Genomic DNA, 72,089 nt, shown 5'->3' on the forward strand with positions numbered 1-72,089 from the left:
CTTCAGTGTTTGGTAGAATTCAATTCAGTGGAGCTCAGACCCTCATGTGTAGTGATTTTGTATTTGATTATCTTTAAGACCCTTTAGCTGAGTTGCACAGCCATTGGCTAGATTATTCCAACAGCCATATCTTTGTTTGTCAGCCATTCGAGAAAGCATGTGATGCTTGTATTCATACTCTTTCACAATGTGTTATGTGACTGTGAAATTTACAACTCCTAATCTCTTGCATTGTCTTCTATAGTATGTCTGTTTTTGGTGTTCTTTCTCTCTCAAAGATCAAAGAATGAAGGTACATATGTTCTTTCTGCCTTTTATAATACAGATATTTCACCTGTCCCTGTCATTGAGAATGCTGTGTATATTATACCATCCTGGTCTCCACTTAAGTTATTCTCATTTGCTTTTTTATATTTCATGTGCAGGGTGGCACAATGGTGCAGTGGTAGCACTGCTGCCTTGCAGTTAGGAGACTAGGGGTCACATCCTGGATCTTCCCAATGTGCAGTTTACGTGTTATCCCGCATCAGCGTGGGCTTGTTTCAGGAGCTCCGGTTGTCTCCCACTGTCCAAAGACATGCAGGTTAGGTGGATTGGTGACACTAAATTGGCCCTGGTGGGTATGTGCTATGAAAGTGTGTTCCCCTGTGATGGACTGCCACCCTCTCCAGGGAATTGTGCCTGCCTTGTACCCTGTGCTTGCTGAGGATTAAGCAGGCTTGGGAAACATTATTGTATGGTATCCTGTGTTTAATCTGAAACTTACTTTTGGTACCTGCTAATACAGGTCAAGTATATATTTGCAAAGCATTGCTGGTACAGGCTGGATCATGTTTTTTAAGTTTATTAATACCCATGGTTTTAATTTTATTGAACTGATCTGTGTTTATACTTAGAACTATAGCAAAGAGCCTTGAGATGTTGCAAGCTGTTAATGACGCTCATAAGCATTGATTATAAAATCTATATAATGTAAATGCACACTATTGGGTGGAATTCTGTATATGTCACATACTAAAATTACCATTTAACTGCTATAGAGTGCTTTTCTATGGAAGCTCAATGCTGTCACTCCATTACTGCTTTATGTTGCAGTTTTCTTTCGTATTTTGTAAGTATGTCAAATGTCTATTATCTACTGAATTTGTAACAGATAACTTGGCAGTTAGAAAGCAACTCAATATTAAAAAGCATCTCTTGCTGTATTAAAAAAATTAAAAGAGACACATATATAATGTAAAATTTGCCACTGCAGGGTTTTGTCTTTAGATTAGTATTTACAGTGGTCATTATAATAGCAGATATTTTTAGAGAAATACAATGTGTAATGTTGATGAAAACAATTCACATCATTAAGATTCTTAGAAAGAGACTTATTGGAAAACAAATTAATCCAAGTTTTTGCAAGCTCTATACTCTCTGCCCCATCTAAGTGCATTTTGTGTGTATACTGTATACTGTAGCTAAATTGGTCCAGCATGTAAATATGATTTGTTGGTGGCTACTTTATGTATAAGCACTGACCCTCTACTACTCTATATTGGAGTATGCAGATTCAGATAATGGACACAGTTCAACAACAAGCTAACGCATGTTTGCTGAATGAGTCACAGTAATTTATGTTAAAAGAATTATTTTGTACCACTGACTAATCTGTTTGTAGTATTGCTAATGTTGCCTTATGTGATGGGCAATAAAGTTAATCCAGAAAAACCGAGTAACTGGTTAAGTTGCAACCCTGAACTAAGGCACACCATACTGTGGAAACTGGCTTGTCTGAAGAATGAAATGACATTGTGGACACTAGGGGTCACTGTTGTCCCTTTAAACCCAGACAGGACACCAGTTAAAAGCACCAAGAAGTATTTTCATTCTTTTTCTTCTTGTATAGTGCCCCTAAGCACCACAGCCACCAATAAACAATCAAGTAGCACAATAATAGTAAACACAATTCTCCTTCTCTATCTCCTGCACACATCCCAGCAAGCTTCGTCCGCCTCCACCCGACTCTGGCTCCCCCTCTTGGTTTTCAGAAATCCCTTATATATTATCCGACCTGGAAGTGCTTCTCCTCTTCTGTCCATGTGACTTGCTAGCACTCCTGGGTCAAAAGAATTTTCCATCAGCCTGGAAGTACTTCTGGATTTCCCTCCCCATGACTCGATACTACTTCTGGGCTATGTAGAAAGTAGAAGTCCCCAGGTCCTCCTGCAACATCTCCTGGCAGCACCCACGGCACCCAGCAGGGCTATGAAGCCTAACTCCAGATCCCATGGTGCCCTGCAGGGAAATCACCATCTAGCGTCTTGGGGGAGGCTGTGTCCCAAAGTAGCTGCCTTCCCCTATCCTTCCACTCTTTAGGCGTCCAGGCTGGGTTGAGCTGCCGGCCGTCCATCACAACATGACGATAGCAAGAGTATTTGGGGGTAAACTAGATGGGTGGGTTGTTAAACTGAGCAAAAGGTCTAAACTAGGGCAAAATCAAAAATGTCTAACCAAAACAAAACTTCAAAGTAAAAAAGCAAGAGCAAAAAAAACGTAATGTAATTGTTATGTTTCAGCTTGTTTGTTGTCTTGGCTTAAATTTATTGTTTATTTCCTTAATTAAGGAACATTTTTTGCTCTCCTTTGAGACCAGTGGTTTCATGATTTACCCACTGCCTTTTGATAATTAGAAGCTTTAACCCCATTTTTGGGATTGTGCAGGCAGGAAGCTTGCCATTTAAGTTAGAGCTATGCTGCCTCAATTCTGTAGGCAAAGACCTGTAAACAGGGCAGAACTGGCTCCTATGTGTGGCTTTTATGTGTGCCTGTTTGAGGTCTCCTTTTCTGTTTTGAAAAATGCAATGTGTATGACATCATGTGTCACATTTATGGATTGTTACATGAGTGGACATTTGCATGGTAACCACAAACAAGATGTCTGCAGCCATCAAGGAACTACACAAAATGGAGGCACCTGTAAAAATAAGAGAAAATGGCATTGTGATAATATGAACAGAACATCAAAACATAATACATATTTTTAAGCTTCCGTAATTAGTAAACCAAAGTTATGCCCCAAAAGTGTTCATGAAAATCAGTCAAAGTGTTACACAATTTAAAATACCACATTTCTCACCCCTTCATCCAATTTTCACTAGTATAATTCACATTGGGGGAACTGAATTGCCGTAGAAGGGCTTTTCTTCCTTTTGGAATGTAATAATTAGAGATCATATGTAGACATTTGTGTGCATGTCATACACATAATAAGCATTGAAAAAAGTACCTACAAAATAATTAATAAATCCATGTGGCCTTATAAATAGTTGATGGTTGTAGTGTGTTATAAAATAATGATGTATTTTTCATTCCTTATGAGGTTTGTCAATTGAATTATTAAATGACTTCTGTCTGTTTTATGTAGAAAACAGCGATAACTCAAGTGGAAAGAAAGTGATCAGTGCTGTGGAGAAAAATGAATTCAGCCTTCATGAATTTGTCTTTGGACGTTGCATTCAGCATAGAGCAAAAATCAGCCTTGCAAGCATCAATGGTGATTTTGCAGAAGGAATACAAATTTAATCAAGTTTTATTCTGGGGAAAAATATTGGGCATCAAAGCTGATTATTTTATATTAAAGGGGCTTGGAACAAATGAGTTGAACGACAAGGCATTTCTTTACAGGTACATCAGTGTGACAACAATGTCTTATTAATTGGAGGTATAAGCATGGAACAATTTATAGGGAGGAATATAAGGAAAAAACATAATAAACTGTCAAAAATAACCAACTTCCAACTTTATTAAAATAATACAGCTTCATTGGTACAAAGTGTGTGTTTTACAGTCATCTCCTTGAACACTACAGTACATTGTTACCTAAAATTCATTATTTACTTGCCATGCTGGTGTGGTTTTCCTGCTGGAGAACATTAGAAAAGTTTTGATGAGAACAAGTCATTCCTGCAAACGTAGTGCAGCCCTGTGGTTCTCAAAGTTCATTCCTCAGGAGCTCTTATGGCTGCAGGGTTTTGCAGGTTATAGCAAAACCAGTTTGAAATTTCTGAATGGTTGTAAAAAAACAGAATCTGGGAAATAATAAGGACAGAACTCCAATAAAGAGTAGAAATGGATTGGGACAAAAATCTGCAACCACAGGGGTCCCCCAGGATTGCACCTGAGAACCAATGCTGTACATCTTTAATAACCGTTCAGTCAAGGTGTTAAAAATGTAAAGTCAGCATTTTAGTGGCACCAGGGTGCTATTTGCTATGACATTTGCTGATCAATTTGTCCAATATATTTATAACTCTATGTGAAAAAAATTTTCAGACATTTGTGGAACTTCACTCGTAATTAGCTTTCATTTACAGGCTTCGTGCTCTTGTGAAAAAATGTATCTTAGTGAAAACAGTCTAAGAATATTTTTTTTGACTTGTATTGCATAATGTGAGTCATCTCTTCCATTTTTTTCTCCAGTTATACTTTGCATTATTATTTCCCCTACATTCACTAGTTTACAATTCTACAGAATGAATGAGTCCCTGTGATGGAGTGGTGCCCTGTCTAGGTGTTGTTCGTGTCTTTTGCTATATTATTATTAGTAGTAGTATTATTAGTATTAGTATTATTGATTACTTTTACATAGCACTTTTCTTTTCACTACTCAAAGTGCTTCACATAGACAGAGGGGAACAACTTCAACCGCCTCAAAAGGGTAGAACCCACCTGGATGATACGATGGCACTAATCACTGCATCAGTATGCTCAATACACATTTCCTATTAGGTGGTGAATGGCTGAGAGAGAAAGCCAGAGATTGGATGATTAGGGGACAAGCAGCCTTGAATAAGCAGATTCAGAAAAAGGAAGGAAGGATGGATGATTTAAGTCCTACCAAACATGAAAGAAAAAGAATTGTAAAAGAAAGTCACGGTAACCAGACACCACACCAAAAAGAAGTTTAAAATACAACCATACACACAAGTGTTTATTATTTAGATTTTTCTCAGTAACTGAATTAATGAAATAATGCATTGTGCTGGTAAGCAGTTTTTCTAACAGTAATAGCAGTGAATCTAACAGTAAGTAACACAGTGAATAGGTAAGTGATATGTGCAAGTCACTTAGTATGTAAATACATTCAGTAATATTATTTCTGAAAACTAATGTTTGTGCTTATAAAAGTTTCCCAAAAACTACCAATTATACACAACATAAAATATGCTACACTTCACAAGAAGTGTGTGTTCTTGTTATAAAACCATAAACCATTGTTGGAAAAAAATATGAAGGTACTTTAATGTCTATTTACATTGTCATTTTCATGATATATTTGTGTGATATAAATGTTTAGGCTAGTTACAATGTATTTTACAATTAATTTTTCGCCAGTTGCGGTACTTAAATTGAGATTGTATTTATAGGGCTGTATTTTGTAACAGGTTTAGCCCTGATCTACTCAAATGCCTGTTATGAGCAGATGTACTCAGTGTGAAAATGGGCCAGCAGAAGACCTGCAATGTTACAGTATATTCCAACAACACTGTCTCATCACACATTTTTAAACATGTTGCGTATCCCTTACGGGATCCTTGGATTAAGCAATATTCATACTTGGCAAGCATTTGTGTGTAGAGATGGTCAATAATTTCCGGGCCAAGGAAAAATGAACATTGGCAGTATGTCATTACCCAGTGTCACCTCCTTCTGCAGCTTCCCCTGGTGGCTTCTGTGTACCCCAGCAGGGCTGCTCACCAGGACTACAGCTCCCATGTTACCTTGCGGGTGTACCAATGGGAGCTCCACCACTGGAATGCTGCCAATCAGTGTGTTGTTGAGCTATCTGTCTGTGGGGCAGAGTCTACGCCCTGTCATACCACTAACCTACCTGGGCATTCCGTCCATTTTTGATCTTCCATTATTAAGGTGTCCTGGTAAGGTAAGGAGCTATCCATTTCGTATGCTATGACACAGTTAATACTCCATATGATGTGACTGAAAATACACCTATTAAGAGAACTAGATGTTTTTCAGAAAAACACTAAGATGGGTGAGTTAAGCAACATTGACCATGGCTTGATTGTTGATGCCAGATGTGGGATTTTCAAATACTATAGTCGCTAGGCTTTACAGAGAACAGTGCCACACCATACCGTTGTACTACTGTCAACTGCGAACATAAAGTGGATCCATCTTGCCGTGTGGTAGTATAATTGTGCGGAGAAAATTTTCTTGCCACACATTACGTTTCTATATACAAGTTCATGCCATTTGAATGCCAAGTCAACCATAAGTTATTGGTTTTTCCTTGACCATGTGCACCAGAAACCACATTATCATCCCAAAACCTAGAACATGGCATTTAGTTAAATCACTCGGTTTGTGCAGTCTCAAATCTCAATCTGAGAAATGTAACATTAAGGAGTTAGCATGAACTTAAATTCCTAAGAAATACTTTGAGCACCTGGTTGAATTCATTTCTCGAAATCTACCCTGGTGGTGGAAACAAAATGGAGTCCTATGTCATACTAATCGGGTATACTTAATGATGTGGCCACTGTGTGAATATTTAAATAGAAATTGTATAATGTGTTCATTTTTGAGAGTTCGGAAAACTGGCATAAAAAAAAAAGCTAAAAACAACATAACTGAATAGCTTTTTATTATACATTTGTTATATTTTTTTCACAGTTTAAACTGTATGGAATGGTTCCTGCTTCCTCCAGTTTCAGAAGACTTTGTACAAAATGTTACTTCCATTAAAGGACCGTTTGTTGGAGATCTCTCCTTTGAGTATGAATATACAGATGCTAGCTTGGCAGATGAAGAACACACCAAGCCAGAAGATGTTACAGTGAGTAGATGTAAATAATAATTCCTGCAATTTATCCAATAAACCTCAAAGATTTGCAAACTACCATTAAAATCATTTTGTGAGGATCACTATGATCATTCCCACCACTTTCACAGAGTGAAAAACAGATTTTTGAGGAATGATTTGTATACCCAAGGGTCTACTTGCTGTCTTAGGAGAAGGACAGTGAAAGTGTGCTCCTCTTGTCTCATGTTCTCACTAAAACATTGACAATATAAAAATGCCTGAGGCTCACTGTCATTCTCTGGAATTAAAATTATTATTATTTTTTTTATCTGAGGCGTGTGATTAACTGTTTTGTGTTTGTCGATTATGTTACTTACTAGCAGAATACCCGCGCTTTGAAGTAGTGTGTTAAAGAAGTTATGAAAAAGAAAAGGAAACATTTTAAAAATAACGTAAGATGATTGTTAATGTAATTGTTTTGTCATTGATATGAGTGTTTCTGGCATGTATATATATATATATATATATATATGTATATATATATATATATATATATATATATATACATATATATACACACATAAAATATATATACATACATATACATATATATACACATATATACACACACACATATATACATATATACACATATACATATCTACATATATACTGTATATACACATATATATACAAATCTACATATATATATCTACATATATATATTAGGGGTGGGACTCGATTAAAAAAATTAATCCAATTAATTAGGGGCTGTGTAATAATTAATCTTTATTAATCGTATGTAATCGCACACGTAAATTTGCCCCAAATCGCAAATGTTTTTTTAATTTAAAAGGGTTTTAGTGGGCTTACAGAATCAAATAATAGACATGGACATGAATACTGTAAACTCAAGCTCTTTTAATTTCTGAAAAAAAAATGCTTTTAAACTGCATTTGAATTCAAAACAGAAACAAAAATATCATCCCTGGTTAAAATTGGGCAGACTTAAAAATAAAGTGGTAGTTTAAGTACTTTAAGTAAATTTTCAGAATGGTATTGTCTTTAAATAATAATAACCAAAATTTCAACATAAAGTGCAGTTTTTCTTCTTAAAAAAATAAGTCAGAAACATAAAAGGTAATTTGACCAACTTAATCTTTAAACTCTGAGTAACCTTAGCCAAAATTATTTTGTACATTAGGCTAAAACAGTGTGATCATTTAGCATTTTGTAATTAGATGTAATTAGAATTACTAATGGTCACGGAAGTCCAATGATCCCCAGTAAGAGCCACAAAGTCCGCTTTCTGTAATGCATCTAATTTTGCTTGCTTTTCAGTGTGCACAAAACCATGCTTTTATCAAGGCTTCGCTCGGGTAGTCTTTTGAAATGAAATTTTCCTCCAAAAAGTCGTAGGAACGCGCTTTATTCCGACTCTAACATTTTTGTAGCTGTGATGTGTGCATCAGTGTAATCGACGTACCAGGAATTGACAAAAGTTCCCCTTTGCTTGGAATTGAAAGTGTGATTAAATGCGTTATTTTTTGTTATGGAGTACATGCATCGAAGCTTCTCAGCTGTGCTTGTGCTAAGAAAAGGAAACATTTTAAAAATAACGTAACATGATTCTGTGTTAACCGCATATTTTTTCATATGTCCCAAACCAAGGAGATGCGAGGGTAAAATGAATCGGGAAGCACGCGTACATACTCAGTGCATGCCCTCTTGGAAATCGAACCTCGGATGTCGGCGCTAGAGGCGAAGCCTCTACAATTGCCACGGCGTGTGGCTTGTCTATTTGAGAGTATGTACAGTAGATCGGGGTATATATATATATTCGCAGCGGAGAAGTAGTGTGTTAAAGAAGTTATGAAAAAGAAAAGGGAACATTTTAAAAATAACGTAACATGATTGTCAATATACAGTAATTGTTTTGTGAGTGTTATTGAGTGTTGCTGTCATCAAGGATTTGATTATCATTATTTCTTTCAATCAGGGTCGTATTTGTACGATATGTTGTGTTCAAGTTACATTCCGTGTTTGTCAATCGTTGTAAAGATAAGAGGTTTCATTCATCGATTCGTTTCTTACTGCATCAATAAACAGCTCGTCTTCCTCTTTATCTGAGACGTGACACACTGCATGCACGGTTTTTTTTTTTACACTGTCTTCCTTTAGCGGGACATTGACTTTTTCCACCGTGTGCTTTGTTTCTGCAGTAGCTGCACTTATGAATATGCTTGTATGTATCAGATGCTTCATATTTTTTTGCTGCCTTCTCAATTGTGTAATTCGGTTTTTGTTCAGCACTCTTTGGAACTGTTGCTTTTTGTCTGTGCACTGCGTCAGTTCACGTGAGCCGCTTGGTGTTCTTGCATCGAAGGTTCCCAGCTGTGCTGGTGCCATCTGGTGTGATGTCCACGGCTGTATGTAATGTTAGCTAAGACCCGGCACTTAAAAGTTTCTCTCGCAGTTTCGCTGAGTTTGTGCCAAACACCACCCTGACCATCTCATCTTCCTCTGAATAAGCACAGTCCTTCACCTGTGAATATTTAGCGGCAGTGTTTCTATTGGATTGCCGCTGACAGATGGCCTTATATGGGCAGGCACTAAATTACAAACGCCAGCGGCAGCCTGTCTTATGAACTTAATTTAAACTTTAGGTTTACACCGTGCTTTGTTTCCGAAGTATCAGCACTCATGAATATGGTTGTATATGTCACTCGATCGCTTCTTATTGTTTCGCTGCCTTCTCAATTATATAATGCATGTTTTCTTCAGCGCTTTTTGAGCTCTTCCTGGTTTTCTACGTACTGCGTTGATAGTCAGTTTATGTGATTACGTGGGAGGCGTGATGATGTCACACGAAACTCCGCCCCCCCACGGCCATCCAGCTCAACTCCATTACAGTATATGGAGAAAAATAGCTTCCAGTTATGACCATTACGCGTAGAATTTTGAAATGAAACCTGCCCAACTTTTGTAAGTAAGCTGTAAGGAATGAGCCTGCCAAATTTCAGCCTACTACCTACACGGGAAGTTGGAGAATTCAGTGACGTTGGAAAGTTCAATATGGCGGCTGACAGTGGCGTAATACCACCGAAATAAGTACAGTACGTACATTGGTTTCGGTTAGCGCAGGGAAGCCGCCTACCAAATTTCGTGAAAATGGGGCCATGAATAAGAAAGTTCAACATGGCGGACGTTGTTGACCGTTATGACCATTACGCGTAGAATTTTGAAATGAAACCTGCTTAACTTTTGTAAGTAAGCTGTAAGGAATGAGCCTGCCAAATTTCATCCTTCTACCTACACGGGAAGCTGGAGAATTAGTGACGTTGGAAAGTTCAATATGGCGGCTGACAGTGGCGTAATACCATCGAAATAAGTACAGTACGTACATTGGTTTCGTTTAGCGCAGGGAAGCCGCCTACCAAATTTCGTGAAGATGGGGCCATGAATAAGAAAGTACAACATGGCAAACGTTGTTGACCGTTATGACCATTACGCGTAAAATTTTGAAATGAAACCTGCTTAACGTTTGTAAGTAAGCTGTAAGGAATGAGCCAGCCAAATTTCAGCCTTCTACCTACACGGGAAGTTGGAGAATTAGTGACGTTGGAAAGTTCAATATGGCGGCCCACTGTGGCATCACACCACCGAAATAAGTATGTACATCGATTTTGGCTAGCGCAGGGAGGCCATCTACCAAATTTCATGAAGATGGGGTCAGCCTTCTACCTACACAGGAAGTTGGAAAATTAGTGACGTTGGAAAGTTCAATATGGCGGCCGACAGTGCCGTCATACCATCGAAACAAGTACGTACATCGGTTTCGGTTAGCGCAGGGAAGCTGCCTACCAAATTTCATGAAGATGGGGCCATAAATAAGAAAGTTCAACATAGCGGACGTTGTCGACCGTTATCGACCGTTATGACAGTTACGTGTAGAATTTCGAAATGAAACCTGCTTAACTTTTGTAAGTAAGCTGTAAGTAATAAGCCTGCCAAATTTCAGCCTTCTACCTACACGGGAAGTTGGAGAATTAGTGATGAGTGAGTGAGTGAGTGAGTGAGTCAGTCAGTCAGTCAGTCAGTCAGTCAGTGAGAGCTTTGCCTTTTATTAGTATAGATAATTGGAGAGTCACCAAAGCCATTCTGATAAAAAAAAGGTAACGGCATAATGTGGATATGTTCGGAAACTATGAATAGTATTGTAGCGGTCAGAAGCCGCTAAGATTCACACCGTCGTGAGTGACGGTGATTTATTTATTTTAATCGAGGATTACCAGGGACAACCCCAGCCTTGGCACGACACACACACACTACAGAGACAACAAAGAAAACACGCTGGGAACTTAAACGATAAAAAAAGTATAATGAAATTAAATTAACTAATTGAAACAACAATACCACCCCTGATCCCTTCGGCGATAATACATTTAACAAATAAACACGACAAACACGCAGTAAAGTCCATGTATAAAATAATCAGCGGTGAAGTTATGTCCAGTGATTTGAATAAAGCGAGGGAAATGGAAAAACACAGTCCTACCAGTAGTTGCTGAAGTAGGTTGACAGATGAATGGTTCAGGAGCGCTCCTTCTTCCGTGAAAGCCAATGAATCCAGACAACGTCCTCAGTAACAGTAAACAGGTAGACAAATGATTCCAGACCCCAACAACAATACAATCCAGGACACAAAGATGTATAGCAGAAAAACGGCAGGCAGTTCAACTGATATTACAAACACCAAACAAACAAGAACAAACTTTTTTTCGACTCTTCAACCCCTGCCCTCCTTTTAAACCCCTCTGGCCACCTTTGACCCCAACAGCCCCTGCAAGGACTGCTGGGAGATGCAGTTCTAACTAATGGTAGCACTGCTACAGTATAAAGGTTATTTCAGATTGCCTAATGACATAGTAAATTTGACTTATTTTCATCTTATTCTGAATTTTGTACAATTTGCATTCATTCACATTCTGATTCATCTGACAGAAGGGACTGAAGAAAAATCTTTACCTTTGCATTTCCTAATTTCTTATTTGTAATGTCCAAAAATACATTAAATATATACAACTGGGTTACAGGGATGGTAAGAGGGCCCCTATTGCTTGTTTAATGGGGTGGCTTGCCTTTTTTTACACATGTACATTCTTACTTTCTCATTTCTCTTGGGTTACATTGAGCTCCTTTCTCCTTCCATTGAACTTTAGTCTCTGCCTCTCACACAGTAAGTCATATTGGTGAGCGTCATTTTAAACCTCCCTTCATGTTCATTTCCAAACAAGCAATCAGTCAATAAAGCGATATTACTTTATACTATAAAACCATTTAATTCATGCAAGCATGCAACATCAAAAACTGCTTTGCAGAGAAAATAAAAAGTAAAAAAAGAATCTGTAAATGACAGACACATAAGATTAGGAGACACATAAGATACCAAATACTGTAGAGGCAAAGTGATTAATTAAAAATACAGAAGTCTTAGTTCAGTAAAAAACAATTGAGAATCAGCACATACCACAATAACAGGCATAATGAATGATTAATTCATTAATTATGAATAAAAAAGACTATGGAGTTAGGTGAATGTAAATGTCAAATATTGATGGAGTAACCCAAACTGATATCAGTACAGAATTTTAAGTGGGAAGGAGACAAAAACATGGTGACTGATAGGTTTCTTATAAGTTTACCCAAGGTATTACCCAAGGTATGACAGGCATGATTTTATTGACAGCTTTGTAGGTTAGTAAGAAAATGTTATAGAGATGACTCTGTTTCAGAAAGGCTAAATGAACTGGCCATGTGTGAGAGGTAATTTGAGCTAATTTTCTACCTCAGTTCCTGTTGACCAATCAGGTAGCAATTTTGTTTATGCTTTTATAAGCATGGATGAGAAATGTCTATGAACACACAAGAAGGAGGACAAATTGATTGACAAGTTTAGACAAATTGATCTTCCAAGAAATACCATGATCAGTTCTTCAAACAGAAAATGATGCACATTGTCCAGCAACTATAATTCCTGGTAACATTCCATGTTTGTATTTATAACAGATCAGCATAAGTAATGTAATGTATTAGTCACAAGATATACAATAGGCTAATCAAGAGAATACTGGTAGCAAACTTAGCCACATTTAACCTACTGTGAAAACAGATAAAGTAAAATATTATTTTACTCTTCACAGTGTCAATTTGTGAGGGAACTGAGTCTTATCCGTCAGTCTCACGTGAGATTGTTCAAAAGGCTTCCACCCTTTTGTGAGCCAATAGAGTTGCATAGTATATATGTAGTACAAATGATCATTAAATGTGAGAGTTCACTTGGACTTTCAATGCCATAACACTGGAGAATATCGCAGAGTGTATTCCTGTCCTTCCTCGACCACCAATTATTGGTTGCATATAAGGCAAATTGGAGTGTTTGTCAGAGTTATTGAGGACAGTCTGGTGCCACTCAGATTCACACCGTCAAAGGGAGAGTGATTTGTTTTATTGGTGGGGATCCCAAGACTGCACCCAGCCTTTTCCCGACCCACACCACTCACACACAGAAACAGGAATTAACAGCAAATCAAATAAATAACTATGTGTTATATTGAATGAAACAAAAACACAAACACCAAATAAACAGCTAACCCTCCCTTTTTCCTATGACAATATTAAATACTAACACAACAATAAACATCTATCAATAAACACTAATGACTCAGTCCATAAACAGCCTAAATGTAACAGTATTGGATGAAGTGGAATGGAGGAAAAAATGACGATCCAGGGAACAGCCTTCTGTAAGTAATGTATTAAACAGTCCTACCAGTAGTCCTGATGCAGTGAGGGGTGAAGAGATCTGGGGAATGTTCCTTCCGATGAAGTACGATGACCAAACCAAACATTATGAGACAGTCTATACATCCTTACAGTTTCAAGATCCAGGATAAAAACGACATTCCACAGGTGTTATTGCAGATGAGAGAAATGCGTGGACACAAACACAAACAACTCCTTTGCTGCTTAGCTGGATCAATTTTATAGTTTCTGCCGGCCATTCTTGTCCCCAGTAACCCCTGCACCTGTTGCTGACGTCCAATCAGGGCAATGCCCTCAGGGCAGCTGGAAAATGGAGTCCATTAAGTTTCATTCTGTTGGATTTTGTCCTCTCTCCATCTAAAAATGCCCAGTTAGGGTTCCTGCAATACCTCGAGATTTCACAATAAATCCTAATTTTCAGGTATACAGTGATTCCCCCACCTACTGCGTGAGTTACGTTTCAGACCCATCAGCGATAAGTGAAAATCTGTGATATAGAAAGACCATATAGATGAACATTTATTTATAGTTTAAGCCTTAAAATACCCCTCCCACATGCTTTAAACACATGTAAACTTGTAATGGCGAGTGACGTCCACGTAACAGTTTTCTTCCCAAAGCATATCCAGGAGTTTTACCTTCTCCTGAATGGTCAAGGTCTTCTTCTGTTGCTTAGGCTCACTGCTACCAGAAGGCTTAGAAGATTCAGGATGCTTGGGAGCCATTGTAGGGCTTTAAACAAAACGGAAAGTTTCATTAACTTTCATTAACTGTCTTCATGGACCTGGCTTTGTGCACTGGAGCACAGTCTTGCTAGAAGAAAAAAGACCTTCCCCAAACAGTTGCCACAAAGTGGAATGTGCACAATTGCCTAAAATGTCTTTGTATGTTGTATCCTTCACTGCAACCAGTAGTCCAAGCCCTGGAAAATAACCCCAGATCATTATTCCTTCTCCACCAAACGTTACAGTAGGCACTATGTAGTCCAGTCCAATGGTCTCCTGGCATTCGTCAACCCCAGGTTTGTCAATCAGACACTAGGGCGTGCACATAGTCATCTTAGGCTTATGTGCAGTTGTTCAACCATAGAAACCCATTTCATGAAGCTCCTGGGCAGTTTGGAACTATGTTTTGATTGATGAATGGAGGATGTTTATGGGCTATACACTTTAGCACTTCATGGGCCCACATTGTGAGTTTGTATGTTCTACCAATAATGGCACTTACAGCTCACCGTGGAGATCTAGCAGAGCAGAAATTCCATTTAGTAAATTGTGGCAAAGGTGGCATCCTGTGACAGTGGCATGTCACTGAGCTCTTTAGTATGACCCATTCTACTGCCAATATTTGTCACTGGAAATTACAAGGCTAAATATTCAATTTTATTCACCTGTTAACAGTGGGTTTGGCTGTGTAAAACCCTGTGTAGTGGGAATTGGCACCATGCTACACTTTATGCTCTTGTAGTTTGTGTACTGAGCGTATCAATGATGAGAACAGCAAGACACAGATACAAAATTACAAAAGAGAAGAAAAGAAAACATTCTTTATTCACAAATGCTGTAAACCAAAAGTGGTGAAAAAACAAAAATCTAAATCAAAATGATGTGGTGTCATTAAATAAAAATCCAGTTTTAATGACACTCACACACACAGCAAAAATGATAAAAATCAACAAAAAGCAAATATTTACAAAAATACCACCTTTCATAAAAGGAAAAGAAAAAGAAAAACAATTTTAATTTTGTATTCAAAAATAAAAAATATATTTTCTTCCTCCTTCCAACAAGCAATAATCAAGGAGAAAGAAAAACTATATACAAATACAGATGTCTTTCCTTATCTGTTGAACGTTCAGGAAAAAGAATTCAGAAACTATTTGCATAAAAGAAGGAAAAAAAAACACTGTTAAAGTCCCCCTTTCAGTATACTTGGGCTTTAACTCTCTCTCTCTCCATTCTCCATGGAGATAGACAGACACTAACCCAGTCAAAAGACGAGCTCTAGTGTCCATTCTTCTGTTTTATAGGCCAAAGGGGATTATGGTGCCCAATCCCTGCCAACACATTCTCGATCCCCATCAGGGAGCATGTAGCGATGTTACTCCCGCTGTGCTGCCCCCTCCTCCAGGAACTCTCCTGTTTATCAAGGCAATTGCCGGCGCACGCTCTGATAGGAACTGCCTCTCTCTTTCACTCTCGCATTTCCATTGCACATTCTCTGGTAAGCACTGCTAGCTTTTATTTGAAATGTTTGCCCGAGACTTTGTTAAAATTGTACATACAGCTTCTTTTTAACTAGGCAATACACGCTCGCATTGCCTGCTTTCCCTTATCCAGCAACTGCAGAGGACGACAGGTGGCAGACCGTGCCTGATCAGATGCCATCTGATTCCTGCAACGCTACATACATCAGGTATTCATGCCATGGGCTCACAAGACCCAAACCGCTGAGAAGCTGGGTCTCCAACATAGATATGGCACACCACCCTTTCCCTCAAGGTATGTGTGACCATTGTCTCAATAACTATTCTAATAAAAACATGGATAAGGCTATATAAATAGCTATAGTGCTCTAGTGTGGAAAGTAACTTTTACTTTCAGTTTGCGCTTCACCACAGTCTGAAACACCCAAACTCAATAATTAGGAGGGGCATCCATACACTATATAGAGGAATTCCTCCATTGTTTTATGAGTCTTCTCCTCAGCTTTCTCCCAAAGCGCCATGCCTGGCACACCCTCCATGGGAGGTGACTAGGGTGGTGATTCTTCATCTAGTGGATCACTGATTTTACTCTGAAGTCCTTCAATATTGACAAGGTCCTCACTCTATCATGAAGAGTGAGCTTGGCAACTAAGAAAGCAGCTTGTGCTCACAATGTCATTCTTTCAGCTATCATCCAGCACGTCTATGGACCAGACTCTTAACTTCACTACCATGCTCTAGTGTATCTGTAAAGCTACTACCGATGTACTGATTTGTTGCTGTGTCTGTAAAGTCACCTCTACCATCACTTGAGCCTGAGAGGTAGCTGATCATATTTATGTGCAAGGATAAAAACACTCTTTTCTTGAGATTTAGAGGTGTTTATTTTCATCCCAACCACATCATACTTGGCTGTGGCCTACACTGGAGATCACAATCTGAGTAGACAAGAAAATCTTTAAACAGCTGAGGTGCAAATATTAGGCTACCGGACTGTATTCTCTCCAAAACCTGGCTGTATTTTGTGTTCTTTCTATGAAAACCATGAACAGGAAAGAAGACAAGATGCACCATTCGCAGAGTCAGTTACCCACATTGAACAAACTTCACCTAACACCAAGCATGCAAATGTAACTCTTAACTCCAGAAACACAGGGATGGCATGAGATACAGCAACAGTCTCAGAACCTCATTCAGCACCTTCCAAGTCTGTAAAGCACATGTGGACAAGACCCCCCAAGCATCTGTGTAAGACACAAAAGTTGGTTGTCTGTTCTATGGCCAGGACAGAATCCACATTTCTCCTCCTAGAGTTTCAGCTATTGGAGAAAATCTCTGTTCCAGTACCCCAGTATAGGTTTTCATAGGGAATTCACACTTACTGTATGTCACTCTTTGAAAACATTGGGGCCACTACCTCATTGTGCATAGTCCTGTTGTACTGACCCCACCTGCCATGCATCATTGAACAGGTATGTTAACCAAAACACTCTCCTCAGTCTCTAGTACGGTGAGCATTCCTATTGTTGAATCATACATCCTTCTTAAATACATATTTATAAAATTTTAAATTCATTTTTTTATATTAATATGAAGTCTTTTGAACAGAAACTGGCCATCTGAAAGCAAACCCATCATTTTCAAATTATTTAATAAATTGTCCAATTCATATTCATGGTGAGCTGCAACCAAATATAAAGTCATGGCAGCAACACAGCTACTAGATTCATCAAAAAAAGTGCATGGTGACAAATGCATGTAGGAAAAATGCTCGCAGCTAATGGCTGCTCTTTCCATTTCAGACCGTCACTGTGGCAACAAGTGCCCAAATGATGGTGATGAAAAGGTTATATATATATAAAATCTTAAGCCTAAAAGTGCAACGGTTTTGTGTAATGATTTTATGTCACGATTTTTTGTCACACTTTAAATCAGGATTATTTTAAAACCTACATATATATATATATATATACAGTATATATATATATATATATATATATATATATATATATATATATATATATATATATATATATATATATATATAAAGTGCTCAGCATAAACGAGTACACCCCCTTTAAAAAGTACGAATTTAATCAGTAGTTCAATGAACAAAAGAACAATTTCCAAAATTTTCACAAGGCTGAGTTTTATTGAACACTTGTTTAACTCCATAACATGAAATTAAGGTAAATAATATAACTTAGATCACAAAATCTTCAGTTTTACTCAAATTGGTTGAAGCAAAAATGAATACACCCCGCAACAAAAACTACTACATCTAGTATTTTGTATGACCACCGTGATTTTTAAGTCTTCTAGGCATGGAATGAACAAGTTGGCGACATATTGCAACATCTATCTTTTTCCATTCTTCAAGAATAACCTCTTTTAGAGCCTGGATGCTGGATGGAGAATGATGCTCAACTTGTCGCTTCAGAATTCCCCACAGGTGTTCAATTGAGTTCAGTTCAGGAGACATACTTGGCCATTCAATCACCTTCACCTTGTTCTTCTTCAGAAATGCAACAGTAGCTTTTGATGTGTGTTTTAGATCATTGTCTTGTTGGAAAAGTGCATGACGACCAAGTGCACGGAGTGATGGCAGCATCTTCTCCTTCAGTATAGAGCAGTACATTGTTGAGTTCATGATACCATCAATGAAATGCAGCTCCCCAACACCAGCAGCACTCATGCAGCCCCACATAAGGACACTGCCACCACCATGTTTCACTGTAGGCACCATGCATTTTTCTTTGAAATCCTCACCTTTACGACGCCATACAGTTTTGAAACTATTAGTTCCAAAAACAGTGATTTGTCTCATCACTCCAGAGTATAGAGTCCCCGTAGTCTTCATCTTTTTCAGCATGGGCCCTAGCAAATTCTAGGCGTGCTTTTTTGTGCATGGGCTTTAGGAGAGGCTTCCTTCGTGGACGATACCCATGCATGCCATTTCTCTGCAGTGTGCGTCGTATGGTGTCACGGGAAACAGTCACTCCAGTTTGGCTTTCTACTGCTTTAGCTAACTGCAGTGAACTTGCATGGCGATTTTCTTCAACCCTCCTCATCAGAAGACGCTCCTGTCGAGATGTTAACTTCTGTGGATGGCCTGGACGTCTCTGTAAGATGGTTGCATTTCCATCTTTCTTAAATCTTTGGATCACTTTTGCTACAGTATCTTGACTGATATGTAAAGCTTTGCTGATCTTCTTGTAGCCCTCACCTTTTTTGTGTAAAGTAATGATTTCCTTTCTCAGATTTTTTGACATATCTCTTCCATGTGGAGCCATTGCTGACAGCATGAAATGAGAAGGGCTTTTCTTTGTTAAGTAATGTCCTTTTATAGTCACCTGTCTGCTGGACACCTTTTAAATGAATTATTAGACTCAACTTTAGTTGAATGCCTGTTAATTAGAATTTTGTAGTCTTAAGTGTGGCTTTTCTCCTAAGACTATAATTGGGGTGTACTCATTTTTGCAACATGGGCTTGAATGAATTTGTTAGGAAAAACACTTTTTTGTGTACGCAAATTAACAAATCTTGTTAGCAATCAATGGCCCACATTTGTGGGAGTATTTTGTAGTACAGTATCTCATAGAAAATGTTGATACTGACAGGAAACTAAAGGTTTTCTGACAAATGTAGTGGGGTGTACTCATTTATGCTGAGCACTATATATATATATATATATATATATATATATATATATATATATTATATATATATATATATATATATATATATAATTTTTGGTATCATTCTCTTCAGAATTTATCAAACTTTAATGTGATGTTGTTAGATTTTCAGATTTTTATTCCGTTTTTAAATTATAAACTAAAATATCAAGTTGTGATTTTTAATATCAAGAAAGTTGTGGTTTTTATTTTTGATCAAGTAAACTTTCTTTCACAGGAACAAACTATTAAAAAAATCTATTCATAACACCAATGTTTGTATTTAGGTGATTTAGTTAGCTGAAGGGCGCGTTACGATGACCCATTGCATACCACGTTAGTTTTTTTCCTGTTATTTAAATGAGTCATTTTTAAAAAAACAAGTTTTTATCTATAAGAATATCAGTTAAAACAAATGGATCGTTTATTTAGTCTCTTAAAAAATACTCATTGAGCATAGTGGACCTCAGTTTAACGGGAATACTCCAATCGGTAAGAGAGTAAATATTTTATTCTCATTTCATGATTTTTACTCTGTTAAATGATAATTAATTTTTCTTGTTAATATTTATAAAATTTCTTGATTTTGACTCCAATAAAGAATCATTATTCTTTTGTACATTTACAGATTTTACTAATATTCTGGCCACAACTGGGAGTCCCCCTCGTTTATATATAATTATAGAAAACTAGAAAATACACTAATTTTCACAAATGTAACACTGTATTACAGGAAATATTAATATGATAACTGCTTCTATTGCAATATTTCAACAAAATAAATAGAATCTGTATCAAAAGCTTGTTGATTTACATTTCAATTTACTTTTGCACAGGTCTTTGTATTTTTTTGATTGAATGCAATGTTGGACCCAACCCTGGGTGGGACACCAGTATGTATACTGGATGTTTTCAATAAATTAACACGTAGTCTGTTGGAATGAATATAAACATGTAGCTTAAATTTTGGATGTTTGTGTTCTTTTTTTATTTTTTTTTTAGCAAGTTCTTGTGGCAAACCTGCCTGATATTCACGTGGACACTTTTATTTCTTTACTTATCCTTACCAAGGTAAATGAGACATTTATTTTAAAAGTCCCTGTGGCTAACTGAAGACTTGGTTCATTATGAACAAAATAATTTACAAAAGAAAGTGTCTTCTGAAAACACTTCAACAGTACCTTTCGAAGATAGGTAACAGAATTATTAAAAAATAATTGCAAAATCACTCATAACCCATTAACAGTTGTTTTTGCTGTACTCTCACATAGGCTTAAAGTAGAGAAGGGCAAAGTGATTGTAATTTCCTTTACCACACTACTAGCAAGCAGACAAATCTTGCTCACCTGAAAGAATCCCAGTTCACCTGTTATAAGACAGTGTGTAACTGATGTTCTGTGCTATTTGAAACTGGAAAAAATGTAATTCTCACTTAGAGGATGTGTTCAAAACATTATTAAAATATGGCAAGATGTAATTAATCAAATCTTCGAATAAGCATTTATATCAGGGAAAAGGACATTCATTTCTTGTTTTTATAGATTTGTCCATGCTGTTGGCTCTGCTTTTGAGGTTTGTTAAGTTTAACTGGATTGTATGTAATGTTATTTTCTTCAAATCTATAAAATAAATAAATTAAAAAATATCTGTTATCTCTCACCCTACATAGTAACTTCAGCATCTCTCCTCTGTATCGCATGTGTATTAATGTCTGTGTGCTGGTGCTCTTTCTCTTGGCACATGTCTGTGTAAAGCCTGCTTTTCAGACTCTGTCATTATTTCTGGGGTAATTTTCTAACCTCATGTCTGATTTTATACTTTCCATCTTTGAAGGGGACTCACTCAGCATGCGTCTTCTGTCCTCCTCATGCGTCTCACACTTGCACTTCCTCTTTCTTTGCATCACTAAAGCTAAACTGATCAATCAGATTGCACTGAGGGACTAGACACCTTAGTGTTTTTATAATATATATTAGATACAGTAGATACATTCATTAACCTCCTAGAATAGTCTAGGAATGTAATTTGGTGATTTGTTTGGTTATCTAAGCAGCACCACTTCTATAACGCCCAAAGCACAAAGTACCTTTTGAATTTTTTTGCTACTAATAGGAGGATACTGAATTCTTCATATAGTTAAAGTCTGAAAAATGCAAGTTTAGAGAACATTAGAACAATCTAGACGAGAACAGGCCATTGAGCCCAACAAAGCTCGCCATTCCTATCCACTTTATTCTTCCAAAAAAACGTTGAGTTTTGAAAGTCCCTAAAGTCTTACTTTGTACCACACTACTTGGTAGCTTATTTCAAGTGTCTAACGTCTAAAGAAAAACCTCCTAATGTTTCTGAGAAATTTACTCTTTACAAGTTTCCAACTGTGTCCCTATGCTCTTGATGAACGCATTCCAAAATAACAGTCTTGATCCACCATATTAATTCCCTTCATAATTTTAAACACTTCAATCATGTCACCTCTTAATCTTCTTTTGCTTAAACTGAAGTGTACACCCATTTCCACGCTCAGAATGCGATGCATAAAAACTAAACTTGGCGTAAAATCACACACATTTTCACGGCAGCTCAATCCCTGCCATATGCAAGTTCTCTGCTCGGTTTTGCAAATTGGCGGCACCCAGCATCAAAGCAGTACTTTTGTTCCAGTGTGGTTTCCCTTTCTGTTTTAGATCCACATCCCTGACGCGGCTTTATCAATTACACTGAAATTAACTGCATATTGTTTATTAGTTTAAGGCATCTGATTATAATTAACCTATAACAATATAATGGTCCACGGAATGGCCAAACTATTCCAAATACCATAGCTGCTTTAGTGTTGTTACTCTCAAGTATTTATCCGACTGTATCTGAGTGTGGAGTCACAGTTCTACAGCAGCTGATCGGAAAGAGAATTATTGGTATACAGCATCAAGCTACCGCTGCCTCAGCCATGCGCAAACTCTATTGAACTGCTCTCATACGGCAAAGGCTTCAAAGCCTTTCCTGTAGGGACATTGCGGTTCAAAAACAGTTTCATCCCAAGAGCTATAAACGCACTCAATCAGTCCATCAAGTGCTCCTTGTAGAACTGTTTCTGCTTATAAGTACAATTACCTCACTGTAAACTTGTGATACAGCTATAATAATGCACAACCAGAGCCACTTTATAAAGCGCATATTTACATATGATGACGATATCATTTTTAAGATGAAATGCAGCAAAGTATGTTTATTATACAGATAAAATGTTAACAACATTTAAATAGATATTTCAATGTTCCTTAAAAGGTTTGAAGAATCTGCGTTACAGAAGTTTCATCCCAAGAGCTATAAACACACTCAATCAGTCCATCAAGTGCTCCTTGTAGAACTGTTTTTACTTATAAGTACAATTACCTCACTGTAAACTTGTGATACAGCTATAATAATGCACAACCTGAACCACTTTATAAAGCACATATTTACATATGATGATGATATCATTTTTAAGATGAAATGCAGCAAAATATTTTTATTATACAGATAAAATGTTAACAACATTTAAATAGATATTTCAATGTTCCATAAAAGTTTTGAAGAATCTGCGTTACAGATGGCTTGACATCTATTACAGAGCTGATTGTGTGGTGATTGGGTACTTGGAGAAAGAAAAGGAAGGACAGGAATTTGGGTTTAGTATATTTGAAAGAGACCGCACTGCTGCAATAAATTATTTCATCAAAGGTCGCGCATGGCGCAGCAAACATCCTGCGGAAGACAGGAACAATCTCTGGATGGGGCGCCAGTTCTTCACTATCACTGCGCCACCATGTTCCCATGTTTAATAACATGCTTTAACTCCTATCATCATAAAAATGATATCAAGTGTACATCACAGTATTTAAATTATTCAGAGAGCTGCAATATCACAAATGTAATGGATTCTGTGTCGGGTGGGAGGAAGAGAAAGCCCGTTTAAGAAGCACGTAGTGATTCACATGCATAGAAGAACACATACAATACAAAGCATTTAACATGCTACTTTAGTTATGATGGTGTTTGAGAAACTAGTAAATGAAAGATTTTAAGATGAAGTTTATGATGTTCTACTTTAATGACAAAATAAACTACGTGATTAAAGTGGAAATTTCAAGATTAAAGTTTCGTGTTTTTTTCCCACTGAATGCCTATTTTTTTTTCTCTGTACCCTAATAAGCTTCCATATGACTCTCAGATGGTGGGCTATGACTCACCTTTTCACAGCGACTTTGATATCTGACAACTTCTTTATTTCGGCACTTTGCGACTTTGTGAACTTGAGCTTTCGAGTTTCTCTGACACTCTATGTCACTCAATCAACTTCCTTTTGTTGTTTATACCACTGTTTAAACCAACAAATAGTACATTTTTCCTTGCCCCCACTTGGTATTCGCTGAAATTCTTCTGTTTTCTTTTCCCCCGGGCTTTTGCCATTGTCTTTTCACAGAATGCTGAGTTTAAGGGCTATTTATATTGATTTGCATATTAATAATAATAATAATACATTTTATTTATATAGCGCCTTTCCCATGCTCAAGGCACTTACAGAATATAAGAAAGAACGGCAGGGTATACAGTATATGGCATTGTACAAACCAAATAAATAAATAAAGAATATTACGACAGTGAATTCAGAGAAAAAAAGAAAAAAAGCATAACAGACAACATAATTGATGGTCTAGCACACACACACAGGTTACATGAGCATCTTGACAGAGAGATAAACTGAGAGAATTGTAATGAAGTCAGGTAGAGCTAAAAGCCTTCCTGAACAGATGAGTTTTAAGTTGTTTTTTAAAAGAATTCATGGAGTCAGCTGATCTGATTAATTTCGGTAGGTCATTCCAGAGTCTGGGCGCTATACAGCTGAAGGCCCTGTCACCCATGAAGTGTAGATTAGTGTGCGGCACAACATGATTGCTAGAATCAGAGGACCTTAGTGGGCGGGCAGGCACATAGTGATGGAGGAGGTCACTGATTTAGTTTGGCGCGAGGTTATTTAAGGCTTTGTAGATTATTAGTAGGATTTTATATTCGGTTCTCTAAGACACAGGGAGCCAGTGAAGACGGAGCAGGATTGGTGTTATGTACTCAACTGCTGCTGGTTCGAGTGAGGACTCTTGCAGCTGAGTTTTGAATAAGCTGGAGCTGTGATATAAGATTAGAAGGGGCACCTGCCAGCAGTGAGTTGGTATTTGCTGAAATTCTTCTATTCCTTGATATTCAAAGAAGCGTAATTCTGAGAGGAGTTGGGGAGTGGTGGCAGGCGCGTGCACATGTGTTACTTTTCACGCTGACCGGGATTTATGTAGCAGGAGAACATGGAAGTTGGCGTACGCACAGAGTAATGCATCAGTATTTTTTTGTGCGTACGCACATTTCCACTTTTGTCTGTACGCCATATTTTAGTGTGAATTTTACACACAGCATTATGCATGAGTCCCCTGGAATCATACCAGTCATTCTTCTCTAGATATTTTCTAGTGCTGCTCTGTCTTTTATATAACTTGGACACCAAACCTCCAAATCATTTATCTAAAACTTTTATAATGTTATTTAGCAAGGTTTCCATTTGCTGTTTCACTGACTGTAGTTTAGGTTGCCATAACCGTTTCTACTATGCTTCATGTCCATGACTATTTTATTACTAAAATAGTCTTATTTACTTATTATCAAAGAACCTTGATATGCTCAAAGAATCTTTCGGTTGCATTCACCTTTTCTGCAATATTTCTCTCTGTCATTTTACCATTCTTATTATCCTTATTAACCATTCTGGTCATGCTCTCATAAACAATTGTAGAGCAGTGATGCAGGCCAAAGTGGACAAAGTAGTCAACTTAGCTGACTTCACTAGAAAAAGCTCAGATTGCTGTGTTCAGAACCAGGATCAGTTCTGCCAAGGTTGGGAGTTCACCTATTAGCTCAGGCTGATGAGACTGTTTGCTCTAACATTCCTCGTAATCGCTTATTTAATTCTTTAAAAGGCCCCCAAACAGAAATGAGATGTGAAGTGAGCCAAAGATGCCCAGCTAAGTTGGGGTCAAAAACTAAAAGTAGAAGCTGATTCTTGTTGGTAATTAAAGCTGTTGTTTAATTACAAGGCTTGATGGTGCTCATATTTTGCCACACCAGACATTTCCAAAACTATTGATTTTCTTTTTCAAGCGCACCATCAAAAATGTTTAAAATATTACAGAGACCTTCACCTTCACCTTATTGTATATTGTACTAGCAGAATACCTGCGCTTCGCAGCAGAGAATAGATATCTACATATACACACATATATATATATATATATACATACCTATCTACATCATATATACACACACATACATACATACACACACACAAATTATGTGTATGTGTGTATGTATGTATGTATGTATGTATGTGTTGTGTGTGTGTGTGTGTGTGTGTATATATATATATATATAATCTAGATAGGGGTGTGTGTGTATATATATATATATATATATACATACATACATATATATACACATACATATACTTGTGTGTATGTTTGTATGTGTCTATATGTGTGTGTATAGCTTTGGTCACTGAGTGCAAGGGAAAAATAATAAAATATAGTCTATAAGTTATTAAACAGTAAAACATTAACGTTTTAAGAAGTACAGGTACATTGAGCATTACTGGAGTGTTTTGGGTAAACTACATTTTAAAGACTGTGTAACACAACAGGTAAGTAACTAACAGCAGCTAAAATGTATATGGATCATCTCTCGGTAGTAGATCCCTTTTGAAAGGCGCTACACGACGGCTGTGGTATAGAAATTACATTTTCTATGTGAACGTTCAAATTTGTGCCTCTGGTAATGTGCCTTACCGGCAATTAAAGAAAATTATTTTTGTGTCCTCTGCAGTGTTAAGAGAAAAAGGCTTTGGTTTGGGATAAAAGGAAAAAGGTGTAAAGAAAGGAAAGTTGCCTTTTTCTTTTATATAGTATAGAGATGTGTTCGCTGACGTTATGATGCCTTTTGGGGACAGTTGCGGTGGGTCTTGTGTAGACTGGTGAGGCGTCCCGCCATTAATCGGCTGTGATGGCACTGTCAGTCCTCCACTCGTGTGCGTGTCTTCATAATCCGAGCTGAGGACCTCATAATCAAATACGTGCAAAAGAAAGTGTGAATCGCCTTAATATTATTTTGCCATGGTGTAGAAAAGGGGTCCCGTGTTTGCACTTGTCTGGGCTATAGCGCAGGGGGAGGATGAAAAAAATTAAAAGTGCTCACTTTGACTTAAGGCAGAAGCGCAGTCAGCGTCTCAAAGGCCGGCACAGCTATGCACAGCTGGCTGCTCGACTTTTGCTGGGCAGGAGACCCCAGTTTTTGCAGACACGTTCATGATATCAAAAGTCTCAGCGCTCTTTGGAGGTCATTCATATATATATATATATAGCAAAATACCCGCGCCTCGCAGCGGAGAAGTAGTGTGTTAAAGAAGTAATGAAAAGAAAAGGAAACATTTTAATAATAACGTAACATGATTGACATTGTCATGAGTGTTGCTGTCATATATATGCCTGCCTAAATAAGTCACCCTCGCTTTGCTCTTACTTTTTACCGTTCATTTAATCATGGCTAGTGGCGGAAAAATTATAAAATGGAAGGAGGATGGCTTTACCAAAACAATTATTGATGGCTTAATCGATTATTCATAAAGCTTGAATTGGTGATCTGTTTTTCTGTGTTAACCTCATATTTTTTCATACTTCTTCTCAAACTAAGGTGGTGCGAGGGTAAAATGAATCGGGATGCGCTGATCAATGTAATCGGTGTACCAGGAAATCATGCATTGACAAAAGCTCCCTTTGCTTGTAATGCAAAGTGTGATTAAATGCATTATTTTTAACGTTATGGAGCACATGCATCGAAGCTTCTCAGCTGTGCTTGTGCTAAGAAAAGGAAAGATTTTAAAAATAACGTAACACGATTGTCAATGTAACCTTTTGTAAGTAGTGCCTGGAGGATTCAGTGTGGAGAAACTCTAGAGACAGCGTGTGTATTAACTTGTGGATTTTTCTGTGAGTATTTGGTGGCAGTGTGACGGTTGCTTCGAAGACGGCGTTAGCTGAGCTCAGTTCAGAGCGAAATGAGGTAAATGGGAGGGGAGATGATGACGTGACTCCCCCACCCGCCTTAACTGTCAATCCCCCACAAACACAGTCTCTCAAAATTTGCATAAGCACACCCCTTCACCTACAATTTTAACTTAGTTACAAAGTGATCAAAACTCTAGTTTATATCCTGCGTCCTCTCATTAAACTTGTATCCCGCATTACCTGTGGGCATGTGAAACGCCAGCGGTAGCCTGTCTATGAACTTAATTTAAAGTTTAGGTTTACACCTTGCTTTCTTTCCGAGGTAGCAGCACTCATGAATATGGTAGTATATGTCACTCGCTCGCTTCTTATTGTTTCGCTGCCTTCTCAATTATATAATGCATGTTTTCTTAAGTGCTTTTTGGAGGTCTTCCTGGTTTTCTACGCACTGCGTTGACAGTCAGTTCACGTGATTACGTGGGAGGCGTGATGATGTCACACGAAACTCCGCCCCCCCACGTCATTCCAGCTCAACTCCATTACAGTTAATGGAGAAAAATACCTTCCAGTTATGACCATTAGGCGTAGAATTTTGAAATGAAACCTGCCCAACTTTTGTAAGTAAGCTGTAAGGAATGAGCCTGCCAAATTTCAGCCTTCTACCTACACGGGAAGTTGGAAAATTAGTGGTGAGTGAGTGAGTGAGTGAGTGAGTGAGTGAGGGCTTTGCCTTTTATTAGTATAGATGGTGGACACTGGTTAGCTGGTCAATGTGTTAGCTCACATTTTATTTTATTATTGTTTGGCTTCTAATTGAAAGTAAAAATCAAAGATTTTGAGTTTTAAATAGCAAGTCAGTTAAAATTAATGCAAAGGTAATTAGTAGCAGAAATTAGTCACTTATTAAGAAAGTAATGAGAACATAAACCCGTGGTCAATATAGCCTGTCCACCCTTCCTTATTCAGATGTTTTTGGGTTGTTTTTTTTTTTTTGCAGCTTCTTCTTTTAGCTCCAAACTCCTTATTTATCAACTGCGATACTCTTTTTAATTTCACTACTCCCAGTGTATCTGCTCAAATTATACTCTACTAAAGTTCAACTTAATTTTATGTTTTGAATATGATCTGCCAAAACACTGTGAAATGTGTTTTACAATATTATCATTACCAGATCCTAATAGTTAATTTACCTATACACCCTAAATTTTGTTTGTTACAATATACTAAATCTAAACTAACTTCTCCTTTCATTGCCGATTTAACATACTGTGTTAAAAACAGTCAGTGACTTCATCTATGAAAATCTTCTCATGCTGCACTATTTGTAGGGTAAGTATTTGGCTAATTAAAGTCTATACCCCACTATGAAAGATGCATATTGAAGCCAATATCTGCACTGATGATTTATAACACGGTCTCAATATCGGGCCTCTATCTGTAATGCTTTCTAGGCAGATTGAGACATCCTCCCTATTGAAGAATTCAATGCATTCAGATTCTGCTTTACATACTATACATAGCATCTCCCCCACATTTTCAGTTTTGCCTATAAATAATTTGTGACCATCTGTGTTATAGTCATCACCATACTTCAGAAGTGGCCAGGTTTCTGTCATCTGTATAGTATCATAATTATGTGTAGGTACATATAACTATTCTTGGTACTCCTAAGCAATTTTTAATATTTTACTTATTTTACTTTGGATTTTTACCTGTAGGGTAGAACTTTCAGTTATATTGTATATGTTTATATTATTACTGTCTGTCCATCTTTGAGGTGCCTTAAACCTGGCCTGCTCTAAACTTGCCCTAGTTTTAAATATTCCACTCTAGCTAGCCATTTTAGATTCATTCAGGTTTGAGTCAGACATTCTACAATTTTCCTTTCTATTAAGTAAAATTTCAGGCAGGGTTGGTATATAACAAAGTAGTTTTTGTAGCTATATAATATTGACACAATGAAGACAAGAATCAGGTTTTTTCTTTTTGTGCCGTGTACAGGTATAGAAAATTCTGTAACATTTGTGGTGCACCCCCACATCATTTATAATGACACTGTCTCTAGGTCTCTATCTCTCTCTGGATTTTACAAAATGTCTAATGTCACACATCAATGCCACTCAGTGTTCATTTCATATCTCTGAATTTCATAAAACACCTGAATTTGTGTGCAAGTATATTATTTTCACATGTGAATATGTTAGACGTTTATGAGGTATTTTGTATCTCAAAACTATATAACATTTGGTCAGAAATTCTGAATATTAATAAGTTCTTGCTAGTTATGTTTTTCTAAACTTTTCTGGAACTTTTCCATTAGGTTCACATTAATGAAGAAGTTCGGCTTGTTGCTGTAATTACATTAATAGAAAGAGAAGCAGCAGTAGTGCCACGGGGAGCCTACATTAAGGATTCACAAGGCTTTATAACAGTAAATAGAATGTTTGAAGGTATGGTACAGTATGGAGCAATATCAAATTTCATTGAATTCACATGAAAATTACCTTCATTTAATGTTATTTAGTTTGTAGCCAAATAGCATCTATAGGCAATATTGCATTCTGAAGTATTTACTAATATTACCTTTTTCACTTGTTGCTTTCACCCAATGTGTACAATATTTAACCATCCAACCTGTCGGGATGCAGCCAGTTTTATCTACGAAAAAGCAAAACAACACAAGAAGATAGTGTCCCCTCTCATTTGTCATATTCCATATTTTGGTTGTTTGGTTTGCTTGTTTGGTTAGCAAATAGCTAAGCTGACCCAGTATCTCACCCATATACTTTTTAAATGTTTTCAAAGTTTCTGCTTCTACTTTTGGGTAGTTTGTTCCAATTCCGACAACTTTTTGCATGAATTAATTCCTGGTTTAGTCTTAAATGTACTTCCGCTTAAGTTCCACTGGTGTCCTTAAGTACAAGGGTTACTGTTTAGCTGAAAGAATTCTGTTGAATACATTTTCTTGAGTTAGGTCTCCATTAGCCTCCACTGCTTGAAGCTAGACAGGTTAAACACCCTGAATCTGCCGGACTATGTCATGTCCTTTAGTCCTGGGATGCACTTGATTGCTCTCCTCTGCACAGCTTCAATTGCTGCTGTATATTTTATTGTAGTCTGGTGACCAGAGCTGCACACGATACTCCAGATATTGTCTCACTAATGCAATATAGTTAGAGCATATGTGATTTATATGCATATTTATATGTTTAAAATATAGCCTAAAATTTAATTTTATATAAAATATGAGGAAAAGGCCAAAATCAAACTTTACCACCCTAAAAGTACAGGAGCTAAACCTACCATAATCATAATCTTAATACAAACATGGACCCTGAAACTAACAGGATTATTTCCACAGGAGGTCCATGCTGGGATGACTATCACTTTATTATACATTTTTGCAGTGAAATAAAGAAAAAACAGTCAATGATTGAATATGTTTATGGAAATGCCTACTAAATCTCCCATTGACACAAATGTACATAGAATGCTTTACACACATTGCTGGCATCAAAAAAAGCCCATGCTGAACTTCAAATCACTAGCTTCATGGTGGCTGTTCTGCCAATGTAAGTGTAAAGTAGTGGGGTTGCATTTAGAAATAGGATTAGATAGTCTAAGGACAAGGGTCAGATAAATACTGGTTTAACATTTGACCTCACTGACCTGCAGTCCTCAGAAAATGAACCACATCCTCTTCTGGAATATTTCTAGAAGGACCCTGAATATCCCAGTCAGTCCCAGGTTAAAGCCACCATACAGGCTTCTCATCCACAGAGTGAAAGGTGCGAGTTAACTTTTATCTGAAAGGAATGTGTGGGCAGATCTAGTTGTACTAGATCTTCACAATGAAGTCTGACTTTTGGAACTACACTTCAGTCCTGCAAGGCAAATGTAGGAGATGGAAATTTAGCTAAACACATTCCTGCGGACATCATCAGCTCTTGAATCAAACCTATTTATCCGAGGGTGAATTCTCTCTTACCCTTGAGTTGGTCTTTGTGGGTGTTGTACAGTAGGAATTTGTACTAATGTATGCAAAGTTCTATGTAAAGTTTGCTGACAAAGACTAACCACCTACTGAAAATCAGGGAACGATACATGGTATAACTACAACTTTTCCATGAATACCCTTTCTGTAAGACAATTAGCTCAAGGACAAAAGATGTTACGTGAGATTTATGAGATGGTAAATCTTTCTTTTTTTAGGTTTGTCAATGAATGAAGCAAAGAAGTTAGAATCGTATCTTCACTTTTCCAATCCAGTTAACAAAGTGAAGAGATCACTTTTGTTGAAAGCAGATTACGATCCATCGATTGACTTCCTAAATTCATTAGAGGATGATAAACCTAAAGGTAACACAATTAAATAATAACAAAAAGGGATCCATTAGGTTAACAAAATTTTCAGAACTGTAATATTTCATTCCAAGCAAGCAGTTTTCATTATATTTTAAATTAATGAATTGTTATTATAGACTACATTGTACCCTGACATCTACTGCACAAGTATGATTATTTTTTATAATTCAGCTAAAATATGCGGTTCTTTACATGTACAGTGCTTTATATTTGCAGTCACTGAATGAGTTTTATTAATTTACACATTGAAAATCATAAAACCTCTAATTTCACTGTAAATATATAAGCTTATTATGCTGATTGACAATACTAAGTTGTCTTATAGCTTGTGTAGTTGTTTCTGAGAGGTTTTTACCTGCAGCTTTCTGCTACCACACAATATTAAGATTCATTACAAGCATGCATCACTGTATTAATCCTAATCAAATTACAAGTGTAACTTTTCTTCCTACAGTAGTTTTAACACAGATTTAAAGAATAACTGCCCAGAAAATTAAACATAGTTGAACTGCATGGCTAAAGTTTTAGTAAAAATGAAACTAAAAGATGTCAAAGTCAAAACACTAAAGTAAAATCATCGTAAAAAACTTAAGTTATCACGCACACACCCAAACATTGTTTTAGACTGTATCCACAAACTGGGATAACCTGAAAGTGCACATCATTTTATACCATCTAGATGATGACGTTGCAAGCCCCACACTCCCAGTTATCAAAGCATAGCAAAGATGTAAGAATCTACATGTAGATGTGGTTTCTGTGTTTAACAAAGACACAAATACAATTCAATTGCTTTAAATTTAAGTCCAGTTCATTGGCAAACAAAACATCAAGTAGGAAGAAAGCAGACACAAAAAAAATTAAAAGGAGTGAGAAAAAATTAAAAAACCAAATGTCATACCAACCCTTTGACTATCTCAGGAGAGTTCTCTACATGTTTCTCAGTATTCATTAAATATATTTCTCATGTTCATCTTGTATTAGTGAGCTTTTTCCTTTTGTCCATTCTGTTTTCAAACATCACCACACTAAACAGCGAAGTTCTCTGAATTTTAAATCCAACTTTGCCCCATCAATTTAGAATTTGCACAGCATAATTATACATAAATTTCAATGAGGAATATGTGACTAAGGATGTTTATTACAATTTATTATTAAAGTGTGAGTGGAAGGAGGGTCTGCAATTCCATTGCTCATTCACATCTAATCCAATTCCGTTTTAGTTCATGGGAGTGCTTTCCAGTAGTGATTTATTTAACAATATTATAGTGAAAATACGTGTTTGACACATTGTGAGCATACGACTGGATGACTTCACATATTGATTACAAAACACAAGCAGTATTGAGATTTTTTCATTGAGATCTTGATATTGTTCGCTGTTGTCCAATGTTGGTCAACTTTTATCTCCATTCTGCTTGAAAATGTGAGATTAACAATTTTTCTCTGCCACCACAACAAAGTGCATGGGTAAGTAACATAAGTCATAATTTTTATGTGGAGTGTTCTTTTAATCTTACCCATCTGCTACCCCTCCCCAGGTTATAGAGAATGACAGTATGAAATCCAAAAAAATCATTGATACACGTTTTGTGATTTCACATCTTTAGCATTTAGTTCACTGGCTTCTGTGCACTGGCTAGATGTAGATAGTGAAGAATCCACTATGACTTCTATGTCCTTATATGGTGTACTTTCATGTTCCTGTTTTCTGTGGTAAAGCGGGTGCACAGCTCATGTCAAAAAGACCACTTTTTAAATAAATAATTGCCGCACGTGTGGCTGAAGTGGTTCCTGGGGTGACTTTTGATGCGGCCGATCCTTGCTTAAGTGCACAGGTGAGGAGTCATCCACATCTGTTATTGTTCCCGGGGGCTGCTGATTGCCACAGCTGATCCACGTCCCCATAATAAATAGAAGCGCGAGGTGGCTAGGAGGGGGAAAAAGAGAAAAAACAGACAGAGGTTGCAGGAGAGGAAGAAAGCAGGAAGCAGGGAGAAGAAAGCCGGTGTGTGAGAGTGAGCGAGCGCAAACTTGGCGAGGTATGCAGGCAGCTGGGAGAGGCAAGCCTGAGTGTGGTGTTTGGCCGGCACCCGAGGGCCGATGATCATGGTCGCTCCTGCTGAGTGCTTGTTGGGAGCAGGTGTGACCGGGAGAAGGTTGGCTCGCCACAGCGAAGGCAGTGGGAGTCAGAGATTTGGAGTAGAATCCCCAGTGTGAGTGTCCTGGCTGTTGAGGGAAACCAAGTCTTGGTCTGGCAGGGGCTGAATGAAGCCAGAGATCAGGTGGCCACCAGACCAGTCGAGCAGTAGAAGGTCAGCTGCTTGTGGAGTGCATAGCCTAGATGGGAGTCACTAGTAAAAGAAGGAACCATGCTTTGTGTTTTTAAAGAGACTGCTTCCAGTCATTGTTTTAAACTTGTTGTTTTAAAAAGGTTTTTTTTTTCCTAATGGATTTTAACCTCCACTACTTCACTCATTTTAATGGATTATTTAGTTATGATGTATTTTTGAAGCACTGCACTATTTATTTGAACACTTTGAATGTTGTTGTTTCAATTAAATGACACTTTTCACTTTTTGCACCATCCCCTTGCTCCATTTATTGTGCTTCACTTCCAAGCTCATCGGTGACATTACCGACAGTGTCGGGGTTCAAGGGCTCCCAGAAGCCAGACGGGAGCATGGAGCGAACCCACATCGTCACACCCTCCCATTTGTGCATCCTAATCAAACATTTTATGTCTTCTGTATAATGCCTTTTTAGTCCATGTACAGTTTGATTACATCTGTCATGTAACCTGCGTAAGTAATATCTGGATATGTAACTAGCTTGTTATTCAAAATGTTTACATATTACATAAGTTTACATACCCTGGCAGAATTTGTGAAATTTTGGCCATTGTTATTATCACATAATTGTGTGTGCTCTCGATAACTGAAATCACCTAAAAGGGCCCCATCAAAAATTAACATACCCTTGAATATTGGGGCTGATAATATACACACAAGTTGACACAAACAGGTTCAAATTAAGGGTGATTAAGGGAAAGTGTCCACGCCTGTAACTTTTTTGATTGTAATCAGTGTCTGTGTATAAATTTAAATTTATGCAGTGCTGTACTGACTTTGCTGGATACCAAACCATGGGGAAAGTAAAAGAACTGTCAAAGGACCTAAAAGAAAAGGTTGTTTATTTGTATAAGATCAGTAAAAGGATATGAAAAGATATCAGGTGATCTGAAAATGCCTGTCAGTAGTGTTCAGACTCTTATTAAAAGAAATTGGAAAGTTAGTAGTTCTGTTGTTACTAAGCCATAGTCGGGTAGACCAACCAATTTATCAGCCACAACTGCCAGAATCATTTGTCGAGCTGCCAAAGAAAACCCACAAGCCACTTCATCAGATATACAGTCTTCTCTGCAAACAAATAGTGTTGCTGTTTCAAGATGCACAATAAGGAGGTACTTGAAAAAAATGGGTTGCGCGATCGAATTGCAAGAAAAAAAGCCTTTCCTGTGCCAATGCCACAAAATAGCCCACTTACAATATGCAATACAGAATCTAGACAAGCCTCAAAACTTCTAGTCACAAACATAAACACTGTGTTTGTAGAAGATTCAACAAGGTCTATGACGAAATGTACAACTACTGTGAAGCATGGAGGTTCATCTCTGGTGTTCAGGGGGTAAATGTGAGCTTCAGCTGCACAGGTAACTTAGTGAAAATTGATGGCAAGATGAATGCAGCATATTACTATAAAATATTGGTGAACAACTTGCATTCATCAGTCTGGAAGCTGCAAATGGTACACACTAGGATCTTCCAACAAGACAGTGATCCAAAACACAAGGTCAGGTTGACCCTCCTGTGTCTACAGCAGAAAATAGGGAGGTGCTGGAGTGGCCATCAGAGTCTCCTGACCTCAATTTATTAAGCCACTTTGAGGAGATCTCAAACATACAGTTCATTCAAGGTAACCCAAGAATTTATGGGACCTGGAGGCTTTTTGTCAAGAGGAATGGGCAGCTCTATGACCTGAGAAAATCAATGACCTCATCCACAATTATCACAAAAGACTGCATACCATCATTGATACTAATGGGGGCAATAAACAGCAGTAAGAACTAAGGGTATGCACACTTTTGAACAGGAACCATCGCCTTGTTTTCCTTATTATTATGTTTTGTTTAATGGTTGTGCTGTTCTGATGCCTTATAGTTTAACTTGGATTCCATTAAAAGTAAACACAGTGACAGATGAATGAAAAAGTGAGAATACTGGTGCAAAGGCGGCATGCATATACAGATCAGATTGTCTACTAACATTATCCTTTCTTCTGTACTGCCATTATGATAAATTCTATCTATCTATCTATCTATCTATCTATCTATCTATCTATCTATCTATCTATCTGTCTGTCTGTCTGTCTGTCTGTCTGTCTGTCTGTCTGTTTATTCTGAGGGACCACATACAAAAACCCTTTGCTTCCAGAAATTAGGTCAATTTGGTACCCATTTACATAATGCAGCCTGAATCCTCATTTCTCTTAGTTTGATCACTAACTTCTCATATAGTATCTTTCAAGATAAGTAGCATCATATGATTGTATGCTTTTCTTGATTCCTCATAGAATTCCAGTATATTAGTGAAACACGTTTTTCACTGTATAAACACACACTAAATATTCACTAATATACTGTACCTGCTTTTGTTATGTAATACTTAAATCTTTTTCGTTGCTAATTGCTTCCATTAATTTACTCCTTAAAAATGTTGCATGTGCGGGTTTTTAGTTACTTTGCTAGAAATTGGACAATATTTCCTAAATTCCAGTCCTTAGGAATTTCCCCAGTATACAGTAATCTCTGAAAAGTACTTGTCAAGTTGTACTCACGAATTTCTTTAAGCACACTAGGACAACTCTAGGATAGGACATATTTGTAAATTATAATGATGCTAAAGAAATTAAAGGGATGTTTTAAAAATATTGATGGGTATTTAGAATCCCTTTCACACCAGTAATCCCAGTATATCATGCCTGTTTTGTCAAGATCTAGTGTTTTTAGCCTAACCACATTCATTAGTATTAATGTCTTCTTTATTGTAGGAACATGGATATTGCAATTTCAGAAAGGAAACAGTGTGGTGTTGCTCAGAAGTTTACTCTGGCTTGGACTCAGTTTTTATCACTATCTTTCAACTATAAATCATGGATATGTATATGTAGGGACAGGACAAAAAAACTTAGACTTTCCATTTATGTTCTAGATATATGTGGAAAATATGGATTTTAAGATTTAAAGTTGTCAAATTTTTTAGACATGAGGAGCAGCAGAACATATAATAGCCAAGATCCAACCATCATGTGGGATACCACCAATCACAGAGGATACAAAAGCACAGATAGTGCTCAGGCATCGACGCAAGTGGCAGCCTTTCCAGCAGCTCCATGTATGACTTTATCTTTCTATCTTTTTCTATATTTTTCTCTGTTTCACTGATCACTCCTACCACTTTCTTTTATGTGGACTCATTCCCTGGACACTTTTTACTACTTTTTACTACTTGGACATGGATTTTTACATGCAGAGACTCGCCTATTCAGGTAGTCATCTTCAAGTGCTGAGAACAAAGGCCCGTGCCAGTGTGGTTCCCTATTTACCCGACGAAGTAAGAAGGTCGTATTGCGGCAGCAGAGCCGGTGCTAAGCTAAAAGCCAAGCGGCTAGCGCGAAAGTGGCAATACAAGCCTTCGGTGCCATCTGTGATCCTGGGAAATGTTAACTCACTACCAAATAAGATTGACGAACTGGCTGGGCTTGTGAAAAATGTCAGGACCTACAGAGAATGCAGTTTGTTGTGTTTTTGTGAAATGTGGCTAACAACTAGCATCCCAGATGCTAACGTGGAGCTACCCGGGTTTAGCACAGTTAGAGCGGACAGAGATGCAAATACCTGCGGGAAATGGAAAGGAGGAGGACTCGCTCTCTATGTGAATACAAGGTGGTGTAACTCTGGACATGTAAACGTTAAAATCTCCACTTGCTGCAGGGACATCGAACTGTTGGCCGTAAGTCTGCGTCCCTACTACTTGCCCAGAGAGTTTGGACACATCATTGTTGTTATTATTTACATCCCTCCTCGGGCAGACGTGGAGATATGGGTGACATCATCCATTCCACTGTTGCTAAACTACAAACACAGCACCCCGAGGCGCTTGTGCTAATCGCTGGAGACTTTAACCATGTGATGCTGGACAAAACATTACCTGCCTTCTCCCAGTATGTGGATTGTAACACCCAGGGAAATAGGACTAATGACCTACTGTATGCAAACGGGCCTTTTGAACCAGTAGAAAGGGCTTTTAAAGGCGGTGATCAGCATGAGCTCAAGCGCGTGCAGTAGGAACTCCAAGTCCAGCTCAGGGCAGCAAAGGAGAGCAGTACAGGAGATAGCAGAAGTTACAGAATAATAGCATGAATGAAGTGAGGGATGGGATGAAAGTCATCACTGATTGCAGCTCGAAGAGGGGTGCCACCATCGAGAGAAACGTGGAGAGAGCAAACCAGATGAAAAACTTCTTTAACAGGTTTGACCACCCTAACCCACTCTCACCTCGGAGTACTGCACCCTCCACCCATCTTTCTGCTGATACCAGCATAGGAAAGAGTTTCCCCCCATCCACAATTACAGCAGCCCAGGTAAGCAGAGAGCTGAGGAGACTTCGTGCCAGCAAAGCAGTGGGTCCAGATGGAGTATCGCCACGACTGGTGAAGCTGTGCATTGGAGCTGGGGAGTCCTCTACAGAGCATCTTAAACCTGAGCCTGGAACAGGGGAGAGTCCCTAAGCTTTGGAAAACATCTTGCATCACGCCAGTCCCAATGGTATCACGTCCTAGTGAGCTGAATGACTTCCGGCCTGTCGCTCTGATGTCACATGTGATGAAAACCATGGAGTGGCTGCTGCATCACCACCTGAGGTCACAGGTCCGCCACGCCCTCTACCCTCTGCAGTTCGCATACAAGGAGAAGGTGGGAGCAGAGGATGCTATCTTCTATAAGCTACGCTGATCCCTCTTCCACTTGGACAGAGGCAGTGGTGCTGTAAGAATTATGTTTCTGGACTTCTCTAGCGCCTTCAGCACCATCCAATCTCTGGTCCTTAGAGACAAGCGGACAGAGATGGGAGTAGATTCATACCTGGTGGCATGGATCGTGGACTATCTTACAGACAGACCTCAGTATGTACGTCTCGGGAACTGCAGGTCTGACATTGTGGTCAGCAACACAGGAGCACCACAGGGGACTGTGCTTTCTCCGGTCCTGTTCAGCCTATATACATCAGACTTCCAATATGACTCGGAGTCCTGCCATGTGCAAAAGTTCGCTGACGACACTGTTATCGTAGTCAGCATCAGGAGTGGGCAGGAGGAGGAGTATAGGAACCTAATCAAGGACTTTGTTAAATGGTGCAACTCAAACCAACTATAACTGAACACCAGCAAAACCAAGGAGCTGGTGGTGGATTTTAGGAGGACCAGGCCCCTCATGGACCCTGTGATCATCAGAGGTGACTGTGTGCAGAGGGTGCAGACCTATAAATACCTGGGAGTGCAGCTGGATGATAAATTGGGCTGGATTGCCAATACTGATGCTCTGTGCAAGAGAGGACAGAGCCGACTATACTTCCTTAGAAGGCTGGCGTCTTTCAACATCTGCAATAAGATGCTGCAAATGTTCTATCAGACGGTTGTGGTGAGCGCCCTCTTCTATGCGGTGGTGTGCTGAGGAGGCAGCATAAAGAAAAGGGACGCCTCACGCCTGGACAAACTGGTGAAGAAGGCAGGCTCTATTGTAGGCACGGATCTGGACAGTTTGCAACGGGCACTGAGCAGGCGCCTGACAATCATGGAGAATTCACTGAACCACTAAACAGTATCATCTCCAGACAGAGGAGAACCTTCAGCGACAGACTGAATATCGTTCCTCCCTACACTTTGCGACACTTTAATTCCACCTGGTAAACGTTAACATTAAACAAAAGTATTGTCTGTTATACCTGCATTTTTATCACTCTTTAATTTAATATTGTTTTTTATCAGTATGCTGCTGCTGGTATATGTTAATTTCCCCTTGGGATTAATTAAGTATCTGTCTATCTAGATAGCCACTTCTTCACAGTCAGGAAGCTTTGGCTGGCCCATTAATCTAAAACTCATTCTTGCACTGTTGGAGTAAACCAAAATTTCAGAAGTAAATTCACAATAAAATTTCTTATCTGTCAACCTCAAAGCATACTTGTTAGCAAAACCGCAAGAAAAAATTTTCATAGAATCTTTTGATTATTCTAGAGGTGGTATTATACACTTCTGTGGGGAAGGAATTCTTTCTGTAGGCTCCTTTCACACAAGTGACTTAATTGGTCTTTTCACATTCCCACTGTAATGCCAAGTAGGATGAAAACTGTCTTATTAATTTGAGACAGACTTGGCCTGAATTGGAGTCAATATTTGTGTAATAATCATGAAAAAGCACTGTAATTGTATATGGTAGCAATAATGTAACACACATAACAAGTATAAACATGTACTCTTTTTTTGCAAATAAATTATTTTTCATATTTACTGTGTATTTTGTATCCAATTAATCAAATAACTAATGCCACCAGAGAGCTTTTAAAGATGAGAATAATTTGTGAAGGACCCATTGTTGATAGTTACCTGATAAGTGATAACAGCTAGCCTATGTAAACTTAATAATGCAGCATTGACCCTCTTAAAAGTGACCTGAAATACAGTCTGTACTTCATAATCACTTCTAAGGTGTAATATATTTGTCATGTCAACACACATTATAATACTGGCTCAGTGATATAAGTTTGTATGTGTGTGTGTCATCATTTAGCTGGTTTGGCTGCATTTGTCTGCTTAATCAAGGATGTCGTCATTTTCTAGTTTCTGAAAATGTTGTGTACTGAGGGGTCAGAGTTGCTGTAAATACATGCAAGTTCTCCCATCAAGTTTTCTTGTATAAATCTTAATATTTGTGTGCAAAGCATTTCAAGTCTCTTTCTCTGTCTATGAATGTTTTATAAATCTGACTCCCAGAGAAGTTAGCAAATGTCAGAGACATAAAGTCACAGACAATCCTGCCAGTTCCAGTCTTTTGAGAAAAGGTGAGGCACACTGAGATACTGAGCTAGTGTAATGTAGTTGTATGCAGCAAGCAGGCCAGCATTGAAGCGGAATTGCCAAATATACCACAGTCAGCCAGTTTCCCCATGTTAAGGATTTTCTCATTATTCTCAGAAACAAAACCTCTTAAAACTAATTTGTTAATTACACGTAATAAACACTGGTTTGGTAAACATCCAAAACACATATTAAGATCTTTTTTCAACAACATTTTGCTGTCAGCACTGAAAAAAATAAACAAGAGAGGTCTACCCTCCATTTCACATTAGCAGAGGCAATCATTACTGTAAAACTTCAACTTCTATTTTAGAACATCCCAATATACTTTAACAAATTGTTCTTTAAGAAATTAGACACAATTATAATCTCATTTATATGGAATTCTGAGACATCCATGCACTCAAAGAGTGACTCTACAAAGACCTAAAGCAGAAAATGGCACTAGCTAAGTTTCAGTTTCATTACTGGGTGGCAAATATACAAGTTATAAAGACCTGGGGCCTCATGTATAACGCCGTGCGTAGAACTCGCACTATAACATGGCGTAAGCACAAAAGCCGAAATGTGCTTACGCACAGAAAAATCCAGATGCAGGAATCTGTGCGTACTCCAACTTCCACGTCCTTCCGTTACATAAATCCTGATCAGCATGAAAACTAACGCTCGTGCACACGCATTATATAACGCCCCAAATCCTCCCAGAATTACGCCTATTTGAATATGCAAATCAATATAAATCGCCCTTAAGCGCAGCCTTCTGTGAAAAGACAATGGGAAAAGCACGGGGAAAATATAAGAATTTCAGCGAATACCAAGTGGAGGCAAAGGAAAAACATACTATTTGTTCAAATAAACCGTGGTATAATCAACAAAAGGAAGTTGATCGAGTGACATAGCGTGTTGGAGAAACTTGAAAGCTCACATTCACAAAATCGCACAGTGCCGGAAATAAAAAGAAGTCACATATTAAAGTTGCCGTGAAAAGAAGAGTTGTAAGCCCACTGTCTGAGTGTTATATGAAAGTTTATTAGGGTACAGAGAAAAAGGCACACGGTGGGGAAAAAGCACGAAATGTCAACTTTAATCTCGAATTTTCCACTTTAATCACGTAGTTTATTTTGTCATTTAGTAGAACATCATAAACTTCATCTTAAAATCGTTTAAATTAACCAGTTTCTCAAAATTACATCGTAATTAAAGTAGCACGTTAAATGCTTTGTTTTGTATTTGATCTTCTACTGTATGTGATCTATGTGTGTGAATCACTACTTGCTTCTTAAACTGGCTCTCTTCCTCCAACTGGACACAGAGTCCATTACATTTGTGATATTACAGCTCTCTGAATAACTAAAATACTGAGATGTATACGTGATGTCATTTTCATGATGATAGGAGCTAAAGCACATTATTAAACATGTGTTTCATGAGCCTCGTGCTCATGACAAGCATTTATCTTTTGTCAAATTTGTCGCTGCGTTTTTAGCTGTGTTGTTATTTTCTCTTTCTGTTTTATATTCAATATATATTGGCGTGGCCACCCCAAGAGTCCTTGCTTTTCTTTCCCCAAGTAACCGATCGCCATACAATCAGCTCTGTAATAGAAGTTAAGCCATCTGTAAGCTTAGCGCGATTCTTCAAAACGCGTTTAAAGAACATTGAAATATCTTCGTAGTACATGTTTAATTATTCTATCCTTCACGACACTCCCAGTGAAGAATATAGATTATTTAAATGAAGTTAAAGTTTTATGTGTATAATTTAACAAACATATTTTGCTGCATTTCACCTTAAAAATGATATCGTCATCATATGTAAATACGCTTTATAAAGTGGCCCAGGTTGTGCGATATTATAACTGTAGTGCAAGTTTACAGTGGGGTGATTGTACTTATAAGTACAAACCGTTCTACAAGGAGCAATTGATTGAGTGCATTTAAAGTTCTTGGGATTAAACTGTTTCTGAACCGCGAGGTCCGTACAGGAAAGGCTTTAAAACATTTTGCAGTGGCTGAGACAGCGTGTCCTTAAAGCTGTATACCGATAATTCTCTTTCCGATCAGCTGCTGCTGTGATTCACACTCAGATACAGTGATATAAATACTCCGAGTCGTGCAGTGAGAGTAATATGGAAAAAGATGATCCGTTGTGGCAACTCCTAACTGGAGGAGCTGAAAGAAGAAGAAGAAGAAGAAGAAGAAGAAGGAGAAGTGAGAGTAACAACGCTAAAGCAGTTATGGTATTTGGAATACTATGGCTGTTCCCTGGACCATTATATTGTTACGAGTTAATTACAATCAGATGCATTACACTAATAAACAATATGCGGTTAGTTTCTGTGTATTTATAAAGCCGCGTCATGAAAATAATGAGTAATCACACAAGAACAGTACCATTGCTTTGACGCTGGGTGCCGCCAGTTTGCAAAATCGAGCGGAGAACTTGCGTACAACAAGGCATGAGGTACCGTGGAAAAGTGCGTGGCTTTACGCCAAGTGTAGGTTTTATACATCGCGATTTGAACGTGAAAAAAGTTCTTACGCAACATTTCTGTGCGTACGCACCGTTTATACATGAGGCCCCTGGGCATTGACACAAATTGAAGAATATACACAAGACTTGTTTGAAGTAATATCCTGCTGTACTTCTTTATATGCCCTGCTTTGTGCCACAGTAAATACAAATTATTGCCAATATATCAATAATCCAATTGTTCATCAATCACTCAGAATATGGAACCAATGCAGGAACCACTTTAATGCAAAGAAGCTTTTATCTTTTGTACCTCTATATGGTAACCACATTTTTCTACCCTCTCAAACCTGCACAGTGTTTAATGTTTAGAAAACATTAGGGATTAAAACCCAATTGTATATAGTTAAAATCTTTACATCTTATGAACAATTATGCTTCACATTTAACTTCCCATTAATATAATTTTTCCATTGCTCCCATCCATTTCTGTTCCAGAAGAAATACTGATCCGTCTTGAAGACTCCGCATTTCAATTCTACGTATATAAAAACATATTAAAGTCTCTCCCTTTCAAACATCCTGGAGTATTGTGGGGAAAGGATCTTTCATTTAAAGTAGTGAAAAGTAGTAGAAGGCAGCCATGCATAGAATACACTCTAGCTCCATATGCAGAAAGCATTCAATCATTCAACTTAAAATCTTTTATCAGTCACATATCTTGTTTAAAATTGTTCAAAATGTTTCCAGGGCAAGATTCAACCTGCCAACGTTGCAATCTAGCTCCAGCCTCATCGGACTGCATGTTTTGGAAGTGCACCAAGTTAACATCATTTTGGACAATAATCTTTGAATGCCTATTGGACAGCCTTGGTGTCAAAATCCTTCCTAGCCCATTAACAGCTGTGTTTGGTGTACTCCCAGATGGGCTTAAAGTGGAGAAGGACAAATTGATCGTAATTGCCTTTACCGCACTACTAGCATGTAAACTTGTCTTGCTCATCTGGAAGAATACTGTTTCCATCTGTTATAAGTCAGTTGGTAACTGATGTTCTATACTATTTGAAATTGGAAAAAAAATTCTCACTTAGAGGATCTGTTCAAAACTTTTTAAAAGCATAACAAGATCGAATTAATAACATTTTAGAATAAGCAATTATATAGGGGAACAGGACATTCTCCCTTCTGTATTGTTTCTAACGATTTTCCCATGCTGTTGGCTGTACTGTCTTTCTCTCATGCAGGGGGTTGAATTCTGTTTTAAGTTTGACTTGAGTGTGTGTAATGTTATCTTCTTCGTTGTATAAGTTAGACTTGATTGCATGGAGTGTTATTTTAGTCAAATGAAACAAATAAATACTGGTTTAAGGAAATGTGATCTAGAGTGAAAAAGGACTTTCATTTGTATAAGTAAATCATACAAAATATTTCTAATTATTTTGTTTAATTGACTATCAGTATGTTTGTATTTTATTACATAGGAATGGCATGTTCATCTAAATGGAGAACATCAACCAATGATGATCACCTTTTGTTAAGCAAAATAGTTCTTGAAAAGAAAACAGTGAATGTATTCTGAGTGTATTCTGTAGTGATCCGCCTACCAGGCATTACCACTTTAAAGGAAAAAGTCCTGTGAATAGGGTAAAGTCGACTTTTGAAAATAAACATTAAAGCACTTACCTGTTTAAGTCATTAACTGCTGTGTGCCCTTTCTCAGTCACTTTAAATTTATCTTCTGCAGGTTCACGCAGCCGGCGACAGGTCAGGCGTGACTCCAGGTCAGGCCTCCTGGAGGACGCTGCGTGTACCCCGTCATAAAGGCAGCTGTCTCTTTAGTCTTACTGTTAGCAAAGAAAGGTGCGAAAAGTTTTGGTTAAGAACATGCATGCATGGATCAGTGTGAGGAAGGAAATCCCTAAGAAAAGAAAACTTACTTTTGTCGGCTCTTCTGAGGGAGCATGTTGGGATGTACTCCGGTTTGCACGCACGTGAGACCGCTAGACCTATTTATTACATGCCATGCAGAGGTTGAGAGGAGCACCTGTGCAGAAAACACCTGCATCTGTCGCGATTGGTGAAAGGGAGCAACGTTTCGTGGGATTAGGTAAAAATTTCTGCCCTGACTATAAGAGACACTTCCTGCCTCTTAAGGGTTGTCTTTAGAATCTGTGGTTTTCTTTGTATGGCTTTTTTCATTCAGTATACCAAACAGCAGCTTGTGCCTTATTTTGTAAATTTCTCGCCCCATGTTTGCTTTGCTCATCAACCTCCAGGCCTGTGCTACATGCTAACCTCTTTGCGGTTCTGTCGCTCGCATATGGGGATGCGGATGTACAATTTAAACAGATTTTTATTTTCATGGGAAATGTTACATATGCATCAATGCAACGTATAGCTGCCCATGATTGAATTTCGTTTCTTTGAATAAAATGACTTTTTTGAATGCTTGGCTCTGAGATTTGTTAATTGTCTTTGCAAAAGCTATTCTAATCGGAAACTGTTAACGTAAGAATGGCATATCAAGATCTCCTTTGTTGTCTAATGTTATCCGCAGAAGATTTACTACATTACCTTTCTTGAATACATCCTTCTTTCTACAGTAATTTGTGTGTTGTAAGACCGGACGATGTTAACAGTTGTAGATATTCTTTGGGATATTGTAAGTTATTGAATTCATCTTCCACACGATCACCACCAACTGTTTCAGCCTAGTCTATTGATACGCATTTAACCAATTTGCAGTGTAACCATTCAACATTTTTGGATGCATTTAACCAATTGATGTTGATGTCTAACCTATCAACATTTTTGGCGTTAATTTGTTTGATTTCCTTTTTTCTCTGCGCTAGGATTGTGGGTGTACTCATTTTTTATGTTGATAACCCTTCATGATGAATACATAATGCATCTTCTTTAACTGGGAACTTAAAGTGAGGAAAACGTTAAAATGTATAAGAGCTGAGACCGCAGGAATTGTGTCTGACAAAAGCATTCACATGAATTAGAGTTGAGGTCTTCTTTGAAAATGTTTGAGAGGAAGGCTTCACTTGAAAAAATGTCAAGGCAAAAGTCTCGTCTCGTGGGACTTGAAAAAAATCTCTCTTCCAAAAAGTCTTGTCGCATCGAAGGTTTTTTTTATGTAATAGAGAGAGATCTCCTGGTGTAGCTTTATTTTGCTGGAGGTATTTATATTTACATAGATTTTCGGTTTTGGTGCACTTTGCTTTTGTTCATGTATATACATTGTTTTTGTTTTTTTCCTTGTAAATGTTTTTGGCATTTTTTGGACTCTTCCTGAATTCCTTTTCTTCATTTAGGAAGACTACCAATTTTTGTGTACATTTTTGTCTTTATTTGTTGTTTTTATGGACTGGAAACTTCACTGTATATATTGCTCACTTTTTTCAACTGGAACATTATTTTTGTTGTTTTGTTGCACCTGAAAATAAACCCACTCTTGTTTTGGAAATACCACCTTTTTGTGTCTGTCTCCATGTCTGACTTCTCACAAATCTGATCCCGGTTGGTCCTGCACTACAGGACGCCCCCTGTGTGGTCTGGTGTTAACCTTGCCACTACACGGGGTGTCACATCTGTCTGTTATAAAAAAATCCTGTGGAATGAATGACTAGGAGACGATACGTGATTTTCACGTTAAGATCACGAAAGACAAATAAAAGAACTGCGAGACGAAAGAGAATGGGCAAAAAAAAAATCAATAGTGTAAAGGGAAGCAGCACACACAGATACAGGTGTCTCAGTGCATATAAAGTGTGTAAAGGACAATACGTTATAAATGAAATGTCTACAAATAAAAGATCGCATTAGCGCATAAAAAAAGGAAATTAATCATCAGGACCAGGTGTAATTGAAAAAATAGCAGAACAAAGCGAGGTCAGAAATAAAAGGCAAAGAGCAGAAAACAAAGTCTTTTCGCATTTGCATCATTCAATGCACAAAATGTAGATTTACAGAATAATGGAACATACGCTATGACAATCTATGGACCCGTAACAGTTAAAGCAACAACAAGTTTAATTTCAAAGAAAACACAATTTGGTCAGGTGTATATTTATGGTCACAGAGAAGCGATCACAACGCAAGCAGCAGAGACACAAAGTAGCAAAAAGGACAGCGGCTGGATAGGCTTTAAAAAGATTGAAGGGCAGTACGACAGTAGAACCCCCCCACCAACGCGGAGTTATACGTCCTGCAACAAACAATTTAACCACGCCCAGGGACTGAAATAAAGGACAAGTGTTATTTTTACAATGTCATGTGAGACCAGGCAGTGAGCAATCTTTGCCAGACAAGCATCATGTGCTCCCAGCTTTTAAAACAACATGCGACAAGCAGAAGAGGCAGCTCGCAAGCAGCAAAAAGACAGCAAATGAGCCAAAGGCATATCCTTAGCATGCATTCAGCCGCCCAACAACACAAGCAGCATTTTACGTCTGGCAAGAAAGAGATAAAGGACAGAAATAAAGGACAAGTATTGCTTTTACAAAAGTTTTTAAAGTAAAAGTGAAAATAATGCATATGTAACAATTCCCAAGAAAATAACAATCTCTTTAAACTTTATATTGCCTGTCTAAGATAAAATCATCCCTGATGGAGGATCGCAGGAATCGTGGGAAAGAGGGGTCTTTTCATCGGATTAGCGCTATTTCAGATTTGGAATGGCAAAATAGGGGAGGCAGCTTGATGAATGAGGTCTCCAGGACGTAAAACAAATCCAAATCATATTATGTGATATCATCTCATGTGAAATTCTACTCCGTACTTCTAGAATTTTTATTTTTATACTGTATTGAGGATTTATTCTGTTCTATGTATTGTGCTGTATTGTATTGTATTGACCCCCTTCTTTTTGACATCCATTGCACGTCCCACTGCTACCTACCTGGAAAGGGGTCTTCTCTCTTTGAACTGCCTTTCCCAAGGTTTCTGCAATTTTTTCCCAACAAGGTTTTTTTTTGGGGAGTTTTTTTCTGGTTTTCTTAGAGGGTCAAGGCTGGGGGGCTGTCAGGAGGCAGGGCCTGTTAAAGCCCATTGTGGCACTTTTTGTGTGATTTTGGGCTATAAACCAAACACGAGGGTGGGCGAGCGAAGCGAGTGGGGGGCAGAGCCCCCTAGTATTCTTAAATTATATAACAGAACACTGAAATTAACTGTATATGAATCTATTCTAGGAAAAACCCTGATATGAATAGACAATTGCATTTTAAACTGAACAGAACATTTCCCTCTATTATAAAAAAAAATCCTGAAGAGAAATAGTAGGGCGATGAGACGTGATCTTATAATTTCACGGAAGACACTTAAAAGACCCGCGAGACTAAAGAGATTGGCCACGGAGTGTCTCGCGGGGACCTTAAACATGAGACTTTGTGCCAAGAGATTGACCCAGGACCATCTCGCGATGATGTAGAACATGAGATTCTTGCAAGACACGCCCTACTTACAACCAAATAACAGCACGGGCAATAACACACTCAGTCTTGTTTTGGCTTTAAGCACACACAGATCCAGGGCTCACAGAGCATATAAAGCGTATAAGGACAATACTTTATAAATGAAATGAAGATGACTAAGCAAAGAAGAAAGCAGCGGGGAAAAAACAGACTCAAAAGCATTGGAGAGACAAAAAAAGAATAATCTAGGTGCAAATTCAGAAAATAAGGAAACTAATTATTAGCCCAGAATAAGTGGAATTGAAAAAAAGCACGTCCAATCTGGACGTTGGTGCTATACACATGCAGAGCAGGTTAGAGATTATGAAAGCAGTGGAATTCGAAAGGCTCAAAAAACAAAAATGTTGGCGCGATATACATGTGGAGAAAGTTAAAGAATATAAAAGTAGGAAAATTAGAAAGTATAAAAAAAAGAAAGTAAAGATTGCAGGAGCGCAAACAAACGGAAATTATTACTTGAAAAAGGGAAAATAATCCCCACGGACCAGGTATCATTGAAACAAAAGCAGGATAAAGCGAGGTCAGTAATAAAAGACAGAGTAGAAAATAAAGTAAAACGTCATAAAAAGGGGGCCAAACACATGTAGAGCAGGTTAGAGATATTGAAAACTGGAATTCAAAAGACTCGTAGAAACACATGCAGAGCAAGATACAGAATATGAAAGCAGAAAAAAATGACAGTGTCAAAACAAATAAAGTAAACATCGCATTAGAGCAAAAAAGAGAAATCAGAGAAATAACGAAAAGGCGAGTAGAGATCGAATATATGGACATAGGTGATATGTCAGAAGTATGTAAATATTGTAGGGCTTTGAAGTTTAACTCAAAAGAATTTCAAAAACGGAATTTACATCACATGCATTTATTGGTTACTTTGCAAAAAAAATTATTAACTGCTGATGATATAGATCGTTTTGTCTGTGCTGAAATTCCAAACAGAGAAACCTATCCTGAGTTATGGTACAAAGTCATTAAACACATGTCTCACCTCATTAAAAAATTCAGTACATTGGTACTTGAAGGATTCCAAATATTGTTTTTACAAAAGTTCTGAAATAAAAGTGAAACTAACGAAATAGCAACAATTCAAAGAAAAACAAAAACAGGGGTTGGCAAGCGAAGCGAGCAGGTGGTGAAGCCCCATAGTATACCAAAATATACAAACCAGATTCCAAAAAAAGTTGGGACACTAAACAAATTGTGAATAAAAACTGAATGCAATGATGTGGAGATGGCAAATGTCAACATTTTATTTGTAATAGAACGTAGATGACAGATCAAACGTTTAATCCAAGTAAATGTATAATTTTAAAGGAAAAATATGTTGATTCAAAATTTCACGGTGTCAACAAATCCCAAAAAAGTTGGGACAAGTAGCAATAAGAGGCTAGAAAAAGTAAATTTGACCATAACGAAGAGCTGGAAGACCAATAAACACTAATTAGCTCAATTGGCAACATGATTGGGTATAAAAAGAGCTTCTCAGAGTGGCAGTGTCTCTCAGAAGCCAAGATGGGTAGAGGATCACCAATTCCCACAATGTTGCGCAGAAAGATAGTGGAGCAATATCAGAAAGGTGTTACCCAGCGAAAAATTGCAAATACTTTGCATCTATCATCATCAACTGTGCATAACATCATCCGAAGATTCAGAGAATCTGGAACAATCTCTGTGCGTAAGGGTCAAGGCCGTAAAACCATACTGGATGCCCGTGATCTCCGGGCCCTTAAATGACACTGCACCACAAACAGGAATGCTACTGTAAAGGAAATCACAGAATGGGCTCAGGAATACTTCCAGAAACCATTGTCAGTGAACACAATCTACCGTGCCATCCGCTGTTTCCAGCTGAAACTCTACAGTGCAAAGAAGAAGCCATTTCTAAGCAAGATCCACAAGCTTAGGCGTTGTCACTGGGCCAGGGATCATTTAAAATGGAGTGTGGCAAAATGGAAGACTGTTCTGTGGTCAGACGAGTCACGATTCGAAGTTCTTTTAGGAAATCTGGGACGCCATGTCATCCGGACCAAAGAGGACAAGGACAACCCAAGTTGTTATCAACACTCAGTTCAGAAGCCTGCATCTCTGATGGTATGGGGTTGCATGAGTGCGTGTGGCATGGGCAGCTTGCATGTCTGGAAAGGCACCATCAATGCAGAAAAATATATTCAGGTTCTAGAACAACATATGCTCCCATCCAGACGTCATCTCTTTCAGGGAAGACCCTGCATTTTTCAACAAGATAATGCCAGACCACATTCTGCATCAATCACAACATCATGGCTGCGTAGGAGAAGGATCCGGGTACTGAAATGGCCAGTCTGCAGTCCAGATCTTTCACCTATGGAGAACATTTGGTGCATCATAAAGAGGAAGGTGCGACAAAGAAGGCCCAAGACGATTGAACAGTTAGAGGCCTGTATTAGACAAGAATGGGAGAGCATTCCTATTTCTAAACTTGAGAAACTGGTCTCCTCGGTCCCCAGACGTCTGTTGAGTGTTGTAAGAAGAAGGGGAGATGCCACACAGTGGTGAAAATGGCCTTGTCCCAACTTTTTTGGGATTTGTTGACACCATGAAATTCTGAATCAACATATTTTTCCCTTAAAATGATACATTTTCTCAGTTTAAACTTTTGTTCCGTGATTTATGTTCTATTCTGAATAAAATATTAGAAGTTGGCACCTCCACATCATTGCATTCAGTTTTTATTCACGATTTGTATAGTGTCCCAACTTTTTTGGAATCCGGTTTGTAATATGCAATCCACTCCCTCGGTTTAATTGACACACCAAAAAATTAGAAAACCAAAGAATGACTTCTACAAGGAGAGTTTGTGATACTTAAGAAGTGAAGATTAAGATCCTGGTCTTTAACCATTAAAATCCTGGTCTTTAACCATTGTCACATAATCTGGCAAGTGACTCTAGTTTAAAAACAAACTTCACAAGCATTGCTGTGCATCTTTCTTTCACTGTCTAAACAGTGACCATATTGGGAAGTGAGTCAGGAAAGCAGGAGAATTCATAACCCAAGTAGATTACTGCCAAGGGAATGAAATAAATGGGCTTGTTGTGACTGCTTCGAATGGCTGATTTGTTTTGTTCAGCCTATTGAGTGACACTTTTAGAAATATGAAATTGAGTGTTATATCGAGCATCCATATTATCACTTAGGAGACTTGCTGTATAGCACTGTGTGTGTCCTTTGGTCTGTACTTTGGTTTGTCCTTTGCTGTTCAAAAAAGACATTTTAAGATAGCCCAGTGGTCTAAGATCTTCAATATCCTTTCTCCTCAACTCGGCCACCTTGTAGGTGCAGGCTGTATCATTTTTTTTGAGATGAAGCCTTCAAAGGTCTTATACAGCTAATCAATGTAATCACATTCAATACTTTTATTTGCACCGTGTGAAAAGAAATACAGTAGTTGTATATTTCACAGCAAAAAGAAATTGCCTTGGTTATTCCTCAAAGAGGTAATTCCTGAGCAAGATGTGGAATCTTTTCTTTTGGCAGAGTAAATACAGAATCGTTATGTGCAGCCATAATATCTCCATCAGTTAAGATTCCGATAAATTTAAGCAAATCTTGTCCATCTTCTTCCAAACCTGCAAGAAGCACATCTGTTAGAGAAGCAGCATGTTTGAGTAATAGAAATTAATTTTAAAATGTTGAGACATATGCTTGCATTTTAAACTTAGATTATGATGACAGAAAGCATCTGAGTTACAGAGTTGTTGTTGAGTGAAATGTTTTGCTGACATCTTAAACCAAGTCTTGTAGTAGTCACCTTATATGGGGTGCAATTGCTACACTTCACGTCCTGAGAAGGAAGTGGATGATGTTCGAAAAATATATCACCATTAAAAAATATTTGGTCCTCGACCCCTCTTCCTCCCTCTCTACTTAAAAGAAACCCCGATGATAGTTAGATTGCTTAAATATGCAAGTGTATTTCAATCCAGGATCCAAAGTTAATACATAAAAATGAAAGGTGAATCAGTGCTCGTTTGTGATCCCTTTTTCCCTCCCCAACCTCCCTACCTACAGCAGCCAAACCTTAATCCCTGGTACGATACACAAACAAAAAGAAAAGGAAATCAAAAAGAGGATGATTATACATAGTCCATGTGAAACAACGATGAATCCGGTCTTACAGTTCTCATTGTATGATGTGGGAGAAAAAATGGACAGCAGGCAAATATGGCTGCTTTCTCTCTATCCTTAAGAATTTAAGAGCAAGTCCGACTCACCATCAGGAGCACCTGGAGAACCACTGGGTCATATAAAGTAACCTTTGCCTCTTCTTGGGGATTTGCCACACTTGTTTCTTATCTTTTGGATGGCCACCAACAAATAGTAGACATCCCTGCGTGAAATTCGATCTCACTTTCTTCTTAGGCTTAGACAGACAAGCTACTTGCCTTCTGCTTCTCTTTTTTCTTCCCTTCTCTTGGTCAACCTTTCCCCTTAAAATAAAAAGGTTTCCAGCAGAAACATTCCATTTCCTGCTTCATTTGTCATAGAAACATGATGCCTGCCCTAGGCAGCTGGAATTCTTACTGTGCTAGTTCCTTCGTCAACTATAATGCCTGAAGGGACCCTATAATGTAGTGACAGCAGTCCAGAAAGCAAACTCGATTGTAGTGCTATGTAGGCTTGCCGCAGTCTTTCTGTAGTTCTGAATCTAAGATGTTCACAAGAAGAGCAGTACACTTGGTACTATGAAGTGCTAAAATGTTTCATACCTTGGAATGTCCATCTATTGATGGCAGGGTCTTGTACAAGTCATCCACTTTGGAAATGGAGTAATTTTGAGCAACAAAGCAGGCAAGCTTTAGTTTAGTTCTGCCTTTTTTTATTTATTTGAAATGTTTAGAGGAAAAGTTAAACTGGCTTATACTCGTATGCTGATTTAAGCTTTTGCATGTGATAGAATATCCTTTTTGAGCATGCAGTGAGCATTTGCAGACAGCACAGAATTCAGATATACCATTTCCTTGTAATGGCTTTAACCATTCTATAAAAGAAAATAAAGACTTGTAATGTTGTGAATGAAGTATATTTTAAATATGGTACAATTATACTCATTGTCATTTTCTAATGATTATGTTCTTCTTTGGCTTGTACAAAACAAAAGCAACGGTTAAATTAAAATTCCTTAATAAGCATCTGCATTCCTAATATTTTATATATTTTTACAATTGAAGCAATTTTATTTTGTACATTACCAAAATGTGATCATAAAAATAATAAAAAAGCTACTGATAAACTCTGGTTCTGCATTCCATTTACTGCTTAGTTTTTGCCGCAAGCCAAGACCAGCTTCAGATCTGTTTGCTTACTTATCTGGAACTGTGAATTGTATTTGAGGAGAACTAGCAGGTGGTTTATTTGGGCGAGAGGAGCATGCCATTATTAAATCCAAAGTACTCCAATCCTCAGGTGGGTGGGGCATTCCTCCTGAACTGGGAACCCTTCATTAAAGCCAGAACGTTAAGGTAGCAGCACAGCCTGGGTGGCTTATTATGGTGGTAAGTGGGTGTTGCCCCTGTGAGCGGGCTGAGTAGATTGCTGTTTCCCTGGAGGGAAATGCACTCGTTGGCATTGCAGAAGGAAGATGCTTCTGATCAATTTATTTTTTGTTATGGTGGGTGCATTGCTGCTGAGCAAATAGGTTCTATCACAACTTTCATACCACAATTGCTGGGATAATATACTGGCCAGCTTACAGGGAAGCCTTGGAAGCCTTGCACTTGACATCCTGGGTTCACCAGGAGCTGGGTAGTTTAATGTAGATGAACAGACAATCAGACGTGGCAACTGCAGTACATGCTTTTCTTATTATATGTGAATGCACCTAGCAACCAAGAGAAATACAGTATTGTTAGAAATTGGTTAAATAGGATGAGAAAGAGAGAGAAATGCTTAATTCTAGATTATTTACAAAAAAATAATTTATCATACATACCCTATACAACTAAACCTGTTTAAACTTGTTAGGGAGGAAATGCAGCTTTAAAGAAATGTTCAGAATTTACGTTGCTAATGTCTATATGGATGGATGGATGGATGGATAGATAGATAGATAGATAGATAGATAGATAGATAGATAGATAGATAGATAGATAGATAGATAGATAGATAGATAGATAGATAGTCAAAGCACCGTGATGTCCCTACATCGATGGATTAAAGGCCAGAAGTCCCCATGACCGTCTACATTCATGTTAGGTAGAATGCCTAGAGGGGGCTGGGTGGTCTCATGGCTTCTGCAGTTTTTATTTTGTTTTCTCCAGCCGTCTGGAGTATTTTTTTTTCTGCCCTCCCTGGTCATCGGATCTTACTTTTATTCTATGTTAATTAGTGTTCCCTAATTTTAATTATTTATTTTGGGTTTTTTCTCTTTCTTCATCATGTAAAGCACTTTGAGCTAAATTACTTATATAAAATGTGCTATATAAATAAATGTTGTTGTTGTTACTGGATTTATAGAAGATATACTGAAAGCACAGTTTCTTTATTAAACACAAGATACTGACATTTTATGTGTTGTTTTGCATTTTGAATTTTTTCTGTATCAAAATGTATGTATCACATAATCATCCATCCATCCATCCATCTGCTTAAACCACTAAGATAGCTGCATAAACCTAAATGAAATAGTATTACTATAAGGTATGGCAATAGAATAATAAAGATTGGAAAAGGATAACATGGACATGAGTTTCTGATTTGTCACCATCTACAAAATAACTTACAATACTCTTGCTCTCTACTTTTCTTCCAATGAAAAATCAATCCATGTAAAGCCATATTTACTAGCAATGTTAATGAACACCAAACAAATGACTAATAGCAATCAAATTTTTCTAGCAAAGTTATTGAATAGTGAACACATTTTATATGGTAACGTGTTTAAAAATAGAAATGTTCTATTCCTGTGTCATCATGGCATCAGAAATGAGATCAGCACAGAGTGCATTTGAAATCAATGCCAAAATAAGAGTGACTTTGTCTTTGTTGTAACTTCCAAGGGACAATTGGAGGGAATTGGCTAACTAGGCTGTGGACAGCACTCCATTTTTTCAGTATGTGTACTTGAGCAATTACTAATGCTTCAAACCAGGGGAATCTTAAAACTCCTTGCTAACAAATTTTACTCACAGCGAACTACCGCTGGAAAAAATCTAGAAATAAGACAAACAGCATTAAAAAGAGTTTGTCTAAAGTTTGCAAAAATACTCTTTAAAGTCACTGATGTTACTGTTGAAAATATTGTTTGAAAGGTTGCACTTTTAAACTCCACAAGTAGTATCTTAAGATGATAACAAGGCAAACTCAACTTAAGTACCAAAATTAAAATCTGCAGTATATGAATGTCGATGATAAAGTGTGATAAGTGTCTGCAGATAATTTAAAAGGATAGTTGTGATAGGATTATCTATAGCTTATCACAAATATTAGAATAGTTACAGTCGTGGTAAAAGTTACTTACTTGTTGTTTTAGTACTCTAGAGAGTGAGAACATAGTGGCAGGGCAAAGTCACACTGACGTTTGACTACAATTCAGATGGCTTCACCAGGATTGAATCAGCACAACACCAAGGCGTGTGTCTGATGCTGCTATATTATCCCCAGGTGCGCTGTAGGAAAGAAATAGCAGAGCGCTGAATTAAAAAGGTTGCCAGCAGAAAAAACATGTGCATAGAGAAAGAAAAGACTTCATAAAAGTAGATGAAAGTTCACCACGTAACTTATCTGTAGAGGAGAATGAGCAGCATGGCTGCAAACATTTATGCATGCACAGGGAAACATGGATGAGTAATGTGAGGAATGTGTTTAATTGGCTTGGATAGGACACAACACATGCGGTAAATTGTTCACGTACGCGTAGAACAGATCAGGCAGCACCTTAAAGTGTATAATAAGGTATGCTTTCTATATGCATACATGCGTGGATCAAGCAGGCAACACCTGATCAGATAAGGATGTAGGGTGCATGATTCGACATTGTTTGCTATTGTTTAACCATGGAAAATGTGAATAAGGATTGGCTAGGCAAGAATGTTAGCTGTAGAAAATTCAAGGCCAAACTGCCAGGGTCTGTCTTTTTTCAATGGCATAGTCCCAGGTTTTGACAAAGAGACCCCTTTCAAGTATGAAATGAGATTAGGAATGGAAGTCATCTCCACAGTCTCTTTCTGATGTAGGTGAGCAGATTCAGGAAGTATTGATCGGCAAAAATGTCAAATTTGTTCATTTAAAATTAAATCTACAACACAATAAAATGTGCAGAAAGTGAAGAGGTCTGAAAACATTCTGAATCTGCTGTATAGCTAATTTTAGAAACACTTACCTACAAAAAGGAATGTTCACATCACTAAAGAAGACCAACACTATTAGGCCCATGATCTTCCTCCTTATCCTGTAAAAGAGAAACAATCCAAAAATTATTTGTGCATAGTGCAACTACAAGAAGAAGATTAGATTAGATTAGATTAGATTAGATTCACTTTATTGTCATTACACATGTATAAATACAGGGCAACGAGATTCAGTTTAGCATCTAATCAGAAGTGCAAGAGCAGAAGTACAATAAATATAATATGTGCATATTATGTACAGTTAAATACGATATTTACAGTTAAATGCGATATATACAGTTAAATACGATATGTACAGTTAAGAGCACAGTGAAGATGGGAATAGATATATAGATATATATAAATAGATATACCAATGTTCTAAATGCGGATGGCAAATATACATATTTTACAATATACATTTATGTAACTATACATGTATTTGTATGTACTATAATACTATAAGTACTATATATATATATATACACATACAGATGTACAACATACAGGTGTGTTATGTATGTGCAGTAATAATATAAGTACTATTATATATACACAGATGTACAATATACAGATGTGATATGTATGTGCTGTAATACTATGAGTATTGTAATATATACAGATGTACAATATATGATATATGATGTACAATGTACAGGTGTGCTGTGTGTGCACAGGTATGTACAGATATGTACAAGGAAGGGAGGAGGAGTAGTGTAGAGGATTAAGTGTGTGGATGTGAAGGTTCAATGGGGGACTGAGTTCAGAAGTGTGACCGCTGTGGGGAAGAAGCTGTTCCTAAACCTGCTGGTTTTAGTTGGAAGGCTCCTGTAGCGCCTTCTGGAGGGGAGGAGCTGGAAGAGTTTGTTGGCTGGATGAGAGGAGTCCTTAAGAATGCAACGAGCTCGGCATAAACATCTCTTCTTGTGAACGTCCTCAATGACCGGAAGTGGAGTCCCTATGATGCGTTGTGCGGTTTTCACCACCCGCTGCAGTGCCTTGCGGTCAGCAACAGAGCAATTCCCATACCAGGCTGTAATACAGTTAGTCAGGATGCTCTCTATCGCACAGTGGTAGAAGTTGCCCAGTATGACAGCAGATAGTTGGCTCTTCTTCAGTATCTTCAAGAAGAAGAGGCGCTGATGGGCCTTCTTGACCAGGCTGGAGGTGTTGTTTGTCCATGACAGGTTCTCCGAGATATGTATCCCCAGGAATTTAAAGCTGGAAACCCGTTCGACAGCCATGCCATTGATGTGAATGGGGTGGTGGGTGTCTCCCTTCTTCCTGAAGTCCACAATGAGCTCCTTGGTTTTGGTGGTATTCAGGAGCAGGTTATTTTCAGCGCACCACGCAGCTAAGTGTTTTACCTCCTCCCTGTAATTAGACTCATCGTTATCACTGATGAGACCGATCACCGTGGTATCGTCTGCAAACTTGATGATGGAATTGGATCCATACATGGGCCTGCAGTCATGAGTGAAAAGGGAGTAGAGGAACGGGCTCAACACGCAGCCCTGTGGAACGCCAGTGTTGAGTGTAATGGTGGTAGAGCAGTTATGGCCAGACCTGACATGCTGGGGTCTGTTGGTCAGGAAGTCCATGATCCAATTACAGATAGAATTATTGATACCAAGATCCACAAGTTTAGTGATCAACTTGGAAGTGATGACTGTATTAAATGCTGAGCTGAAGTCAACAAACAGCAATCTTGCATAGGTGTTCTTATTGTCCAGGTGTGAGAGTACACCGTGAAGCGCTGTGGTTACCGCATCCTCTGTACTCCTATTGTTACGGTAGGCAAATTGGTGAGGATCCAGTGTGGGGGGCAGGCATGTCTTGAGGTGTGCCAGTACCAGTCGCTCAAAGCACTTCATAGCTATGGGCGTGAGTGCTACAGGGCGGTAGTCATTCAGGCACATTGGTGATGAGTGTTTCGCACTGGCACTATGGAGGTGGTTTTGAAGCATGCTGGCACTGCTGCCTGGGCAAGGGACAGGTTGAAAATATCCGTGAAGACCCCTGCCAGCTGTTCAGCACATGCTCTAAGGACACGTCCAGGGATGCCATCAGGGCCAGCAGCCTTATGAGCATTGATGCGGCTTAGTGCGTTATGAACCTCCATGTGGGTGAGTGTGATGGTATGGCAGTCATCAGAGGGTAGGGTTATGGTGGACTTTTCCTTGTTGTCTTTGTCAAAGCGAGCGTAGAAGTCGTTCAGCTCATTGAGGAAGGACATATCCATGGCTGTCTGTGTGGAAGTGCCGCACTTATACTCAGAAATGGCCTGGATGCCCAGCCACATACGTCGGGGGTCAGAGTTGACAAAGTGCCCCTCCACCTTCAGTTTGTAGCTAAGCTTGGCCTTGTTGATGCCCCTCTTCAGTTCTGCCCTGGAAGTACTGTAGGCCTGTGTGTCACCTGATCTGAAGGCATTGTTACGTGCCTTTAGCAGAAGCCGCACTTCCCTGTTCATCCATGGTTTCTGATTTGGGTACGTTGTGATCCGCTTCTCTGTGGTAACACTGTCAATTGTGGTGCTGATGTGTTCCAGTACTGAGTGTGTGTAGTAGTCAATGTTTATTTGTGAGTCGAAGGTGGCCTGAGAGGCAAACATGCTCCAGTCTGTGTCCTTAAACCTGTCCTGGAGTTAGAGTCAACCCCGCTGGCCACACTTTGATGGTCTTCACTGTTGGTCTCACACGGTTGATGAGTGGTGAGTATTTGGGGTGAGAAACAAAGAAAGGTGATCAGACTGTCCCAGGTGGGGGAGGGGTGTAGCTGTGTAGGCTCCAACAATGTTAGTGTAAACATGATCCAAGGTTTTATCCCCTCTGGTATGGCAGGAGACATGTTGGTGAAATTTAGGTAGCACCGTCTTTAGGTTGGAGTGGTTGAAATCACCTGCTACAATAAATGCAGCCTCAGGGTGAGCAGATTGTTGTTTGCTAATGGCTGCATAGAGTTCTTTCATAGCAAGCTTAGCATTAGCATCCGGTGGGATATATGCAGCTGTTATTATAGTGGAGGTGAACTCCCTCGGCAGATAGAATGGTCTACACTTAACCATGAGATACTCAAGGTCAGCTGAACAGTGTTTTCCAACAATGACAGAGTTTGTACACCAAGCCTTGTTAATATAAATGCACAATCCTCCGCCTCTTGTCTTACCGGAATCATCAGCTGTTCTGTCCGCCCGGAGAATGTGGCGCCCGACTAGCTCTATAGCATCGTTAGGTATACCGCTGTGTAGCCATGTTTCTGTGAATATCATGATGTTACAGTCCAGTATTCTCCTATTGTCGGTGATCCAAAGTCGCAACTTGTCCATTTTATTCGCCAGGGACCTAACATTAGCAAGGAAAATACTGGGTAAGGATAGCCGATGTGGTGTTAGCCTTAGCTTAGCTGTTAGCCCTCCGCGTTTCCCCCGCCTTTGTTTACGGTCTCTGCGCCGTCTTCGAGTACTTCCGGTCGGCCGGGTAGCCTGCGAAGCGTCGGGTGTTCTTCTTATCTCAGGGATGAGATGAAGGTTGCTAATAAAACAGTCCGAGTTGTGTAGATCAATATCCAAAAGCTCTTGTCGGGTATAGGATGTAAAAGCGAAGCTGTTCTGAACGAACAGACCCGAGATGAGCAGGAATAACACTGCTATTTTGCAAAATCTGAAGAGACGCTGAGCCTCGCGTGACGCACGCGCCGCCATAGTCGCATTAAAGTGGCAGAATAACGAAAACAAAAATAAATCATGCCTTGAGCCAATCACTCTCTGTGATCTGTTAATCTGTTCTCAATCAATTTATAAGGCTGAGTTATATCAAGCAAATAAAGAGAAATCAACTAAAACAATCTGAAGCAATTCTTGCATCCTTCCAAAAAAGTGTAACTGTGGTCTTCACCAGGCCACTTTTCACTTTCCTAATCAGCTTCACCAAGGGTTTTTATGATAAGAGAAGTTAAGGAAATTCTTCTGACCTATTCCTTTTGGAGTTTTGATACCTAGAATTATGATGGCTTGTTTCCATATTTCGTAAATCTAGTGAAATCTACAATATGTCAGAAATATTGGACAGTAAGGACATACACATTTGCTTATTTTTTGCAATTTAAAGCTGTTATGATTTTGGCTTCCTAAAGAATCTTAATAACATCATCTTAATCAAAGAAATACTACTAAACTTGTGTCCCATGCTCCAAAATTTCTGAAGTACATTTCCAGGGCTAAAACCTAAAAAACAGAATGTGAACAATATTTAAGCAATTTTAAAAGGAAATCTGGATCTTATTTTGTTAAACAGCAGATGGCAGTGTTACCACATTTTTCTTTTTTGTTGCCATACTGGAATTGCAAATCAGCTTTAACTAAAAATTTTAATTTTTTTTTAAATTATAATAGCAAAGAAACTAAATAGCAAAACATTTTTTGTCTCCAGACAGTCTAAATATAGTAAGTTCCATGTTCTGAAAAGAAGATTGATTTCTAAGAGAAATACAGTCTAAGAAATCAAATCAAGTAGGGGTACTGAATTGCTTTAAACAGAAACTTATTAGGACAGTGTCCATTATAGTAATCTATAACAGGAAACAGATTGTGGATGTGGTTGTTTTACCCTTGTTGTACCTAGCAGCCCATTGAAGTTTGTTTTATATTTATAATAACTTTACCTGTTTAAGACAGGTAATAGAATGAAGTTTGAAATATTTGACATTTGATATCTTTTGGCCTACATGTACCCTTAGTGGTTCTCCTACGCCTTTCCTTGGTATAACTGTGTGTTTTAACCACTCTCGATCATGTTCCTGTAATGACTACTTCTCAGAGTCTGTCACTTCAAGACATCATTTCGCATCTTGTCCACTTTTTAATAAACACCAATGGTAGACAGACCTCTATTACCCACTGTGAAAACATTGTTCATATTCTTGTCAATACTTGCACACACACACACACACACACAGACTCACAGAGACAGTAGCATTTTATTATACTGTATAATAGAAAATCTATTCAGCTATACATCAATATACAGTATATAGTCACTGGTGGTGACAAACTGTATCCTCTGGAGCTGCCTTCTTCTCATTGTGGTAAGCACTAGAGTCAGTACCCAGACACGTCTAGACTGAGCAACTGGAATTGGAGCGACTATGGCATCATTCAAGATGGTCATTGGGATAGGATAAAGAATATGTATTCTGGTAATGCTTCTTCCAGGGACCATAAAACAGAAAAAGAGAAGCCAAGGCCAGTTTTGTCTTTGTAGAAGAAAGAACTTTTTTATGAGATGGAATGCAGCATTGTAAAGAAGGCAGATCATATAAAACATAACTAATAAAAGTGCCAGTATGTTCAGGGACAAATGATCATGTGTAGCTGCCAAGCAACAATTAGTGGTCGATTATATATTAGAATGAGTATTTAACATTCCCACGGTTATCAATTTTCTAATGTAACCTTTTTTTTGAATGCCATTATTGAACTAAAAAAGCTTGTGTGAATAAGCATAGCTATATGCTCACTGTTGCTAAAAATTACTCAGTTCTGACTTTTGCTTCATATGTGGTTTTTTTTTTCATTTGTTTAACTGTTCAAATTATTTTTGTAAATGACCCAGATCTAATATTACAGTGTACAGATGTCTATCCTAAATGTGTTTCAGGTGCACACAAATAAAAGAAATTGTTAGACAGATGTAGCCTAATAGAAAGATGCCAGTTGCAGTGCTGCTTTACATTATTTCAGTTCACGATGTCTTTTCTTTTGAATGCCTTTATCACTGTCCTACTTTATATTGTGAACTGGGGGGCTGATCGCACCCCTACAGGTTAAAAAAAAAGACGCTGAAAGACTACCTTCACATTGCTCCCTTGCTTGCTGAGCTTGTGGGTGATCTATTGCTCGATCCGCGTGGTACTTTGCAGACTTAAAAGTCCAAACAGCACCTGTCAGATTTTGATTTGATTGTTTTGCTTTTCTCTCTCTTGTCTCTCTCTCTCAGACCTTCCTTGCTTCTGTTGCGCACTCCTTTGAAGAGGAAGATATGTTTGCATTCTTTTAAATTGTGAGACGAAACTGTTATCTCCGTCTTGTCAAGGAGTCCATTTAAATCTTTTAAAAAAGAGGCATATGTTTGTTTGCAATGTTTGAATAAAGTTCCTGTCTCCACAACCTTCTGTGCTTCTGTGCAAATCTGTGACCCAAGCGTGACAATATGTACAAAGAAATATGAGTACATGAGAGAGGAGCCAGCACTGAAGGGAGGGAGATATTAAGGGTTTGGATGGTGTAAAGGCCAACCCTGACACAGACAGGTGTAGGACACCATTATAACAGCACACATGATTTATTTTTCTTTTCCCTTGTGGGAAGCTCCTTCCCCATTCCCCAAAAGTCTAACACACAGTCCCAAAGCACAATGCACTTTTTTTCCTTTTTCCTCTTCTTTCTTTTTCTTCTCTTTCTCTTTCTCCTTCACTCTCCCCCAGCAAGCATCATCCTCCTCCTCCTCCAGACTATGGCTCCCGGAGTAGTGTCTGCTGGCCCCATATATAGCAGTTATTGTAGCACCCCCTGGCGGTGCCCGTGGATCCCAACAGGGCTATACCTAACAACCACTCCCATGAAGTCCTATGGGTGTCTGAGGCACCACTGCAACCCGGAGATGCTACCATCTAACATTTCATGGGAGGGAATGCTCTGGCCACACATGCTACACCAGTACTCCAAGTTTGGAGGCGTCCCAGCCGGGCAAGGGCCCCGGCCATCCGCCACAATGGCAGTGACAAATGAATGAAAAAGTGAGAATACTGGTGCAAAGGCAGCATGCATATACAGATCAGATTGTCTACTAGCCATCCATCCATCCATCCATCCTTACCAGGTCATGGTTCCTTCTCCTCCATAAGTTCTTACTGTATACAGTGTCAGAGAGAACAGCAGGCTGATGAACCATTTTGCACCGTCTTGGACATCTTTCCTGGGATGAGGCCCCAAATGTAAACACAAGGATGGAATGTCATAATAAAGGAAGGTAGGAGGACTGGGGGTGGACTATGGCCTGCCAGTCATCCCAGTCAATACCCCCAGGCCGCCAGGTGGAGTTCTCCCTGCAGCATGGAGGTGCCCTGAATGCCAGCAGGGAATTATGGACAATGGAGTTTTCATCCACAGCTCTGCTGGATACTACAGGGGCCAACAGAGAACGCAGGGAGACCCAGAGACTCTTACGCACCCTATAACCCAGAAGTACGTCTTAGTCACAGCGACAGGAGGAATGACGTACTTCTGAGATGAAAAAAAGCGTTTTCATCTGACCCGGAAGTGCTAGGAAGTCACATGGTCAAGGGTTCAGAAGCACTTCCGGGTCACAGACTATATAAAGGACTGTGGGAGATCCCAAAGTTGAGCTGAGCTGGGTGGAAGGATGGTAGCGTGTCTGGGAGTGGAAGATTATTGATTATTGGTTATTGTATTGGGTAATGAGTATTGTGGAGTGGAGGGTGCTTTGTGCACTATATTTCTTTAATAAAGTCAACATATTGACTTTTATCTGGTGTCTGGCGTCTGGTCTGAGGGTTCCAGGGGACGACTGCGCCCCCATCTATCACATGGGTTAAGCAATTACGGGTAATGTTTCCTTCTAAAGACTTGGTTGACCTAAGCATTTACCCTGTGAGCACTACATAATATTTTGAGAACTTTATCATTTATTTATCATTAATTAATTAATTCATCAAGATGGACAGATATGCATATGTTGGTAATGACTGGAAGTTGAAAAAATTTCATGGACAATTAGACAATGTATGTGTCTTTAAATAGTGCAGTATATACAATTATATTATTATAAAATATTTCACTATTAATATAGAATTGCTACAAATCACAACTCCTTATTGGTAACAGAGTTTTAAAAGAGAGTTGCCTGCCTCATCACATTCTGGATTTGAAAAAACAACTACCGACTAGACGTATGTTTAATTTTTCTTAACAAATACCTTTTTCCAACAGTCATCCTTTTGTTCATATGAAATCCAACAGAGCCTAACACGACAACATCAGTAAACAGAATCCAGTGACCAAAACTGGTTTTCAAAAAAGATAACCATAAAACAAAATATTAATCAAAAAAGAATAAAACACACTAAACCATCAATGAACTGCATTTAGCCACTTTAGAAAAAGCTAGTCATAGACAGCAGGGGTTGAAAAATAAATAAACAAGGCTTACCAGTTAGTAAATATTGTCATTGGTAAAATGGGCAGTCATTCAGAGCTATGTTAGCCTCCAGAGTCCACTTTCTCACTATTCTGGTGAAAGCCATCTAATAACAGAATTATGTTTGGGAATAAAATAGATCAGAGAAAGGTCAGATGTAGATCAAAGTTTCTGCAGGTTTACATTTAAAAGTATGTTTAACATCTGATTAGAGTACACCCAAAATTGTTGTTGCCTTAAGTGGAACATAACACATACTGGTGGAAGTTAGTCATTGTTTCTTCCAAAGTCACATAGTTGATATCATGTAGTAGAAGCCTACCTGGGTAAATAGCGTGGAGGAATTCCAGCAGCCAGGATTTCAATATCTGGATTACAAATTTTAGCTTTAACTGTAATATGCTCCCTTTTACACCATTCCTCAGAGATGACCACATCACCTCATGCCTTTGTTTCGCATTCCACTGGGTCTATGCCTACTCAATTAAGGTTAAATATGTCCAGCTTTAAAACAGTGTCAGGTATATCAGGTTTCAGCCAACTCTCTATAATACACAAAAGGATTTTTTATTACCTATAGGTGATGTGAAAGTAAATTTACTCCCACCTTGTTTTGTTCAGTAATTTGAGTTTATACTTCTACCATAATAAAAAGGTGACATTTTAAGATGCTGTTTTTAACATTTATTTTAAGCTTAGATAACAATAACATTAATAACAGCACATAATAATGCTATTTCACGTATTTAAAAACAATCAATGATGAGTAGATACCAGTATACCAGAATGAAACACACTTGATGAGAACACATCAATCTGTGAGATGTTTGTTCTTGCTTTTCACCTACGATTCTTGTTCTTTCAACATCTATCCCAAAAATATCAAGTTTCATGTCGTCTTTGGGAGCTAATTTGAGATCTTCGTGACTTCAACTTTCTTAAGTAAATGTGTCCCTCAGTAGGTGAAACCTACCTTCAGTTGGGAACTCCAGCTCTACAAAAACAGACAGTTCATCTATCATAGTTGAGACCAGTCAAATTCTGTCTGCCTTGTTTTTATACTTACTCCAGCTCTTTGCCCTCTAAATCTTCAGAAAAACATCTCCTGCAATAGAGTGAAATGGAGCTGCTTAAGCAAATGAGATTGTAGTGCTGGCAGATAATTACAGGAATATTTAATACACCCAAATTTTAGCTCCTCAGTGCCTATAATGCTTCCAGGCTTTGCAGACATAAGGTAGCCTTCAGACATGTTTCGCTTTCCCGTTCACCTGAGTATGTGGCTTGTTAATTTTAAGAAGCATTTATACAATTTTCCCTCAGTGACAAGCAAGAAACCAGGTCAAATCTAATCCTAAAATTAATTAAAAGTAAAAACTGGTTAAAAAGGTTAAAAACACAAAGAAATACAAAGAGAACACGGAGATTCTGTAAAAGGCTGCTATACTGTAGATAATAATGTTAAAAAATAATATAGCTGCTGACTGGACACACTATACCTAAAACAAAAAGACATAATGAAAAATAAGCTCTAAGGTCTGTATTACATTATTACTATGACCTTAAAGGGAAAAATGTGAAAATGAATTTTGATTTTTCCTCACATCTTACTAATTGCTTATCTTCTTCTGCCTGACATCCTATGCTGTAAAATATCAAGTCGGCTCCTCCACGACTAATCCATTGTTCACTGGCGGCGTGTTTTTTAATAGTAACTCAAAAAAGTAGAAGAATTCATTAATGGCTGCGTGTAACATGTTTGTACAATCTCCAGTAATTATATTTGGATTTTTCACGTGCATTACAGGAAAACAGTCTCAACTGGACCCCATTCTGCTTTATTTTCTTCACTATGCACACCCAGAGAATCCCGTTGTTGTGAAACACTATGCTTTCAAGTTTCACATTCATTTAAAAGGGGAAACTGCTTTTTATGTAACTATGCCTAAGTCATAAGAATTGTATTCTTTTCAGCCACACCAAAAGTAAAAAGTAAAAATATTAACAATAATAAAAGAAAAATACAAAAAACACATACACTCACCTAAAGGATTATTAGGAACACCATACTAATACGGTGTTTGATCCCCTTTCACCTTCAGAACTGCCTTAATTCTACGTGGCATTGATTCAACAAGGTGATGAAAGCATTCTTTAGAAATGTTGGCCCATATTAATAGGATAGCATCTTGCAGTTGATGGAGATTTGTGGGATGCACATCCAGGGCACGAAGCTCCCATTCCACCACATCCCAAAGATGCTCTATTGGGTTGAGATCTGGTGACTGTGGGGGCCATTTTAGTATAGTGAACTCATTGTCATGTTCAAGAAACCAATTTGAAATGATTCGAGCTTTGTGACATGGTGCATTATCCTGCTGGAAGTAGCCATCAGAGGATGGGTACATGGTGGTCATGAAGGGATGGACATGGTCAGAAACAATGCTCAGGTAACCCGTGGCATTTAAACTATGCCCAATTGGCACTAAGGGGCTTAAAGTGTGCCAAGAAAACATCCCCCACACCATTACACCACCACCACCAGCCTGCACAGTGGTAACAAGGCATGATGGATCCATGTTCTCATTCTGTTTACGCCAAATTCTGACTCTACCATTTGAATGTCTCAACAGAAATCGAGACTCATCAGACCAGGCAACATTTTTCCAGTCTTCATCTGTTCAATTTTGGTGAGCTCGTGCAAATTGTAGCCTCTTTTTCCTAATTGTAATGGAGATGAGCGGTACCCGGTGTGGCTGTTGTAGCCCATCCGCCTCAAGGTTGTGCGTGTTGTGGCTTCACAAATGCTTTGCTGCATACCTCGGTTGTAACGAGTGGTTATTTCAGTCAAAGTTGCTCTTCTATCAGCTTGAATCAGTCAGCCCATTCTCCTCTGACCTCTAGCATCAACAAGGCATTTTCGCCCACAGGACTGCCGCATACTGGATGTTTTCCCTTTTCACACCATTCTTTGTAAACCCTAGAAATGGTTGTGCGTGAAAATCCAAGTAACTGAGCAGATTGTGAAATACTCAGACCGGCCCGTCTGGCACCAACAACCATGCCACGCTCAAAATTGCTTAAATAACCTTTCTTTCCCATTCTGACATTCAGTTTGGAGTTCAGGAGATTGTCTTGACCAGGACCACACCCCTAAATGCATTGAAGCAACTGCCATGTGATTGGTTGATTAGATAATTGCATTAATGAGAAATTGAACAGGTGTTCCTAATAATCCTTTAGGTGAGTGTATATAGCACAAATGTAAATGATGCACTCAGAATATTTAACTTATGTTTGAATGAAGTTATTTTTAATATTAAGTATTTGTGCCTAATATGACAACCTTACTTCTAAGCAAGTAACATATGCAAGGAGCTGGTATTAAACAACTAATGGGGTCGTGGACTTTTAATTTCCAGGAAAAAGATCATTTTGCTGCTTGTCCTTAATTAATTTTTGGCAGGTGGCAAGTGAGGTATATTTCTTGACTTATTTTTGTGTATGCTGAAGCATAAAAAGTTCTTTGCACCAGTGCACCTTATAAGGATCGTTGGTTACCAGTCCTCCACAGGTGAGCAGAGAGCTGAGGAGACTTCATGCCAGCAAAGCAGCGGGTCCAGATGGTGAATCGCCACGACTGCTGAAGGCCTGTGCCCTGGAACTGGGGAGTCCTCTACAGTGCATCTTCAACCTGAGCCTGGAACAGGGGAGAGTCCCGAGGCTTTGGAAAACATCTTGTGTCACCCCAGTCCCAAAGGTTTCACGTCTTAGTGAGCTGAATGACTTCCGGCCTGTTGCTCTGACGTCACATGTGATGAAGACCATGGAGCAGCTGCTTCTTCACCACCTGAGGCCACAGATCTGCCACGCCCTCGACCCTCTGCAGTTTGCATACCAGGAAAAGGTGGGAGCGGAGGATGCCATCATCTATATGCTATACCGATCCCTCTCCCACTTGGACAGAGGCAGTGGTGCTGTAAGAATTATGTTTTTTGACTTCTCTAGCACCTTCAACACCATCCAACCTCTATTCCTTAGGGACAAGCTGACAGAGATGGGAGTAGATTCACAACTGGTGGCATGTATCGTGGACTATCTCACAGACAGACCTCAGTATGTGCGTCTCGGGAACTGCAGGTCTGACATTGTGGTCAGCAACACAGGAGCACTGCAAGGGACTGTACTTTCTCCGGTCCTGTTCAGTCTATATACATCAGACTTCCAATATGACTCGGAGTCCTGCCATATGCAAAAGTTCGCTGATGACAATGCTATCGTGGGCTGCATCAGGAGTGGGCAGGAGGAAGAGTATAGGAAGCTAATCAAAGACTTTGTTAAATGGTGTGACTCAAACTACTTACACCTGAACACCAGCAAGACCAAGGAACTGGTAGTGGATTTTAGGAGGCCCAGGCCCCTCACGGACCCCGTGATTATCAGAGGTGACTGTGTGCAGAAGGTGCAGACCTATAAATACCTGGGAGTGCAGCTGGATGATAAATTGGACTGGACTGCCAATACTGATGCTCTATGTAAGAAAGGTCAGAGCCGACTATATTTCCTTAGAAGGTTGGCGTCCTTCAACATCTGCAATAAGATGCTGCAGATGTTCTACCAGGCGGTTGTGGCTAGTGCCCTCTTCTACACGGTGGTGTGCTGAGGAGGCAGCATATAGATGAAGGACGCCTCACGCCTGGACAAACTTGTTAGGAAGACAGGCTCTATTGTAGGAATGAAGCTGGAAAGTTTAACATCTGTGGCAGAGCGACGGGCGCTTAGCAGGCTCCTGTCAATCATGGAGAATCCACTGCATCCACTGAACAGGATCATCTCCAGGCAGAGGAGTAGCTTCAGTAACAGACTTTTGTCACTGTCCTGCTCCACTGACAGACTGAGGAGATCGTTTCTCCTCCACACTATGCAACAGTTCAATTCCACCCTTGTAAACGCTAACATTATTCAGTTATTGTCTGTTTTTACATGCATTTTTATTACTCTTTAATTTAATATTATTTTTTGTATCAGTATACTGCTGCTGGATTATGTGAATTTCCCCTTGGGATTAATAAAGTATCTATCTATCCACTTAAACAAGAGGCAGCAGAGTGAAGTTTTCAAGTTCCAGACTTCTGCAGAGCTCCCTGGGAGTAGTTTTAGCAAGCAGGTCTGCTAGAAAGGAAAACAGTAGACACTTTAAGAAGCAGGAGTGAGGAGATTTCAGGACTTTTATGTACTTCCAGCTGACCCGGAAGCTCTTCCCAGAGATGCATAAATGTTATAGCTTTAAGGGATTTCCGCAATCTCTCTTAGGTGAGTCAAGAGTTGGGAGCAGAGTGGAGACATGGCTCATCAGGAAGAGTGCAAGAAGCGGAGGAGGGAGTTAGGGACAGTCAGAATATTGGTAAATCTTTATGGAAGAAGAGAAAGTTTTCAGAAGACATTGGAGTGACTAGGTGCTATTAAGGATACTATCTATTGTGTACTGCAGGACATGACAGGGCCTAGTGTTTATGGATTTTGTGTTAACTGTGTCTTTGTTTTTCTGTTATTCCCTACCTTGAAAACCTTATTTACTCAAATAAATACTCTTTTTGTTGGAGATCTGGACTTGATTGCTTGTCTTCTACACACAGGGTCTAATCAAGAGCATTCCTTGAAGGTCACTCTGTTATGTCTTATGCATATACATACTCACAGTGCCACTTTGTGTTTAGTTTTATGGCCATTACTGTTTTGTACATCTGATTGCTATAATGCTATGTGGATGCTAGGCACTAGACCTGCAAACTGAGACCAAACCTTGTTGGAAAAATGAAGTCTCTCTATTATAAAAAAAAAACTTGCAACGAGACGAGACGTGTTCAGAGATACGAGATGTGACTTTCTCAGAGAGACACTTTCACGTCCCGCGAGACTAGACTTTGTGCCAAGAGATTTAACCACGCTCGGGGAGTAGATGACAAAGTAGAACGTTGTAAAGAATTCAAAAACATTGGCGTGATACACATGCAGAGCAGGTTAGAGATAATGGAAGTAGGAAAATTCCAAAGTCTCAAAAAGTGATAGTAAAGATCGCATTAACTCAAACAAATGAAAAATATTACTTGGTGAAATAATAGAACAGTGAAAAGATATGGCATAGTGTTCGAGGATGTCTGGGGGAGAAGAGAGAAAATGCAGTGAAACAAAAGTACAGCTGCTGTACGGGCTTTTAATCGTTTGAAGCACCGCATGAGATGCAGATCACATGGCACAGCATCAGCAGCAATCCAGCAGCTGATCGAGTAAAGAGGAGGTAAAAAAAAAAAAATATTTGTTTCCCATTGTATCACCATTTAAGAGGGGTTTCAGAGGAGCGACCTTGTCTCCTTGGGGTGTGTTCAGCCCCCCTCTTCACAACAGCG

General features: G+C 38.6%; 1 protein-coding gene across 1 annotated transcript; it reads left to right on the top strand.

The window, feature by feature from the left end:
- The first annotated feature begins 3,460 nt into the window (after positions 1-3,460).
- LOC120526627 (radial spoke head protein 9 homolog) lies at positions 3,461-37,229 on the top strand. Its single transcript, XM_039749788.1, has 6 exons — positions 3,461-3,669; positions 6,679-6,841; positions 20,519-20,587; positions 29,915-30,044; positions 31,807-31,953; positions 37,069-37,229. The coding sequence occupies exons 1-6, from the start codon at positions 3,461-3,463 to the stop codon at positions 37,227-37,229; spliced, it is 879 nt and encodes a 292-aa protein (XP_039605722.1).
- Positions 37,230-72,089: the final 34,860 nt, after the last annotated feature.

The sequence above is a fragment of the Polypterus senegalus genome, chromosome 3 (assembly GCF_016835505.1).
Source record: "Polypterus senegalus isolate Bchr_013 chromosome 3, ASM1683550v1, whole genome shotgun sequence".
NCBI lineage: Eukaryota > Metazoa > Chordata > Cladistia > Polypteriformes > Polypteridae > Polypterus > Polypterus senegalus.

What these genes read in the sequence shown, in the direction of transcription:
- LOC120526627 (XM_039749788.1), top strand. Translation starts at nt 3,461, where the DNA reads ATGAATTCAGCCTTCATGAATTTGTCTTTGGACGTTGCATTCAGCATA. An exon ending in CCAAGCCAGAAGATGTTACA is followed by an intron (nt 6,842 to 20,518) that starts GTGAGTAGATGT and finishes TTTTTTTTTTAG; the next exon opens with CAAGTTCTTGTGGCAAACCT. An exon ending in AGTAAATAGAATGTTTGAAG is followed by an intron (nt 30,045 to 31,806) that starts GTATGGTACAGT and finishes TTCTTTTTTTAG; the next exon opens with GTTTGTCAATGAATGAAGCA.